This window comes from Helianthus annuus, chromosome 5 (assembly GCF_002127325.2).
Source record: "Helianthus annuus cultivar XRQ/B chromosome 5, HanXRQr2.0-SUNRISE, whole genome shotgun sequence".
Taxonomy (NCBI): domain Eukaryota; kingdom Viridiplantae; phylum Streptophyta; class Magnoliopsida; order Asterales; family Asteraceae; genus Helianthus; species Helianthus annuus.
The window spans coordinates 138101946-138174034 of NC_035437.2; the positions used below are offsets into that span (position 1 = coordinate 138101946).

Below are 72089 nucleotides of genomic sequence, written 5' to 3' on the forward strand. Positions count from 1 at the left end.
TTGAAGCTATTATGAATTGGCAAGAGCCGAAGACGCCTACAGAGATTCGCAGTTTCTTAGGATTGGCAGGATACTACAGACGCTTCATCGAGAATTTCTCAAGAATTGCAGCACCCCTGACTCTAGTCACTCGCAAGAATAATAAGTTTGATTGGGGGCCTAAGCAGCAAGAATCTTTCAATATTTTGAAGCAGAAGTTGAGCAATGCTCCTGTACTGACATTGCCTGATGGAATTGATGAGTTTGTAGTATATTGTGATGCATCACACACCGGGATGGGTTGTGTGTTAATGCAAAAAGGCATGGTCATTGCCTATGCTTCACGTCAACTAAAGGTGCACGAGAAGAATTACACCACCCATGACTTGGAGTTGGGTGCCGTTGTATTTGCACTTAAGCTTTGGAGGCATTGTCTGTATGGGACTAAGTGTGTGATCTATTCTGATCACAAAAGCCTTCAACATCTGTTTAATCAGAAGGATTTGAACATGAGGCAGCGACGCTGCATGGAAACTCTGAACGATTATGATTGTGAAATAAGATACCATCCAGGAAAGGCTAATGTAGTCGCAGATGCCTTAAGTAGAAAAGAAAGAGTAAAGCCGATAAGAATCAATGCCAAAAGCATTGAAATCAAGAACAGTTTGAATGAAAGGTTGTTAGCTGCACAAAAGGAAGCTGTGTTGGAAGCTAACTATCCTGAGGAAAATTTAGGAGTAACTGAAGAACAGTTATCCTATGGTAAAGACGGAATTTTAAGGTTAAATGGACGTATATGGGTTCCTGTTTTTGGAGGACTTCGGGATGTTATCCTCAAGGAAGCCCACAGTTCCAAATATTCCGTTCATCCTGGAGCCGACAAGATGTACCAAGATGTAAAGGCAAACTATTGGTGGATAGGCTTGAAGAAGTCTATAGCTGCTTACGTAGCTAAATGCTTGACATGTGCTCAAGTCAAGGCTGAACATCAGAAGCCGTCAGGTTTGCTGCAACAGCCTGAAATTCCCACTTGGAAATGGGAAATGGTTGTTTTGGTCAAAAATCACACAAGAATAATGCAACCAAACTTTATGTAAATGGGGTATGATGCTTGGTTTGTAGAAAAAGTATAGGATCACTTCAATATGAAAGATGCAAAGACACAATGATTTATACGAGGAAAAAGCCCTTGATCAATGTATGATCTCCGGCATAAAAAACCTCGGGTGATGGCAACTACCGATCACCAAACTTCAATATAAGAAAAATAGTTACAACTTTGGATGATAATGAGCTGAGTACAAGGATCACTATAGTTTCGAGTGTCTAAGCGTGTGAGAGTTGTGTTGTGTGTTCTTCCGAATGAGGAAGAGTGTTATATATACAAGTGTAGGTGACCTATTTTAGGTAAAAAGACTAATAATCAGCTCATTACCCCTTTAGAAATAAAAGTAAATCTAGCCTAAATTATCGCCCTTAAATCATGCCAAGTTTCCATATCCTTCACAACGTCCATCTCCGATTAAGCACATGCCATAGTTGTGAAGACGTGTCCTTTAATTGTGATGCTAAGAGCGGATCCTGCTAATCATTCCTGCAAAACAACATTAAATTCAACGAAAGCAACTGTTAGCATGAGGATCCTATGTTGGTCCGTGATCCTGATCCTGGGAGTCTGCTGAGGATCACTATCTGCCAAAGAAACAAGGATCACTGGTTAGGATCACATGTGAGGATCATGTATTGTAAAAATCCAGCCCTAACAATTGCCCCCAAAATATAAGGAGTTTATTGTAAATTAACGAGTTGTATTTTGTTTTGATCTTATCTCCAACGGGCAACTCCGAATAACTAGCCGTTACAACTGGACTAGCCGTTGCGATCATTACGTCACTGAAGTGACATCCCTGCAAATCATGATTATAAATAGGAGATAGGGTTGGGATCGATCCTCATTTAAATTCAAGATATCTTCCCTTTATAATCTCCATCGAAGGTTGATTAGGTATTCCCTTCCCTTATCTTCTCTTTCTTTCTTCTATTACTCTGTTTTCTACTCCCCTGTTTCTATTCTCCCGCAAGGATGTTGCTCCGAAATTCTCCTCATAAGGATCACAAGAAGAGTAGTCCCCTAAAAAGCCAAGGGATCATCAAGGACTCTCCTACTGAGAGATGCTGTTATACCGATGCTCTCATTGATAGGATCCGTCACTATTTTCCGGCGGATACCGTCTTTAAATCTTTTTCTCCTATCGCCCTAAGTGATTTTATCTCCGACACCTGGGTGGCTTTTCCTGCAACTCCGTTCTCCATAGGATATTCGTATCCTTTTCCAGCCTTCACCCAATCTTTCTTTTCCTTAACCGGCATCTCTTATATCCAAGCTATGCCGATGATCTGGAGGGTTCTGTATACCTTCGAGAGGATCATCGAGCAGAAAGGGATTGACCTAGAGATGGCGGAGTTGGCCGAGCTTTATGATCTTACCTCGTTTGGCTCTTATCGATATTTGTTGAAACGGAAAGCTGGGGAGGATCACCCTGTTTTTAAGGTTACAAAAAATGATACAAATTGGAAGCGACGCTTCTTCTTTGTCAGAAGGGATACCATCCCTTATGGGAAGGATCTGCCCAAGGAGTGGGCCACTCATGGTAGGATAGAGGATTCTCGAAGGATCACTATCAGACTTGTCTCTTATGATGAGGATCACTAATGTCCTTTTTATCTTTTGTGCAGCTATATCCATTGCTCATCTTAAGTTAACCCCTGCCGCAAGAGAAAGAGTTTTAGCCTTTAAAAAGCTTGATCCTGAGGTTAGAAGTTTCCAAGTCACCGTCCAAGATTCACAAGAAGTATCCTCCGCATCTGCCACTATGTCAAGTAAGTATCCTTGTAAAAAGTAAGTTATATGTGAGATTGTTTGATCAATAAGGGAACTTATCTTGTTTTTTTGATTGTGTAGGCGCTGGAAAGTCTGCCAAATCTGCCAAGTCTGCCTCCAAGTTTGGGATAGATGATCTCGCCAACGTCAAGTCTTCGAGGAGGAAGACTTCTGCTGCCAGTCCCTCCGCTTCAGCCCCTAAAGCACCCATTAGGGGTAAGGGAAAGAAGAGGAAGACTTCTGAAGATCTCCATGGATTTCCTCTGCTTCGCCAACAGTTTCTCGACTATGTTAATGAGGTAAGGATCACTGCCCCTGTTGGTTATCCTTCTTGAATATCCTGCTTGCATATCCTGCTTTTTTGTGGATCACCTGATCCTGAATCTACCTTATTTCTCTTTTGCAGAAACTTGCTGAGATTGAGACCTATCTTGGACATGTCGAGGATCAGGAAAGTCAAATCGCTGACCTCCAACAAATGGGTGTGTTGAAGGATCTCAAGATTGCAGATCTTGAGAAGGAACTCCGGGCTACAAAGGATGAGGCTGCTCAAAGGCTGATTGACATGGATGGCGAGAAGCAGGAGATTACCCAGGATGCCAAGGTTTCTGCAGCAATTGCTATGTACAAGATACAACTACAGATGGCTGCGGAGGCTCAGGATCCTGCCTTTGACAAAAGCACATGGGATGTTGAGGGTTGGAAGGCAAGACTGGCGGAACTGGAGGACGAGGATGAAGCTGAGGATATCCCAATGCTGGAGGGTGGTGATGCTGACAAGGATCAGGGCGGAGAAGCTGGTGGTGATGGAGCAGCAAAGGTGTAAGCTGCATGATTGGGCGATGATGGATATTTGTGACTAGGCCGGAGCTCAATTTTTTAAGCTTGGTAGTGGTTTGTGGTTGTGGTATTTGGAACAATTGATGGTCTGTAATCTTTGAACAATAGTTTTTAGGGTTAAGGATCCTGGATCCTTTGGACAATAGGTAGGATCGCAAAAGGTGGAGGGATCCTCTGTTTGGGGGATGAAGCCTTTGTGATCCTGCCGCCTTTAATTTCCTGCACCTGCTAAGACCGCATAGACAATGGACACCCTTTGCCAACCCATGTGTACGGGCCACGTTTTGCTGGTAGAAATGTGGGTTGGCAATTTTGACAACTTTTGAAGGGTCAATCCTTTCGTTAATAAATAAAATCTTAAACTTTTGTCGCTTATCTTGTGTTATTATCCTTTTTAATTTCAATTGTTTTGACACATGTTTGTTTGAGTAAGAAAAGTTGAGCAAATTATGTTTAAGAAATTTAGGATATGATCCTGGATCAAATATCCTATAATCGAAAATTTTCAAGGTAGTTTATTTTAAGGATCATAGGTTCAGTTGTCAAAGGGCAAGGGTTGTTTAGTATAATCAAAATAGTCAAGGATCATACCTGAGGATCCAAGTTAGGATCCTAACCTTTGATCAAGATAACCATAAGTGAAATTTTAACGGATAACAAGGATTAAGGATCCTTATTCGTTTAGCTTTGAGAACCTGAAAAATGGAACATTACTTGGGACTAAGCCAATGTAAAAGATAAATTAGTAGCTGGGGACATGCCCAAAGGATAACGGAGGATGATCCCAAAGGATCACTGGGGACAAGCCCAAAGGATAACTGGGGACAAGCCCAAAGGATAACTGGGGACAAGCCCAAAGGATCGTATGTAAACTGGAGTATGGCCCTTACTGGCGACTATCCAAACTTAGTGACATGAAAATGTCAAAACCTTAGCTAACGTGAAAACGTTAGAAACCTTATGAACGGATGTATGGTACGTCTACCATTATACGTAGGATCCTGGGTATAGCCAGTACGATGAGGTTGTCAGCCCCGGAAGTGGGTACTGGTCCCAAAGACGTGAACTATATCAGGATCATCGTGCGCTGCTGGCGGAAACTGGGGATAATCCCAAGGATAACTGGGGACAAGCCCAAGGATCTGCGTTGCTTTTGAAGATCTTTGACGATATGCTGTAGATACCTGAACTATCATAACTCAAATGGTTCGTGAGAAGAGGATGAAGGATACAGGATCCTTATCCTTTGGTAAAAAGTAAGGAAATGTAAATGTTTTAAGATAAGGACATTACCAGAGTAAGGATCACTGACATCACCGGGATCCTTCGAGGATACTTCAGTGTAAGGATCACATGCTTGAAGGATCATGTTCACATTAAGTATCTCTTTAAGTGAACAGCATTCCAGGCTCTTGGTAACAAGTTTCCTTCCATAGTTAGCAATCTGTATGCCCCCTTTCCTGCTTCAGCTTCAATTAAGTAAGGGCCTTCCCACTTTGGTGCTAACTTCCCGTCAGCAGGATTAATAGTGTTTTGGAATGTTTTCCTCAACACCATATCTCCGACTTGGAACTTCCTTATCCTAACATTTTTGTTGTAAGCACCAGCCATTCTTTGTTGGTAGCTTGCCATCCTTATCCTAGCCAGATCCCTGATTTCCTCAATAGTGTCCAAATCCTGGGCCAGGATTGCAGCATTTTCTTCAGGATCACGAGCACTTGTTCTAGCAGTTGGGATCACCATCTTTGTTGGGATCACTGCTTCTGCCCCAAATACTAAAGAAAAAGGTGTTTGACCAGTGGCATTCTTGGGAGTTGTTCTATCGGCCCATAGCACATAAGGTAACTCCTCTGCCCATTTTCCCTTCTTGGATCCTAGCTTCTTCTTCAGATTGTTGATGATGATCTTGTTGGATGATTCTGCTTGGCCATTGGCCTGTGGATGAACTGGTGTTGATGTTATCATCTTGATTCCCCAACTGTCACAAAAGTTAGTAGTTCTGCTTCCAATGAATTGGGAACCATTATCACATACAATTTCAGAGGGAATGCCAAATCTAGTTATAATGTTTCTTTTGATAAAGGATATAACTTCTTTTTCTCTGACTTGAGCAAAAGCTTCAGCTTCTATCCATTTAGAGAAGTAGTCAGTCATGGCAAGCATAAATACTTTTCCACCAGGTGCTTTAGGGAGCTTGCCAACTATATCCATCCCCCATCTCATGAATGGCCAAGAGGATGGTATAGGGTGTAGCAGTTCAGCTGGTTGATGAAGGATATTGCTGTGTCTTTGACAAGGATCACATTTCCTAGCATATTCTACAGCATCCCTTTTCATGGTTGGCCAGTAGTATCCTGTTCTAAGGATCCTTGAGAACAATGCCCTGCCCCTAGTGTGGTTTCCACAATCTCCTTCATGGAAGTCTCTCAATACTTCTTCAATTTCAGGATCCTCGATACATCTTAAATATGGTCCTGCAAGAGATCGTTTATACAATACATTATTTAAGATTGTGAATTGAGATACCTTAATCCTGAAAGCTTTAGGATTTTCTCCCATCGGAATCTCCCCGTATTGCAAGTATCTCATGATTGGTGAGATCCATGATCCTGAATAAGATTGAGCTTCTTCACTAGGGATTACTGTAGTATCCTCTTCTATTTCCATGGCCACCTGATTTTCAATAGCAGGAGCCAGGATATGGATGATAGGGATACTTATGTCTTCTGGAATTTTTAAGGATGATCCTAAGTTGGCCAATGCATCAGATTCCGTGTTATCCTCCCTTGGTACCTGTGTTAAGCTGAAAGAAACAAAAGAGAGTGCCAATTCTTTGACTATCTCTAAATATTTGGTTAGTTTTTCACCTTTAACAGCATAGGATCCATTAAAGTGATTGGTGATCAATAATGAGTCTACATATACTTTAAGATATTTTACCCCCATATCCTTAGCAATTTGCAAGCCAGCAATTAAGGCTTCATATTCAGCCTCATTGTTAGTTGCTTGGAACTCACAGGCTATGGAGTGGGGTATTATGTCCCCCTGTGGCGATTTTAGTAGTATCCCGAGCCCTGTGCCCTTGACATTTGAGGATCCATCAGTGTGTAGTATCCAAGGATCCTTGGTCTCATCCAGCTGTTGGACCTCCAATTCTGCTTCTTTTTGTAGATCACTACTGAAATCAGCCACAAAGTCAGCTAGTGCTTGGGATTTAATGGCTGTTCTTGGCTCATATCTTATATCATGGGCACTAAGCTTTACTGCCCACTCAGCCATTCTTCCTGACATCTCTGGTTTCCTGAGGACATTCTTAATTGGAAAGTTAGTTCTAACAACAATAGTATGGGTTTCAAAATAATGCCTTAGCTTAGTTGATGCCATGATTAATGCAAGAATAAGTTTTTCGAGGTGTGAGTACCTGGATTCGGCATCAAGTAAACTCTTACTTACATAGTAGATAGGATATTGTGTACCTTCGTGATCCTTAACAAGGACAGCACTTACAGCGGTTGAGGATACCGCCAAATATAAGGATAACACATCTCCTTTTTCGGGCTTTGATAATGCTGGTGCTGAGGACATATATTCTTTAAGGGCTTGTAAAGCATTCTCATGTTTCTCAGTCCATTCAAACTTCTTGTTCTTCCTTAGGATATCGTAAAATTCTTTACATTTTTCTGAGGATTTTGATATGAACCTGTTCAGAGCTGCTATCCTACCTGTTAGCCTTTGCACATCCTTAGCATTGGCAGGGGACTTGATGTTTACTAGTGCTTTAATTTGCTCCGGACTTGCCTCAATGCCCCTCTGAGTTACCATATATCCTAGGAATTTACCTGCCTTAACACCAAAGTGGCACTTTGAAGGATTAAGCTTCATGTTATAATTATCAAGGATATCAAATGCTTCCTCCAAATCCCTTAGGTGATCCTCAGCTTTCTTTGATTTGACTACCATATCATCTATGTATACTTCCATAGTTTGTCCAATTTGATCTTTGAACATCATATTCACCAGCCTTTGATATGTTGCACCTGCATTTCTTAATCCAAAAGGCATGGCAATATAACAATACAAACCTGTTGGGGTCATAAAGGCTGTATCCTCTTGGTCAGATGGTTCCATCTGAATTTGTTGGAATCCAGATGATGCATCCATAAAGGTTAACAGTTCATGCCCCGCTGTTGCATCCACCATGGAGTCAATGTGGGGTAATGGGAAAGGATCCTTGGGACATGCCTTATTTAAATCAGTGAAATCGACACATACCCTCCACTTTCCGTTTTTCTTTTGGACAACGACCACATTGGCTAACCATTTTGGATACTTTACCTCTCTGATCATACCTGCTCGAAGTAGTCTCTCTACTTCTTCTTGGATAATGGCATTCCTTTCCGGTGCAAACTTCCTCCTTTTTTGATGGATTGGTTTGATAGACCTGTCAATGCCAAGTTTGTGAGTAATAATATCCTTAGATATACCTGTCATATCTTCATGTTTCCAAGCAAAGGTAGATTTTCTTCTTTTGAGGAAGGATATTAAGTCTTCTTTCATCTTGCCAAGGATCCCTGATCTGATATAGATTTTTGATTCAGGATCACTAGGATCCAAGAGGATTTCGTCCACATCTTGTTCTCTTGCCTCCAAGACATTCCTCGGAGGATACTGTAATTGCTATTGCTCCCTTGGCTTCGAGGTTGGCTTCATGGATGAGGTATAACAATCCTTAGCCTCCTGCTGATCACTGTCGATCTTGATTATTCCCCATGGGCTAGGGAGCTTCACACATTGATGGTAGGTGGATGGGACTGCTTTCATATCATGTATCCAGGGCCTGCCAAGGATAACATTGCAACAAGATAAACAGTCAATAACGCAAAATTTTTGATAATTATGTAATCCTTCCACGTAGATTGGGAGTTTGATGTCCCCCAGAGTTTTCTTCGTTTCTCCACTGAATCCTACAAGCACGGAGGATCTTGGTGTGATGTCTGATTCTGGGATACCCATTTTCTTCAGAACATCAAGCTGGATAATGTTCACTGAGCTTCCTCCATCGATAAGGATCCTGCGGACAAAATGGTTAGAGATGAAGAGAGTAATAACTAAACTATCATGATGAGGATCCTGAATGTTAATGCGATCATCCTCATCAAACGTTATCATCTTCCCCTCTGAGACACTTGATGTTCTAATAGGTCTTTCTCCATTATCCATTTTTGACTCCTTTGCATGCCTTTTGGCCGCCGAGAAGGATGTACCACAGATGTCTGATCCTCCGGAAATAAAGTTGATCACTTGTGCATTTGTCGGAGGTGCTGGAGCCTTTTCAGGGATCCTTTCAGGATCCTGAGTCCTTTGCTTTTTTCTTCCCAACAGTTCTTTTAGGTGCCCCTTGCTTAACAGATATCCAATCTCTTTTCTTAAAGCTATGCATTCTTCGGTTAGATGCCCGAAATCCTCATGGTATGCACACCATTTTGACTTGTCTTTAGTCCCGGATGGTTTATCATTCTTCCTGGGCCACCTAGCTTTTTCACCTAGATTCTGCATTGCAAGGATTAGTTCCTGATTATCAACGGAAAAACAATATTCTGAGATTGGAGGATAATCTTCATCATCCTCTTCTTGGTCAACAGCATGCACATTCTGGTTCTCATTTCTATGGTAGGATTTGAATTTGTTGTTCTTGAAGGAGGATCCTTGCTTCTCCTGTTTTGAGGATCCTACTTGTCTCTCCTGGATCCTCTTGTCATCCTCTAGCCGGATGAACCTGAGTGCCCGAGTTCTTACTTCATCTAGGTTCCTGCATGGTGTCATAACAAGATCATCATAGAATAATGAATCCTTAAGCAGTCCCATTTTGAAGGCTTCGACAGCCGTAGCCATATCCAAGTTGGGAATGTCCAAGGATTCTTTACTAAATTTAGTTATGTAATCCCTTAATGATTCATTATGACTTTGGGTTACTCTATATAAATCACTGGTTAATCTTTCAAATTTTCTACTACAAGAGAATTGGTTATTGAATAAATTAACTAAATTAGCAAATGAAGTAATAGAGTAAGGGGGAAGACTTAGCAGCCACTTAAGAGCTGATCCAGTAAGAGTGGATCCAAATCCTTTACATAGGCATGCTTCCTTCAGCTTTTCTGGGATAGGATTGATCTCCATCCTCTCCCTGTATTGTGCTATGTGCTCCTCTGGATCCGTTGTACCATCATACAGCTTCATAGTAGGGATATGGAACCTTTTGGGTACCTCTGCATCACAAATTGGTGATGCAAAGCGAGATACCTTGTGGCTTCCATCTGCAATCTCTGGGATAGGTTTGACTACCCCTGGAACACTTGAGATCATATCTTTTAGCTTCTGCAATTCCCTGGCCATAGCATGATTGACACCTGTATCCTGCATGAATCCATGGTTAGTAGTAAGATGATTATTTAAAGTGTTACCTTCCATTGAGTTCAAGTTAGTGAATCCATATTGCTGGGATTCGGGGATAACGGAGGGACCAGTGGAAGCAATGGTTTGCATTGGAATGAAGTCCCCTTGATGGACATCTAGACTTTCTGTTTGCAAACTTTTTAGGGATCCTGGCATCTGGAAGGATCCTGGTATCTGGAAGGATCCTGGTATCTGGGATGATCCTGGAACGAAGGAGGATCCTTGAACCTGGGATGATCCTGGAACAAAGGAGGATCCTTGACCCTGGGATGATCCTGGAACAAAGTAGGATCCTTGAAACTGCTGTGTTCCCGGATAGGCTCCTGAATTCATGAAGGATCCCATATGCTGGGGATAGGATCCTGCCGGCTGAAAGTGTGAGCTTGATGCCTGAGTCATTGCTGTCGATCCGAGGTGCAATCCTCTTGATTCTCCCACAATTTGCACGTCTGGAATTCCCGATGGCTGAGAAGTGATCATTGGAGTATCAAAGCTCAAGGATTTGGCAATCAGTGGGGAATGATCCTCTGCCGTTCTCTTTTGTCTTTTGAGATCTCCAATTTCCCTGAGGATCCTATCATTAGTTTCATCCTGCCACTGCATACGATCCTTCATCTGCAAAATCAAAGTAAATACATCACTAGTACTGGGAATATAGGAATTCATAGCAGAAGGAGATGGAGGTTTAGAGTTAGTAGGAGTTTGTCTCTTCTCAGCATTCTTCTGGGATCCTGCCGGTGGAGGAGGCAGAGTGTTCTGAGACGAGGTGACTGCAGACATTGCTGTGGACATGTTTTTCAATGATGAAGCCATGTAATTCTTTGAAATGATTTCGAACAAAAGGTTTTCTTATGAATGAAGCACCAATTGCCCCACGGTGGGCGCCAAACTGTTTTGGTTAAAAATCACACAAGAATAATGCAACCAAACTTTATGTAAATGGGGTATGATGCTTGGTTTGTAGAAAAAGTATAGGATCACTTCAATATGAAAGATGCAAAGACACAATGATTTATACGAGGAAAAAGCCCTTGATCAATGTATGATCTCCGGCATAAAAAACCTCGGGTGATGGCAACTACCGATCACCAAACTTCAATATAAGAAAAATAGTTACAACTTTGGATGATAATGAGCTGAGTACAAGGATCACTATAGTTTCGAGTGTCTAAGCGTGTGAGAGTTGTGTTGTGTGTTCTTCCGAATGAGGAAGAGTGTTATATATACAAGTGTAGGTGACCTATTTTAGGTAAAAAGACTAATAATCAGCTCATTACCCCTTTAGAAATAAAAGTAAATCTAGCCTAAATTATCGCCCTTAAATCATGCCAAGTTTCCATATCCTTCACAACGTCCATCTCCGATTAAGCACATGCCATAGTTGTGAAGACGTGTCCTTTAATTGTGATGCTAAGAGCGGATCCTGCTAATCATTCCTGCAAAACAACATTAAATTCAACGAAAGCAACTGTTAGCATGAGGATCCTATGATGGTCCGTGATCCTGATCCTGGGAGTCTGCTGAGGATCACTATCTGCCAAAGAAACAAGGATCACTGGTTAGGATCACATGTGAGGATCATGTATTGTAAAAATCCAGCCCTAACAATGGTGACAATGGATTTCATCACCAAGTTGCCAAAAACGAAGAAAGGAAATGATACTATATGGGTCATAGTTGATAGACTGACTAAGTCAGCACATTTCTTACCCATCAAAGAGACTTTCAGCTCCGACATGTTAGCCTAACTGTACGTGGATAAGATTGTATCCTTACATGGCGTACCAGTATCTATTATCTCTGATAGGGATACTAGATACACATCTCATTTTTGGAAGAGTTTCCAACAGTCTCTGGGCACGCAATTGAATTTTAGTACAGCTTACCATCCTCAGACGGATGGACAAAGTGAGCGTACTATTCAAACTTTGGAAGACATGCTGCGTGCATGTGTGATTGATTTAGGTGGTAGCTGGGATAAGCACCTACCTCTGGTCGAGTTCTCCTACAATAATAGCTACCATACCAGCATTCAGGCTGCGCCTTTTGAGGCATTATATGGTAGGAAGTGCAGAACGCCCATCTGTTGGGCAGAAGTAGGAGACACTCAATTATTAGGTCCTGATATAGTTTTCGAGACAACGGACAAGATCGTCCAGATTCGCGACCGCCTAAAAGCTGCCCGGGATAGGCAGAAGAGCCATGCTGATAAAAGGTGAAAACCTCTCAAGTTTGAGGTTGGCGATAAAGTTTTGCTTAAGGTGTCGCCCTGGAAAGGGGTGATGCGATTTGGTAAGAAAGGTAAGTTAAGCCCAAGGTATATAGGACCATTCGAGATCATTGAATGTATTGGATCAGTGGCTTATAAGTTAAACTTACCTGAAGAGCTCAGTGGTATTCATAATGTATTCCACGTCTGCAATCTGAAGAAATGCCTAGCTGATGAATCGCTAGTCATACCACATGCAGATGACTGTAACACCCGTTTCAAAATCCGCCCCGTTTTAAAAATACGGATCCTAATCCTTGAAACTCGAGAAATTTTCGCGAAACAAATAATCGATTTATTCCTCAATTTAATTAATTTTAGTTAATTATTTAATTACTTGTTTAAATTAATTAATATTGTATTAATATATAAAAGATTTAAAAATTAACTTTCTAATTAAACTTGGTTAAGTTGGGTATATATTAAAAGGAAACATTGGACAAAGCTATTTAAGCTAAGTTAAAAATACAAGGGCCTCAAGTGATACTTTTGAAATTCAAAAATCCATTTTAAGTAATGAAAAGAATGAAAACTGTTAGTATTGTGAATGTCAACGACTACTGTGCATTTTTTTTAGAACAAAACTTGATTTAAACGTGATATTTATACATAAACAAGCTATAATTCCCTCTAAAAATGCTTGCCGCCAAGACAGTCATTCCGCGTTTCCGAATATAAAATGGATTTCCATTTCTTGTCTCGCAAACTTCTCGGTGATTGATTCTAATTACACGGTTTCCCTTTTTTTACCAATCAAGAACTTAATCCACAACAATGGCCTCATACATCCACATACTCATCTATATATACCAGTGCATTCACGGACCAAGGGAATCCCACTACTCATCTCGACACCCTCATTCCTCACACACAATCTGTTTCGACAACACCACAACACCCTCTTAAGCTCTATTATTTTTGTATCACTCACACACTCGTTGGAGGCCGGAGCCCTCAACGGAGAAGAACCTGTAACACCGGAACTCGCCGGAAGATCGCCGGAGAAGACAGTCAACTGCCGAGAGCTCCCGACACGACCTCGAAGCCACTGTTCGGATAACCATCCTGTTATCTTGGATTATTCTCCAATCTTTACTCGTGCATTATTACAAGAAATCGCAACGCCACCAATGTGAGTATACTCGATCCCATTTTCGTTTTAAACACTTTGGGTGCAACATGTATTCCATATTCAAATTACACAACACTTGAAACTTGTTATATTCACACTCTATCCACATTTAAACACGAAACATTTTGCTGCTTGTTAATCTCATATGCTATGCAAGTTGAACGTATCGAACAAGTTGAACGTATCGAACAAGTTGAACGTATCGAACAAGTTGAACGTATCGAACAAGTTGAACGCATTGAACAAGTTGAACGTATTGAACAAGTTGAACGTATTGAACAAGTTGATCGTATTGAACAAGTTGAACATGTTAACCTCCCGCTACTCTAGGGGGGGGGATATTCCACGGTCCTCCCAACCGCCGAGGTGATCCCACCTCGCAGACCGCCACCCAGCAAGCCTGAGTCTGGGGGTAAATCCGCTACCGTAGGGGCATTGGGAACGAGCAAGACTCGAACCCGCCACCTCCGGGTTAGAATGCGGGCTCGTGGCCATTGGGCTGACACCCAATGGTTACCTCCCGCTACTCTATTGGGAAAGGCAAAGTAGTAACTTGGATCATGTTATTCGTGTTGGATATGAGTATTTAAACTTTTATTCTATTTTATGCTATGTATTAAACTTGTATACTCGCCAACTTTTTGTTGATGTTATTTTAATACATGTTGCAGGTTAATGGATGAAGTATTCAAGAAAACAAGCTAGGATGAACCTAGAAACCCATCTAGAATAACAATGTTTTGAACTATTTTTGATACGATGTTTGAATCTTGTATGACATTTTAGCAATTATGAAATTTGATTAAATCTATATTGTCACATTTAGTGTTATGTTGTTTTGAGCAATTTGTTCCTCTCATCCCGATGTTTCCGCCATCGGTTGGGGTGTGACAGATTGGTATCAGAGCCATAACTATAGGGAATTAGGAATGCCTTGCCTAGTCTATAGTTTAGGAGCTTTTTAACTATGTGTTGCTTAAAAAAACTTCCTTTCTATCTTCTTTGCTTCCCTCTACTTTCTTGGACTCTTAATATACATACCTTTCCTAAGGCTAACACAATACACACTTGGAGGCTTTGAAGACACTCTTATAACACAATCGAAATGACTCACCAAAATAGGGGTGATTCCCACATTTGGTGATGACTTTCACTCAGCTATACTTTGAATTTTGCACGAAATCTACCCTCAAGTTAGGAGTGATATCCAAATCTTGAAGGGAATTTCCATTTCATACTCTAGTGGACCCTTATCTTTTGATAAGTACCAACCACATTAGGGTACGATGTTATCAAGTTAGAGGTGAAACTCGCATCTTGTTTAACTAGTCCCACTATTTGATTTTCAATCTCGCCAAAGTTTCGATTTTCCCAATTAATTAAGGACGTGTAGTAACTGGAAGGACAAATATAGTTAGTCGCTTCTCGATGAGAGTATTTGTCTATTAGGCCAAAGCACGTTTCCTTAATTCGAAAAGGATTTCGATTTACTTTGGAATAGTCTTATGTTACGTTCCGTGACAATCCATGTTTTACGTTAAATCTCTTTTATGCTATCTCAATTTTTATGTGTTTTACATTTGAACGATATATCATTTCAATCTAATACATGCATGCAAGTATGTTATACTGGATTCGTGTTACTGGGTTATTCTTATGTGATGAACTTGTCCTTTAACCCACACCTTAACATGTATAGCACTATGCGTAGTGCTATAGGAGTAGCGCCCGCCCGTATTCTAGTGGTCATATTCTAGTGGTCATGTTAAATTAAAAACATTACACCCTCTTCGTTGCGACGATGTTAGGTAGTCAATTGCGGTACACGATGGGTTGACATGTTTATTCACATGCCAGTGATACGTTAATCTTGTTAACTAAGTATGTTATGTGAATTGTTCTAAATTTTAGGCTAATACTCATATTCCCAAGCTTATCATCAAGATAGGAGTGATTTCCTTACCTTGACGATTAGCTTCGCTTAATTTTCAACTTCACCAATGAGCTAGGGGTGATTTCCTTACCTCAGAGGTAGTTGCCAACTCTTTTTCGTTCTTAATGAAACTTTATATTTGAACGTTACTTTCATTTCAAGTTTGGAGACACGAATCGCACTATCTTCACAATCTAAAACAAATAATGATAATATCTCCTGAATAAACTAAATTTACGATGCTTTCGTTATCTATGTTACACTACATGAAATTCATGATTATGCTATGTGAAACTAGTTGAACTTTTATATGCTATGTGAAACTAACTGAATCTTTTGTATGTTATGTGAAACTATATGCAATGTGACGTATTCATGAAAACAATTTCCTTAAACAAACAGTATGACCGAGTCTCATGTATTCTTTCTTTTGAATCTTTAGATGTCATCTTTTCAAAAGTGTCCCTCTTAGATTTCGAGGATGAAATCTCCTAAAGTAGGGGAGACTGTAACACCCGTTTCAAAATCCGGCCCGTTTTAAAAATACGGATCCTAATCCTTGAAACTCGAGAAATTTTCGCGAAAAAATAATCGATTTATTCCTCAATTTAATTAATTTTATTTAATTATTTAATTACTTGTTTAAATTAATTAATATTGTATTAATATATAAAAGATTTAAAAATTAACTTTCTAATTAAACTTGGTTAAGTTGGGTATATATTAAAAGGAAACATTGGACAAAGCTATTTAAGCTAAGTTAAAAATACAAGGGCCTCAAGTTATACTTTTGAAATTCAAAAATCCATTTAAGTAATGAAAAGAATGAAAACTGTTAGTATTGTGAATGTCAACGACTATTGTGCATTTTTTTTAGAACAAAACTTGATTTAAACATGATATTTATACATAAACAAGCTATAATTCCCTCTAAAAATGCTTGCCGCCAAGACAGTCATTCCGCGTTTCCGAATATAAAATGGATTTCCATTTCTTGTCTCGCAAACTTCTCGGTGATTGATTCTAATTACACGGTTTCCCTTTTTTTTTACCAATCAAGAACTTAATCCACAACAATGGCCTCATACATCCACATACTCATCTATATATACCAGTGCATTCACGGACCAAGGGAATCCCACTACTCATCTCGACACCCTCATTCCTCACACACAATCTGTTTCGACAACACCACAACACCCTCTTAAACTCTATTATTTTTGTATCACTCACACACTCGTTGGAGGCCGGAGCCCTCACCGGAGAAGAACCTGTAACACCGGAACTCGCCGGAAGATCGCCGGAGAAGACAGTCAACCGCCGAGAGCTCCCGACACGACCTCGAAGCCACTGTTCGGATAACCATCCTGTTATCTTGGATTATTCTCCAATCTTTACTCGTGCATTATTACAAGAAATCGCAACGCCACCAATGTGAGTATACTCGATCCCATTTTCGTTTTAAACACTTTGGGTGCAACATGTATTCCATATTCAAATTACACAACACTTGAAACTTGTTATATTCACACTCTATCCACATTTAAACACGAAACATTTTGCTGCTTGTTAATCTCATATGCTATGCAAGTTGAACGTATCGAACAAGCTGAACGTATCGAACAAGTTGAACGTATCGAACAAGTTGAACGTATCGAACAAGTTGAATGTATTGAACAAGTTGAACGTATTGAACAAGTTGAACGTATTGAACAAGTTGATCGTATTGAACAAGTTGAACGTGTTAACCTCCCGCTACTCTATTGGGAAAGGCAAAGTAGTAACTTGGATCATGTTATTCGTGTTGGATATGAGTATTTAAACTTTTATTCTATTTTATGCTATGTATTAAACTTGTATACTCGCCAACTTTTTGTTGATGTTATTTTAATACATGTTGCAGGTTGATGGATGAAGTATTCAAGAAAACAAGCTAGGATGAACCTAGAAACCCATCTAGAATAACAATGTTTTGAACTATTTTTGATACGATGTTTGAATCTTGTATGACATTTTAGCAATTATGAAATTTGATTAAATCTATATTGTCACATTTAGTGTTATGTTGTTTTGAGCAATTTGTTCATCTCATCCCGATGTTTCCGCCATCGGTTGGGGTGTGACAATGTGCATATAGACGAGAGCTTGAAATTTGTGGAGAAACTTGTGTCGATTGAGGATCGACAGGTAAAAAGGCTTCAAAGGAAGCTTGTGCCTATCGTCAAAGTGAAGTGGGATGCCCGTAGAGGTCCTGAATATACGTGGGAGTTAGAGTCCACAATGAAAGATAAATACCCTCAATTATTTCCATAAATCTCGAGGACGAGATTTCTTTTAAGGGGGTGAGGATGTAACACCTTGAAATTTCATGTCCAATAATGTATGAACACGTGTCATAAGCTCTGAACGTGTGAATAAATACTTAGAGGGACTAAAATTGACAAACAGGGAAACTATGTAAATATAAGGGTCCAAAGTGTCAACGATGGGTAAATATATTTGAAAATAGCCCTACAAGATGTTTATACCTTCAAACGAATAAATCATGAATCATACGAAGCTAAATATGAAAGAAAGTGAGAAATTACAAACCACAGGGGCTAAATGTGTCAACATGTGTAAAGTATACCACGTTACAAAGGACCAGGGACCAAAAGTGCAAAGTGTGAAACTTGTTTGGCTGGTCATAGTAGGCCAGGCGGCCCGCGTAAGAAACCCTTAAGGGTTACGCAGCCCGCGAGAGCAGCCCAGTATCAGAAAATGTGGACATGTGCCTGTTAAGGCTGTTAACCGACTTAAAACGTTTGTTTCTTATACCAGGGGCTGCCCCAATGGTATTTCATGCATGGGGGCACCTGTAATGATCTTGTATCACCTGTAGACTCTCTTGGCATGATCCTAGATGATCAAATTCCATATATAAAGAGCATGAAGTTGTGAACATTTCATTCATTCATTTACAACTTTGCAAAATATCATCTCTGGAGCTCTCTGGACATCAAGCCAATTTCTTAGTGGTCCCTAATCCTAATTAGGACTCTTGTATGTGTCCTTAACCTTTCTAAATTCGTTTTAGCTTAGTTAATTAGCTAAAAGTCAAACCGTCGTAATTAAGGTTTGACTTCGAGATTAGTCAATAATTACTCAGTTAAATCTCGAATTAAAAGTACCTATAAGTAGGTAATTATGTGGGTAATAAACCCTTAAAAGGGTATTTCCAGATTCCCACTCTAACTATGATAATTGTCGAGTCAAAGCTTATCTTAAAAAGTCAACAGAATGCTTATTTTCAAATTAATGCATAATTAGTAATGTAGGATACCTGCAACCTGTTTGATCATTAAAATAACTTGGTAATTAATATAAGAACATGTCCCAACATGTTCAACTCGACAATTTTCAGTTTAGGCTCGGTTTGGAACCGAAAGTCGCATAGTTTGACTTCTGCTTTGACTTTCAGTTCTGATCCGTTTAAGCCAAGTTTAGGATTGCCTTAGAGCTTCTTTTTGGACCTATTTACATGTTAGTATAACCCTCGGTGATTATACAACTTGGTTCATTAGATATCTTATTCACATGCATGTTTCCGTTAAATGCTTATATGTTGACCATTATGCCCAAATGACCTTAAAATATGATTTTTGAAAATATAAAAGGGTAGACACCTTAGCTACTGATTTATAAGCTTGCACCTAAATTTTGAGATCAGTTTGAGGTATAGATTAAGAGTTATGCTCATTAGCGTAATTAGAAGCTTCTTTATTAATTAAATGGCGTAAATTGCATAAAGCCTATCTAAACCCAAATTTTTATACAAAACCTTGTACCTACTAATACAAAATAATATTTTAGGGTTTTTAAAGATTTTTATTCAATTTTAAGCTGAGCATAACTTAGTGTTCTAAGCTTAATTCGGTTAATGCCGGTTTTGCCCTTTTGGGCTATAAAATGAGTTTTATAAACCCTATTGACCCCAAACCTTTTTCTACTGATCTAATATGTCAAATAAAGTATTTTGAGCCTTCTGGAATTTTAAAAATATCAGCTTTCTATACCAAACCCGGAAATGGCTCCAAATCGCCTTTTTAAGCGTTTTTAACACCTAAGTATGTACTAGAACCTTTTTAAGCATATGGGGTTGAAACCCACTGATGTATTCAGTAAATTTTTATATTTTAACAGTAGGCTAATGTTTTAAACTCAGAATGTCAGCTTTGACCCTCTAAGCATATGTGAAATTACCAAAATGCCCCTATGGAGCATAGTATGGTTATAAGTTATAAATTTCACATATATTTGATACCCTACTGTTATAACTTAGTAAATTAAGTATACTTACTGATTTAATCAGACCAGTAACCCAGGTTATTAATTAAACTCTTTTACACCCTTTAAAATGACCAAAATGCCCTTATGAGGCATAGTTTTGGTTTAAAACCATTTGGGGCATAATGGAAGGTATCTTACTGATATCACAACATGTTTAAGGAATATTAACTTAGGAAACTTGTATATGACTCTCATGGTTACTCGTTACGCACTTTACGCGTTTGGATCGGTTTATGTAACTAGTTTACTCATTTTAGCCGAAACGGGTCAAACCATATCACTTTTGTCTCAAAATCCAGAATGTGATTAAGTTACCCATATTAAACAAGCATGCAAGCTTGTTGGGTCAAAAACACATTCTAAAACGGTCTTCGCCTTATCGTGCGTTAAAGCGTAATCTTCATTTAAAACTAACCGGTCTGAGCTTAGGCTAAAGTACAAGACCCGTTAAGATTCTAATAGGTTATTAAAAACCTTCATTCCAGATATAGGAGCTCAGTAAAAGCTATTTGTACGTGCTGATTTGATACGCCTGGGATTAAATTTTATACTTAGCTCAAGTAAATACATTTAACTTATTTTCCCTTATACGGGCTTGGGGTACGGTATATAAAATAACGCTTGGTCGGGTAATTGACCTTAACCGGTCGGTGGTTAAGAGCAGTCAAATGACCCGTTTGAAAACGTTGTTTTGTTTGTTTAACGCCTTTGGGGGTTTAATGACCATGTTCGGGATATCCTTGGCATCATTCAAAGAATGGCCACGACCTTAGCACACGGGTGTAGGCGTACACCCGTAGTGCATTAAATCAATAAAGTATAACAGTCGGTACGAGAAGAAATCTCGCGGCGGAACTATACTATGTGGTGTGTCTATTAATCTTTAACCCGTCACGATCCGGACAACTGAACGCATAACAAACATGTAATTCTTTTACAAGATTATAAGCAAATAATGATCCCAAGTTATAAAAAGTTTTGTGCCGCGGGCATTCAAATCAATTTTTAAAACCTTTTCAAAATGAGTCAGTTAAATTGTATTTACCAGTGTAAACTGACGTATTTTCCAAAAAGGCTAAGTGCAGGTACTACGCGTAATAAGCTGGCCACTCCTTAGCATCAGTATAAGTCTCGCAAGCTTAGGATGCATGAAGTCTATTGAATAAAAGTCTCCTTTTTGTTTGATCCGCCTGTGATCAATTTCAACTTTTGTGATACTGAATATTACAATTGGTTGAAATAAATCTTTCTTTTGCTTCCGCTGTGCATTTATATTTTGTATTGTTTGACTATGACGATATCAACTACGTCACGAAACCCCCACCGGGCCCACCGGTGACACGTGGAAAATAGGGGTGTGACAGGCTAGAGCCCAAAGATAAATTATTTGGATTAGGCCCAAATTCCTAACATACATGGGCCAAGGCCCAATGGCAAATATATGGGCCAAGACCCAAATTACTAAAGTACATGGGCCAAGGCCCAATAACAAGAAAACTAGGGCGAGGCCCAATGACATAAAACTATGGCTAGGACCAATAACAATAAAACGTGGGTTAAGCCCAATGACATAGGTTCGAAGCCGTTCACACATAAGTCAATACACATAGAATACATAGATATACATAAAAATCGAGCGAGTAAACTATCAACGCTCTAAAATACAAAGTTGATCTGTCACACCCCAACCAATGGCGGAAACATCGGGATGAGACAAAGTGTGAAGATTGCTCGAGACATCATAACACTATTTGTGACGATAATTAAATAATTCGCATTTCATTTCATAACTTTCAATTGTCAACATTACATAAACTCAAGTAACAACAACTTCAAAAGAAATACATGATAACATAAGCAAAATTGATATGACATATTAAACCTAAACGTCTATATGTGTATCTAGGCATCAACGCTACTTCTTTTCATAGCATCGTCATCATCAACCTGTAACATGTTTAAAATACAATTCAATGCAAAAGCAAAGGCGAGTATACAAGTTTGATACATACATAGCAAAAGGTAAGTTTTAAACAATTCCTCATAGCAAGCATGTGATTCATGATAAACATTTAAACATGGCATGTGTCTAACATATCAAACCAAGGAAACGCAATATGCTCATGACATTACCGATGATAAAGGGCGGGTCGTTAATCCTATAGCGCTACATATGTCACGGTTTGGCTCGTACGAAGTTAATGATAAATTCAACACATAAGTTTCACCCAAGTTTAAAGTATCAAGCCATCACGTATACAAGCATGTTATAGGAATGTTCATGTGTTTAAGCAAAATATTCATGTGTAAGTTTGTTGATAGATAAACATGTTACACCCCAAAAGTGATAAAAGTAAAAGGGGGAATACGAGTATACTCACGTTGGTTGCGTTGCGATTTCTTGTGAAATAACGAACGAGTAAGGATGGAGAATAATCCAAGAGAACGAAGGAATGGTTATCCTAGATATTTAACATGGCACATAACGAACTAATTAATAATTGTAGGTTAAAGTTTAGTATTTTCTATACAAATTAATAATTTGTTAAGTTTTTAGATTTAAGTTTACGGTTCAAATAAAAAAAATAATAATCAAATAAAAGAAAGTGTCATCTTTCAATGTAACATAGATTTTAATATTATTAAATAAAAAAAAGTTTACGTTAAAAAAAATGTTAATGGTTTTGAGTTATATTTTAATAAAAATTGTTTTGGAATTATAACACACAATAATAAAACAAAATGGTCAGTACCTTCGTTGTCAAATAAAACCCGTCTGACACTAACCATCAGATCCATGACAATAAATATATTTTATAGTTTGTATATTTGGAGACCAGGTCATCCCTCCAAAAACCATGTTTCATAAGGACTTGTAGCAAATCACATTCTACCCAGATGATATTTTTCTCAGATCTCTAAAACAATTTATTGCTAAATTTGATTTTCAATGATATGTTGATTTGTTTTATACGTAAACAGAGATGAGATCAGTTCACCATTTAATATAATCAAATTTCCTATTACAGTTACTTGTTTAAAAACGAAAACGAAAGAGGACATCAGAATGAAATGAGTTGATGAAAGATGGTATACCGAAGATGAAGGGAAGAAGCTTTCCGGCGGCCTCGGATGTTGACTCGAATCTGATCCGCATCTGGAACGAGTGCACCAGGCTGAACCGGACCGAGCACCACCGTGAGCCGTCGCACAGCACCACCACCGTTATCAGTTCCGACGGTTTATGACCGTCGTGCACCACCACCTCCGCTGTCACGCGTCCCCGACGTTGTTGTTGTTGTTTAACATCGGAAAAAGCGGCCGCCGCCGTACATCGTGTGCCACCACCACCACTCGGTGGTCGTCTACCATATGATTAACGGAGAGAGTGAGAGAGACGAGCGAGAGTGGGGGTTTGAGGGAGTAGAAAACTGTGATGGTAAATTGAGGTATAAAAAGGAAACGCGAAAAGATCGTAATTGCTCGAAAATCAGCGAAGAAAAGGAATGAAGCTTGCTTTTGTTTTAGGCGGCAAACTTGAATTAATATCTATTTGTTCAAAGGAGTTGCGCGTGACATAGAAGATATGAATTCTTGCACCAAAATCCATGTTTATTAATTTCTATTGGTCATAGCTTATCAAAAGGAAAATAAACATTAAATCTATTTTAAACTATCCAACTGTTATTAGATTAATATATATTATGTTATGAAATTACAATTATATTATATTGGTTATAACTTATTTATATTTGTACCAAACCAATCTAATTTAACTATTAATTTAAGAAAATGACTAAATTTTAAATCACAAAATTAATAAAATAAAATAAAATATAATGACTAAATCAATAATTGAATTAATTTTAGCGAACGGTTATTCATTTATTTGCTAAAATTTCTGTGGTTCAAAAAAGGTTAGGATTCGAATTTCAAAAAGGGTCGGATGTCGAGAATCCATTTTACAGATGTTACAGTTCCAAAGATGACAAATGAGAACATAATAAAGAATTCAAGATGAACAACTTGTACGAGGTCCGAAAGACCTAGAGTCTAATCAAGTTAGTAAACATGTAGGTTACTCACGTGTACGGATGCTCACCTACGGTATTACTTAATACGGAACGCAAATCTGTAAGTTCATGTCCCTCCTTTCAATGTTTTCAAAGTTTTGGTTTTTAAAACAATCGAGGGGAAATACATGCTAAAACTACGGATGTGTTAGCATACATGCTAATACTATGGGTATGTTAGCTATGGGTTTAGATGATAACACGATCAATGTACATAAGTAGGACGATGACATAGTAACCATTAATCACTTAGTGACCAAGGTGCAAAAGGTGTAGATCTATAGAGCTTGAGAGACGCTCCACTCCTTGATAGGCCATAGGAGTGCTTTTGTGATCCTAGAAAATGTCAAAGTTGTCTCGGTTTGGTTACGTAACTTATGGCACATATAGTCAGGGGGCTCGCTACCCACTGATAGATCCTTAAACGCCACATATGCTAATACTTACCAGGATTTCATTTTCATGAATACTACGATTACAATATCTCGTTTTCATGAATACTACGATTACAAGATTTCATTTTCATGAATAATACGATTACAAGATTTCATTTTGAATACTACGATTACAAGATTTCATTTTCATGAATACTACGATTACAAGATTTCATTTTCATGAATACTACGATTACAAGATTTCATTTTCATGAATACTACGATTACAAGGTTTCATTTTCATGAATACTACGATTACAAGATCTCATTTTCATGAATACTACGATTACATATGATAACAAATACTGCATGAACTCGCTCAACTTTTGTTGACTTTTTAAAAACTATATGTATTTCAGGAAACAGGACCTGAGCCGGTGATATCCTATGGGATTCGGGATAACTAATGACAACGATTGCCACTTTTGTAGGGTTTGTCTTCTATATCCAAACTTCGTATGGGTATATAGGAAACAAATCCTTACTATGTGATGTGTAAAACATTTCGATAACTATGTTATGTTTAACGTTGTAAACGTGGTATGACACTCGAAACTACTTTTGGAAAAATTGTAAATATTGGTTGAAATCTATATATCTATGGCATCGTTGTTGGTTCATGTTATCAATACATTTGGACGCAATGATTACCATGCTTGTGTCACACACAATACGCTTCCGCTACTAGCAGGGTGTGACAGCTTCGTGTTCGCTGGCGAAGTTACGGTGGCGGTGGTTGCCTCTACTGACGTAAAATATGGATTCAAGAATACCCATTTCAAGAAAAGTTGTACAAATTCAGTTCTTCCTTGAAGATCTAAAGATTGAATCTTTGGATGTTGATGATATTTGAAAATGTTGAAAAGTCTCTTGTTTTCTTTCAAAAGAAGGTAAGTTTGTGTTGGATTGTATTTCGGAACACTCTTTATCTGCTTTGAATGTGTTTTTGTATTCTGTTAAGTTTAAGTTCGTTGAGGTTGATTTGGTTAGTGTTATTAAGGGTTTGGATCTTTTAGACAATTGGGAATAAGCCCTTTGTTTGTTTGATAAGTTTGATGTCTTTGATGTCGTGGATTGTTTGCTTGATGTTCGGGCTCTCACTACAATACTCCATTCGCATTTCTGGGCAGATGTGACGGTGGTGCTGGTGCTAGTGGTTTGATGAGAAATGAAGAAGAAAGGGTAGAGGGTGGGTTTGGAGAAGATGATGTTTGGGGGAACTGGGCACAATATTTAATTTTATTATTTTAATTAATAATTATTATAATAAAACCTACAATGACCATTTTTCCCCTAAGAAAAAGGACAAAATACCATGATTTTATTTGAGAAATCTGAGCTAATTTTACTTTTGGACCAAAATGGCAATAAAACTGAAACCACAGGGACCCAGATTCAAAAGATTTGAGTTTTGAACTAAAATGGCAAAAGTGACCAAACCTCAGGGACCAAAATGGCAGTTTACTCATTGTTAATTGGTTAATGAATATATTTGGAAACGCATATTCTTTATCAAATTTTTATGCACTCGAAACAGTACACGGAATCATTAGACTGGTATATCCGGTAACGCTCCAAACACCACCCTTGGCCCTCAGGGAGTCAAACAAGGGAGTTAACTAGTTAGCGGTGTGTTCATGAATGATGAAACCCTTAATAGGCGTTTAAGGGAAAAAGATGTAAGGTCCTTGTGGTGTTCTGACACCAATTATCAATCCCACAAGACAACAGCAGCTCATTCATCACTAAAGTTCCTATCTTTCCTGAAGATCTTCTTATTCACGTTTTGACCCGAACCCGTTTTGACCCGTGACTCGACCCGTTTGCCAGGTCTACTATATATCTTAAAAACAAAGGCCGGTGGCCTATGCCACTGACAAAAAGACTAATAAAACTAATAAAAGCCCCTAAACTTTTGATGTTGACAAAAAATAGCCCCAAACCTATGAAACTGATAAAAACAACGCCTAAACTTTTGAAATTGGCATTTACACCCTCTAGACTTTCTACAAACTTTATAAAATGTCATTTTGGCCCCCTTGAGTTCTAACTTTTAAAATTTATCCCTCGTATTTTCATTCTCTAGCTTAAAAGAAAAAAAGACTATTTTATCACGTTGTTATTTTTATATACATGTCGGCATAAATTCACATTTTGACTTAAGTTCTTTCGGAAACGAGTCGGGTCAATTAATGAGTTTTCATGCTTACTTTTATGTACGTTTTCAGCTGGTGTGCTTTTTTTCGGATATAAATTCAAGTTTCAATGTAAACGTTATAAATTTACAATTCGACATAAATTTCTCCGGAAACGAGTCTGATCAAATAAAATAGGTTTTCATGTTTATTTTTGCGTACGTTTTCGGTTGATCCACATTTTGACGTAAACCGTGTTCTGAAACGAGTCGGGTCAAATATAATACGTTTTCATTTGAGGATATAAATTCAATTTATTGTACGTTTTGACGTTGTTAAGTCTTGATGCAAAGGTAAGGGTGGTGTAGTAGTTAGGTGGATCCCTCACTAAATGAACCAACCCGGGTTTGATTTCGTTTCTTTTGTAACCGCAATGCTTTAGATCAGATACGTCGAAACACCTGTTTTCATATGATTAACACATCACATAACGTATCGCCGACTATTAACAACTAAGGCCTCACCGACGCAACGCACAACCTATAACAACAATCTAGTTTAATACAATTCAATTTGTTTCTCAACCATTGCCTTATATTTCTTAATATCTTCTAGAGTAAAGTGCAATTTGCATCTCTATGGTTTGGTTGCGATAGCAGGTTGCCACCTTGAAGCTTTTCTTTTTGCAGTTTGCGCCTTTCTACTTACAAAATATCACACTTTGCACCCTTTTGTCAACTGGACATTAGGTTCACTATTTGACTTTGGATGAAATGACATTTTATCCTTGCAAGCACTTGTTACTACCCACCATTGTCACCACCTTCACCCCACCATACCCAGGGTCGGCTCAACAATTTTGGTGGCCTAAAACAAATTAAAAACTCGATGCCCTTTTCCAAAAAAAATTACTAGAAAAACCCTCCTTTGCCCGGGCTTGGGACCGACAAAATAAACTAAAAGGTTTATTGTTAGCGAAGTTAATTTAATCCTTTTTGTATTTTTATATATTTTTGTATGTGTAAAGATAAGTTTAGAACCCAAGTGTGTATATATATATATATATATATTATTTTTAAAGTTGGAGGCCCTATTGATTTAGAGGCCTAAATATCAAGCCTCAAAATACTTAGGTTTGGGCCGGCCCTAACCACACCACCACCACCACTCTCCATAAAATAGAGTGACGTCCACTGAATTAGCCAAACAAGAATCCGAGTAATCTAACTAACCCACACCAACTTTGATTTTTTTTTTTTTTTGATAGGTAAACTTCCTTAACCACCACCACCCCGAAAACCAGGAGGCAACAAAAACGCTACACTTACATAATTACAAATTTACACGAATTATCCCACGATAAATTCTTATGTTTCAATCTATTTTTAGCCCAAAGATACCCTAACGATTTCACCTCACTAATAACATTCTCAATTCTACATCCACTATTCCTGAACCTCACTTCATTCCTCGCTATCCAAAGGCTCCAACAAGCAATAATGATCACCCTTTGAAAAAATAAGTTTCTCCGGATCCTTAAGCCCACACGACACATGCGAATCCAGCAAGTCTTGAAAGGAAAAAGCATATATTTGCGGTACCTGGCACCAGTTGCTAATGTAATTCCACACAACATTAGCCGCAAAACATCCCGTAAAGAGATGATTCACCGCGTCTTCACCTTTGTTGCAAAAACCACAGCTCGAGTCTTGAATGTTAATGTTTCTTCTACGCAAGGCTTCAACCGTACGGATCCTGTCGAGGTTTGCCCGACAAGCAAAAATATTACACTTGGTAGGAACCCACTTACACCACTTGAAACTCGAATTGCCTGTCGACACCCAACCCTTCAGAATAGTTCGTTTAACTGCACCAACACTAAACTCCTCCGCTCCTTCCCCTTGCCAAACCCACTTATCCGGTCTATCCGACACTACAAACGTATCCAGCAAGCTACACAACTAATTAAGACCGTCCATCTCAGTCCCTTGGCCGAGAGGTCTCTTCTAGTTCCAAAGAAATCGATCCTGCACCGAGCCGTTAGCAATGCGGTCGCTAATGCTGCATTTCCTGTTAGAATCAATCTGAAATAAGCTCGGAAAAAGGTCTTTCAACGGCTCATTCGCTGCCCACGGGTCGAGCCAAAAAGCTATAGAATCTCCCTTACCCGGAACCCCCTTAAAGAAACTTCTCAGTGGGGAGTCCCCCACCTTCGTTCTAGCGATCCATTTAACAATTTTAGTCCATGTATCTCCCCAATTCTTTTTAGCCGGAAGAAAATCCCAACTCCGATCCCCACTATGAATCGCTGCAACAACTTTTCTCCACATACTTTTTTCATCGATCTTGTACCGCCAACACCATTTAGAGAGAAGAGCCAAGTTTATGTCTTTAAGTTTGCATAATCCAAGGCCACCACAATCTTTTGGAGTAGCGACACAATCCCATGCCACCCAATGAACTTTATGCCCTTCACTTGAACTCCCCCAAAGAAATCTTCTTATCATAGACTCAAGATCATTGATCACCTTGCAAGGCGCTTTATATAGCGAGAAATAATAAGAGGGTAGACTTTCAAGGACGGACTTAATAAGAACTAACCTTCCCCCGATTGAAAGAGAGTCTGCCTTCCACCTCGATAATCTAGCTTCAAAAACGCCATACACCGGTTTCCAGTTATTAACATTACTCATATTAGATCCGACCATTATTCCCAAGTACCAAAATGGAAAAGTATCCGCTTTGCATCCAACCCTCGAAGCCTTCTCCTCTACCTCCCCTTCTTCCACCCCCAAGCCGTAGAGATTAGACTTAGACAAATTTACTTTCAACCCCGAGCACATGTGAAAAACCCGTAGAATTCTAATGACATTCAAGACATTTTCCGAAGACCAATCCCACAAAATAATGGCGTCATCCGCAAATAAAAGATGAGAGATAGACGGACCATCGTTCGGAGTAGCAATACCTTTTAAAATACCTTCTTCCTTGGCCTTGTCAAGCAAAAACGAAAGCGCCTCCATAACAATCAGGAAGATGAACGTGGAAATCGGGTCACCTTGTCGCATCCCTTTCTCACACTTGAACTCGAAAGTAGGTGATCCGTTAACCAAAACCGAGGATCTCGCAGAATTAAGAATCCCCCATATCCAACTGCACCAAAGCTCCGGGAATCCCATCTGTGACATTATATCCATAACGAACAACCAATTTTCAAAGTCAATCTTAAGAAGAAACACCTTCCTCTTATTCCTCTTACACCATGTGATTAATTCATTCACGATAAGCGGCCCATCGAGAATAAATTTATCCTTCAGAAACGCCGATTGAGAATCCGAAATGACACTCGAAATCACCCTCTTTAATCGATTAGATAGAATCTTGGAAATGACTTTACTAATGATTCCAACCAGATTAATTGGCCTATAGTTATTGAACTCCACCGGGTCTTTAATTTTCGGAATAAGCGTAATGAAAGAGGATCCACTACCCACATTAATTCTGCCGTCTTTGTGAAAAAAATCCATCAGATTCTTGAAGTCCAACTCAAAGATATCCCAAAACTTCTTAATAAATTTCATGGTAAAACCATCAGGCCCCGGAGCCCGATCGTCTCCACAATCAAAGACTGCCTCCTTAATTTCCTTGTCAGTGAATCTCTCCACAAGAAATTCCTGATCCGAAATAGATAAGGAGTTCATACCTCTACACTCTATAGAAGGCCTGCTCTTATGAGATTCAACAAATTTTTTCTTAAAAAAAGACATAACCTCCTTCTTGATCTTAGTCGGCTTCGTCACCCAGTTGCCATTCATGTTTAACCCAGGAATAGAATTTGAGGCTTTTCTTTTGTTGATAACTCCGTGGAAAAACTTAGAGTTTTCATCCCCATCGATAGCCCATTTTATTCTTGACCTTTGCCTTAAATCTTCCCCTTTACTAAAGCTCAACTCCTTAAGGACTTTATTACTTTCCTCGTATATCCATTCCTCTTCTTTCGACAAACTCCTACTTTCCATAACTTCTTCTAGTTTTTCCAGCTCATCCCTAACTTTTCTTTCCTCCTCTCCTTCTTTCTTCATCATTTCATCCCTCCAAACCTTAATTTTCGACCGAATAAACGCTAATTTCTTAGAAAGAAACAGATCCGGCTCCCCATCAAAACTGAAAGAGGCTGCAGCCATCCTCACAACCTCATCGAAACCATCTTTGGACAGCCACGAATTGAAGAGCCTAAACGGCTTATGTCCAAAGTTCAAAGTGTTTAAGGAAAGAAGTAACGGTCTATGATCCGAATGGAGATTATGTAGCACTCTCAAAGACGCCTCCGGCCATTTATTAAATAGATTAGGTGACACCAGCACTCTGTCAATTTTACTAAGTTTTCTTCCACCGTCCCTGACACACGTGAATTGATTGCCCACCATATTGTATTCCATGAGACCCAAGTTGTGAATAGAACCATTAAAGTTTCTCGCGCACACCGGTTTAAATTCACTATTCCTTCTCTCTTCTCGAAACCTAACTGCATTAAAGTCTCCGGCAAACAAGCAGAAACCAGTCTCTAACACCATCTCAGAAGAGATGTCCTCCCATAACTCCTATTTCGCCCTTATATTCTGGGGGCATAAACATTCACCACACAAATCGATTCATTATACCCTTTCAATCTACATTTGATAATAATAAAATTCTTTTTTCACAGAGCTGCTGTACTAAAAAAAAACCTGTGTCCCACATGCACAATAACCCACCTGATTGACCGACTGATCCCACCGAATCCGACCCAAAATCCTTACTCCCCCATAAAATGGAAAGATCAAAACCATCCAAATCGTTCTGTTTCGTCTCTTGAAAACACAAAAAATTGAATTTAAAAGATTTTTTCAAAGAGCTAACCCAAGGAATCTTCTCTCTACCCCCCATACCCCTGATGTTTAGGGAAAGCAAAATCATTGGCAAACCCCATTAAAACCTTCACCATCGATAGTCTCTTTTACGAACTGATCATGAGCCCCTAAAAACACTCCTAACTTAGCTCCCACCTCTACCGTAGCACCAATTTCAGAATCGAGATTACCTGGAAAAACATTACCCAGATCGTTACCCAGCTTGCTAGCCGTCCCCCCGGATGAAGTTTCTTCAGCCCCCGAGTCTACCTGATGTGTCCTCACAGAAGAATTATAAGAAGAAGCCTTTTGGTTTAGGTCAATACCCCCATCGATTGTTTGAGACATGACCCTTTGACCGTATTTACTTGCTTCTGATAAAGATTTCCAGTTTTCAATAAATCTATTCAAGTAAAAAGGATCACTAGAAGAGGGTCTAGGCCTTTTGTTGGGCCTCTCCACCTCAGACGGGCTCTTATTATTGATGTTGGGCTTGTCCTTAAGCGGGCTTCTTATTTTAGGCCTCCTCTTCTTTTTTTTACCAGGATCAGCAACAGAACACGTGAAGCCGCCATTTTCTCTTTCCTCTTGATTACATCCCTCGGGCCCCACCTCACTAGCTTGGCTACCCGAAAGGTTGTTAAGGTTCCCATGCAGATCCTCGTGCAACCCTTCCTCTTCCTCTACCCACGGCTTTGCTTTGCCCAACAATATCTCACCGTCTACCGGCTGAAACTCCGACGACTAAGGGACGGACTCCTCCATCAAAGCATCATTCTTCAGGGGCGGATCCAGGGGTGTTTTGGGGGTTCCCAGGAACCCCCTCAGTTTGGAACAAATAGAAAAAAATAGTGGAAACTTTGTATGATTTAGAAAAAATTACTGAGAATTAGTGAAAATCTGCTAAAAAGAACCTTATGCATCAAATTCCTAGATCCGCCACTGTCATTCTTCAAACCCACAACTCCCACACCCCAACTTTGATTATTTTACTCAAAATGATAAAAAAAAAAAACTCATAATCATAATCATTAACAGCATTTGAACGTCCCATTAACCATTTGACAAGTGTAGGATGACCTCTTGGTGTTAACACTTTCTTGCAACTTTTGATGTCATAATTTTCATTCCAATGACATTAGAATGTCGCTTTAGGCTATGCGGTATGGGTCCGTCCCCCCTCTCGTTCTCACCCGGCGACGCCAACAACATCATCCCGCCCCCCTCTCCGTCCCCGTCCCCGTCCTTTCCGTCGGTTCTTGGACGTTGGCGACGGAACCAAAAGTGGGCCCCGGTTTCAAAAAGTTACCGTTTAAAAAAAAATTTAAATTTCCTTTTTCCCATAAAAAAACAAACGGTCATAACATTTAAATATATATATATATATATATATATATATATATATATATATATATATATATATATTTCCTTTCCATTTTCACCTCCATTCACAAATTTAACCCCAAAATTTCATCTCTCTCACTTATTTTTTATAAATCTTCTTCCCACTTTTATAAACCTTATATTCTATCATGGAACCTTCAACAACCCGAACAATCCGAAGAACCCGAACAATCCCAACAACCCGACCCAACCTAATGTTTTCTCGGTTCCGGGATATTATCCATAGCTAGAACCGAACCAATTCTCGCAATATTCATCAAATACGTTTGCATCATTCCAACAATCGCCAAACTAATTCGCTCAATTCTTTCAAAATCAAGCCCTTCAACAAATGATGTTGCGGGGTGCTTATAATTTCCCACCGAACCCGACACCACCTGCTCAACCCCAACCGATCCCGACGCAACCCTTTGAACAATCCGAACCCGACGACGATGTTGAGGTTGTTCCCGAAACCCAACCGACTAAGTGGACGCCAATCGAAGAAGAAGCCTTAGCCAAGGCTTACATAGCCACGTCTACCAACAAGACAAAAGGTTCGTATTTTTTTAAGGTTTATATTTTTTTTAAGTTTAAATATTTTTTTAGGTTTATACAATTCTAAATCTTTTGTTAACAGTTTCTAAGTTTTTAAAGTTTGTTTATTTTTTTTAAATCTATTGTTAACAGTTTCTAAGTTTTTAAAGTTTGTTTATTTTTTTTTCTAAATCTTTTGTTTGTTTTATTATAGGTAAAAACCAAACGGGTGACGGGTTTTGGTCCAAGGTTTTGGCAAAGTTCTTCGACCTTATGGACCAAGGCCCGTATCGTGATCTCGACTCGGTGTCGTCAAAGTGGCGGAAATTGAACGCGGTCGTCAATAGGTTTTGCGAGGAATATAATAAAATATATTCAAGTGGGCGTCGTAGCGGCATGAGCGACGACGATGTTTTCAAACAAGCTTTGGACAAGTATAAGTCGAACAATGGTAATACCAACTTTGCTCACGTTCGCGCTTGGGAAATTATGAAAAAGGAACCGAAATGGTCGCCGATTCCCAACGAGGTGGAGATGGCGAAACGCCAAAAAACATCGGAAATGGGTAGTTTTAGCGCCGGTGGATCGGACGCGAGGTGTCACATAAACTTAAATGATGACGCCGACTTTGACGAAGAGGAGTACGCCGTACATGAAGCGGAGCGTCCACCGGGCCGAGACAAATCAAAGAAGGAGCGGGCCAAGGGGAAAGAAAAGGAAAAGGTGGACCCGAAGATGGAAGAGTTTATGGAAAACTTAAAAATGTACAACGAAGTCTCGGCCCAAAAGACGAAGGCGAAGGAGCGGGCCGTCGAAGAAAAAGCTCGTGTAGCGGAAGAAAAGTTACGCGAGAAGGTCCGATTGTCGAATGAGAAAATCAGAATTTCGGATGAAAAAATTCGGCTCAAGGAATGGGAAATGATAATGATGGATGTCGATCAATATCCCGAGCCGAAACGTTCGATGTTGAAAAAACTTCAAACCGACATCATGAAGAAGCACAATATTATTTAAGTCTATGTTTTTTTTTTTAGTTTATGTTTTTTTTTTTAAATTTATGTAATGTGGTTTTAATATTAATGAAAATATTTTGTTAGTTTATTTTTCAAATGTTAAAAAAAGTAGAAGATTATATAAAAAATATATAATATAAAAATGGTGGGGAGGACTATGACTAGGACCATCCTTCCATACCCTCTACTTTTGGGGGATGAAGCATCCTTGGGAGGACTATGACGTGGCGCCTACGTGGCGGATGGTCCTCCAAGGATGGGATGTCACCATACCCTCTAGCCTTAGTTCTAGAAGTACAACATCTATCCATGGATTTGTTTTCAGTAATCCATCATCAAATTTACCATTTCAGATGAATCACCGCGATATGCTTCTGAAAAGTATCATGATTACTTAATGAAGCTTTGCTAGATGGCTTTAAATCAAGGATGTACAACCACTTCTAGTGTTTTAAAACGCTTAAGAAAAGCAGAGCCGTTCCAACGTTTCTAGAGGCCCTAAACGAACTACAAAGTCAGGGCCTTATTATTGGTATAAATGAATTGAGATTGAGATTTGAAACATCGAATAACCAGAGCGATGATTTTTCCTAATATGGGCCCTAATTTCGCTCAATCCGCAAGCAATTTCACATTGTTTACTCAAAAGACGCCAACTAGGGTTGATGTGTTGCGTGCGTGGACAGTACGGACTCCTAGTGTAAAATTCTAAATATTGGACCTAGAAACGTTGTTTAAATGGCAAAAAAAAAAAAAAACAAGTCTAATATATGAAAAGAAATAAAATTGGAGGCCTTTGTTTTTGGGTGGCCCTAGGCCTTAGCCTAGGTTGATAAGCCTTACGGGCCGGCCCTGAAGAAAAGTATGATACCAATACTTGTTTCATATAACTATGTTTATTTTTCAAAAGGATACATTGCAAAGATAGACGATTAATGTTTTATGCATATATATTATATTTATAAATTCTAAATATTATTTATTCGCATTTTTAGTAATCATCGATATGCTTCTCAGCAGTTGAAGAGAAGTCTGTCTTGTCTCCTCGGCAGCGAGCCGTGTTTGAGTGTTTGCGAGCCCCCCATGCTCAGGATTTCCTGCCTGTTGTTCCCATCGAAGGTTTAGGACAATGTATGCCGGCTGTGGAATACCGGGCTATCCTCAAATACCGGCTGATGATACCCTTTTTCCCGGTTGATGACCCGTGTCTTGTATGTCGGAAGTGTTGCTTGGATTCTTTTGGAGAGCATGCAGTCCATTGCAAAGAATTACCGGGCTTTAAATATCGACATTATTTAGTTCGAGATGTGCTTTATGATGTCCTTAAGCGGGCAGGGATCTCGGCAAAAAAGGAAGCTCCGGTGAACTTCTTGACCGATCCATTAGAAGGGAGATCTACCCTATGGCCTGCTGACATTCTTGTTTTTTTTATGGAAAGGAGGGAAACATGCGTGTGTCGATTTGACAGGTGTGTCCCCCCTCGTTGGGCTAAGGGACCACGAGTTTGTGGCGGGACAGACGATAACCAAGGCAGAGACGGGCAAAGTAGCTAAGCACGAAAAAGCTTGCATCAAGAATCAACACGTGTTCGTCCCGTTCGCTTTTGATACCTTTGGCGCTCTCGCTCCTGACGCGGTGCGGTTCCTCAAGCAGGTGGTAAGCAGTAACACCACGCATGTTAAGAGGCATAATTTTGTGTTTAGCAGAGTAGGGTTTGCTATTCAGAAGGGGGTAGCGACACAACTTGTTGCTCGTCTATCAGTCATTAGTCTGTAATCGTCTCTGTTTTAAACTGTAACATAAATTATATTCGCATTTTAATCCCTCAAAAATTTATCTACCTTTTGTTTAATTTATAAAACCTTTATGAATTGCCAAACTCTATCCAGAGTTGTATTCGTGAGAATGTGAGAATATCTTATTTGTGTCGTAAGCTATAGCTATAACAAGTGTCGTTATTGTCCCTATACTTTGACCAACCAAACCAATTCTCATTAATATAATTACATGGTCAATTCTGACCAAGCAAATACTCTTGCCTGAACTTTTACTAGTATTCGTATTTATGGTTTTCAAATTTTATCTACTTTTAAGGTTGAAATTGATCTAATTTCATATCACTAAAATTGATCTAATTATATTGTATGTACTTTATCTCTTTTAAGGTTGATATTCAAGTAACAAAATGCTATAAAAAGTATAACCAGAAATATAAGTTGGCAACACGCTTAACAAAACATTAATATTAATAATAACAAAACAGACATCAAACAGGAGCCGGAGCAGGTTCCGACGGAGCCATCGGACTCGGAGGAGAACCACTAAAATGCGGCACCCAACAAGGAAGATAACGATACGTTGGCCTATACGAACAATACCTCGGTTTCGAAAAGAATACCGAACACTCGACCACTGATCTCTGATCCGGTTGCCCCATTATGCAGTTGTTCCTAACATCAAGCACACCTTTCTTGATCAACCCTCTACAAACCGGACCCACACTAGTTAAATAGTTATCAGACAAAGACAAGTTAGCCAGATTATCCATAGCACACAACACTTCTGGCACACCACCATACAACAAGTTCCCTGCAAAGTTAATCACTTCAGCCTTCTTCATACACCCTAATGAAAACGGTAATGGACCGGTTAAGAGATTGTTTCCAACGTCGAAAACTACTGTTTCGGTCAAGAAACCGAGCTCGTACGGGAGGCAGCCACTCAACATGTTGTTGAGTAGTAAGACTTCGGATACACTTGAAAAGTATGTAGCGATCGAACGAGGGATTGGACCGAAGAATTTGTTGTTGGCTAAGGTGAGGTAAAAGAGATGGGAGGTTCCGAGGATTTCCGCTAGTTTTCTTTCTTGTTTTTGATCGACAGGCAGGATTTCGGCTAGTTGTTGGATGAAGTCGTTGTTGTTTAGGAACAAGATGTCTAGGTCTTGTTTTGTGAAAAGTTGAGGTGGGATGGAACCGGTAAAGGAGTTGAATCGGATATCGAGAAATGACAAGGTGCGCATCCCGAGTATGGCGATGGGAAACGTACCGGTGAATAAGTTGTTGCTTAGGTCTATTTCGTAGAGGTACGGAAGTTTAGCAATATTTGGTGAAATGGTGCCCGAGAAGAAGTTTGAGTTGGCGTGAAAGAGGGCGAGGTCGGGTAACAGGTCGAGGAAACCATCGAGAGTTGGAGCCTTAAGATGGAATCCATTGAAGTCTATGGAGGCAAGGGCGGTGGCGGTTTTGTTGTCAGGCGGGTTGTCACAGTAAAACCCTTTGTAATTGCATATATCTGACCCCACCCAAGATCCAGTGATATTTTGGGGGTCAGATGTTATACTTTTCTTGAAAGTTTGTATCAACGGATATACTACGGCTAGCCGTTGGTCGACAAAAGTTAGCTTGTTTCTGATTGCTTCAACAGCGTTTCCATCTACGATTGATGTTAATTCTCCAAGAATTTTGCTAGGATGGAAAACCGCGACAATAACGATGAGTTTGAAAATGAAAATGATGATCATTTGCATATTGTCTTAGAGTTTTCTTTGATCTCAAATGCAAGAATGAGAGAAATGTATATAGAAATTGATCAATATAGCCACTAAATACTAATGTTTTAAGGTTCATAGTCGTCTAGTTTATGAGGAAATTTTGATTGGTTGGTGTTGTTTGTCTTCCACTTTGAAAAGAGAAGAGCAGAAGAAAAAAGTGATGGTTTAAAAGGGTTTATGATTTGTTGTATCTGCATTTTTAATTGTTAATGGGGTTGATGAACTCCACCAATGGAAGTGAATGGCAATGGTGGTATTCAAATGACGGAAAGTTGATGTCATGCCACACATGACAATCACTTAAACTTGTTTTTGATTTTAGTTATATAAGTGAGTTATCTAAATTGTTTGGAGTCTAGTGGTATCAACCCATATAGAAAATGTGTTCCATTTTTATATGTAGTTGAGGGTTCTCTCATTTTTATCCATAATATAATAAAAGATTTTAAAGTATGTTATGTGTTTCTATCAGAATTACTCTCTCATATTTAACTTTCATATTAATTTTAGTTTTTAATTCCTAAAATCTATCTTCTACTACCTAATAAATGAATACATATTTGGACATACATATCACCGTCATATTTCGTCATATTTCATCTGACTAATTTTTGTCGCCCAAATCTCTTTATGACTCTAAATAAAAAATGTTTTATAAAGTAAGAAAGAACAAGGGGTTGTTTGTTTACATTTTAATGATTCCATTAAGAGGTTACATCTGAATTGGTCATACGTAGGTGTGTTTGGCTCACTAAAACACAACTTTGGCTCACTAAAACACAACTTCTTAATGGTCCCATTCAGCTTTTAACCATTCAACTCACAAAAGAAACTGAATGAAAATTGTGACTCGTACGGGTGAGCAAAATTAGGTCCGACCCGAAAATACCCGATAACCGACCCTATTAATACCTGAAACCGACCCTAGTATACGTATGTAGGTATTTTTTCGGTTCTGGGAATATGAGATATTCGGTTCTCGGGTCGGTTCCGGGTCGGAACAAGCAAGAACCGAGGAGTTACTTATGGACCGAGAAAATTCTGAACAAGATTGAAACTGGGCCGAAGCCCAGCTGCTATACATAAACCTAAGTTGCTTGAATGTTGAAGTTTTATCCTTTTAATTGCATTTAACATTGGAATGAAAAGTAACAAATAACAAACAACTAATTCAAAGCCATTCATGGATTGAAAAAGAAACCTGGAAATTGGAGGTGTGTATTATCCCAATCCTGCTGCGAAAAGATAACACAACGACGAATTGAAGCTGTGAACGTGAATGCTCTGTTTATGAACAAGATTGAAACTAGGCTGAAGCCCAGCTTCAATGATTGATAATTGTTTCTTTTCCAAATTCATAGTTTTAACCTTATGTATAGCAGCTGGGCTTTGAATTAGTTGTTTGTTAATTGCCTCTTTTCCAATGATTTAACATTGGAATGAAAAGTAACAATTAACAAACAACTAACACAACGACGAATTGAAGCTGTGAACGTGAATGCTCTGTTTCTGAACCCAAACGAATTGAAGCTGTGAACGACAGAAGAAGGTGAATGCTAGGGTCGGTGTTTAACCTCTGGACCGACATACCCGATTGAACTAATACCCAAAACCGACCCGGTCTTATAGGGTAGTCATTCGGTTCCCTGGATTATGTCATTCCGGTTCTTGGGTTGGGTCGGGTTCTGATAGGGTCGGATCGGGTATGGACTTTTGCTCACCCCTAGTGACTCGAATACCCTTGCCCTAACAAAACACACAGAGATGTCTTGGATTCTCATAAGTGGGCTACATCTGAATTGGTCATATGTAGGTGTGTTTGGCTCACCAAAACACAACTTCTTAATGGTTCCATTCAGCTTTTAACCATTCAACTCACAAAAGAAATTGAATGAAAATTGTGACTCGAATACCCTTGCCCTAACAAAACACACAGAGATGTCTTGGATTCTCATAAGTGGGCTCTAGGAGGTAGTCGGAAGAAAAAAGTGTTCCATGCTATAACTCTAATTACGTTATGGTGCATATGGAAACATCGAAATGAGGTAGTATTTGGCGAGAAGACGTTGTCCACGTCTAATGTGATTGAAGAGATCAAGTCCAGGAACTTTTTATGGATTAGGACTCGGGCAAAGGAGAACACGCTTACCTAAGAACTATGGCGAAAGTTTGATGTGTTTTAGCCTATTTTTCTTTCTGTCTTGTTTGGTGTATGGCAACATGTTTTGCTAGCCTTGTTTTGGTGCATGTTGTAGACTTTTTTGTTTGTATCTTTGGTGCTAGCTTCTTGGTAGGTTAATAAAATCTTATGTTGACCATTTAAAAAAAAATTATAATGGTTGAAACACGACCAGTTTTATGATACAATATAGTTTGTATAAGTATTGTATTGAACTTAAATATTTAAGTTGTAAATATAAAGAAGCAGAATCAGTTGTAGCAATGAATGATATATAAGACCGTCCCCGATAAGGGGTATTTTTTCTTGTTTTTGAGGGTGGATAGTTGACACATGCCCAACCATTACCCTTCTTTCTCTCACTTGCCTCTTTCAGAAACACATTTGTTCCTTCTCTCCTCTCCTCTTTCCTCTCTCTTTCTACACACATATTCATTTTTTCATGTTTTTTTCTCAAGAACAAAACACATTCTCTCACCTCCAACTGACAATCTCTCTCCTCCACATCACAATCTCTCTCTTTAGAAACATAAAAAAATAATCTTATTGTGGATGCTCTAAGGAGTTTTATTCCTCGTGTGTGTAAATGTGTGTCAGTGACTTAGCAATTGGGATTATGAGGCGTTTTTCTAAAATAGGTGTAGTGGGGATGTGGGGCATTATGTTAAAAGAAGTGTAAAAAAATTAAATAAAAAAATCATCAAAAAAAAGGTATTGGTCAACTAAAAAGTAGAATAGATGTCATTGGCCAAACAATTCAAGAAGAGGCATGGAAAAAAGGACGCAATATGCTTTTTTTTTAAAAAAAAAAACGCCCGGGGGCAACGTGGATAGTAAGACAAAATTGGAAGAAATTATTTTAATCAAATAATTGACTTTAATGCACGACCCGATTATGATGGCAACCATTGTTTACAACCAACTTTAATTTTTTTTCTTTTTTCTATTATTTAACTTCTATTTCTTATAATATTTAATTCTTTTTTTTATTGTTTAACTTCTATTTCTTTATATAACAAAATATTAGTTTAGGTTGGGTTGGGTTGTGAATGTGGGTGAAAAATTAGATTGGGTTGAGTTGGGTTGTGTAGGTAGAAGAGAGAAAAATTAGTATTTTAATTAAAGATTAAGTTGGGTTGGGTTAGATTGGGTTGAGTTGTAATAGTGGATAATCTTAATGAGAGATTATGGTCCATGAGAATGTGGAAATACTTATTTAAGGGCTGCAATAATCAAAATTGTGAAGAAAAGGAAACTTAATAATTGAGATGCAAATTTGACATCTATAATATATTTATGTCACCTAAATATTGAGGATATTATCTTTCTAATCACCATTATTACATTTCTTTATCTTATCGACAGTTGTTAGTTCTACTTTATTTTACATAAATAATTCTAAACTATTCTTTTGCTCTGGTTTGAAATTAGGACCTTTACTCTAAGAATTATGCCTCTACTTTTCCTAGTGAAATGTGTGGAATAGCTAAAATAAAATATTAAAAAAATTGAATGATGAATCCCGTAATTCTTAATTAAAGAGAGTACCTTGGAATTCATAAGGAATTTACTTGGCGTTCAAGTCTTGCAATGTGCAAGAAATTATGTATTTGGCCTAAAAAATCTAAGAATTTATGATTGAAAATATACTAAATAAAAAGAAGTTTAACGTAAACTAACTTTTATAATTAATTTTATTAATAAAGTAAAGAGTAAATTGCTCGGATGATCCTTGTGGGTTGTCAGTTTTTCACCTTTAGTCCTCAGCTTTCTAAAATTACATGTATGCTCCCTGTGGTTTGCTCGGTTTTTACTCTAATAGTCCCTAGCATAAATATGGGTTAGTTTTTTGTGTTAAATGAATGTAAATTGACTAAAATATCCTTAATGTATTAAAATTAGGATAAATTACACTTTTCGTCCTTTATGTTTGTAGCGTGTTGCAATGGATAGCCTTTAACTTCAATAATTACAGTCACAATCCTTTATTTGGAAAACACATTACACCTTTCGTCCTTTAGCATTAACCAAGTTAAAATTTTCAGTTGTGTCTATCAACTTAAGGGTATTTTGGTCATTTCATGTTTTTATTTAAAAAATAAACACCATCTTCCCCAATTCCCTAACCCAACCCTAGAATTTATCCTCTTCATCTCTCTCCAACCAACCTCTACACAACCACTCATCATCGTCGGAAAAACAATCTCCAAACTGATGTGCTGAACAAAAACCATGTGCGAGAAGATTCAGTTCTATGTGCCATATTCAAATTCTTCAACACCACCATGTTTGATAATTTCATTTATTAATCAGTCAATGAAAACTCATACATCAACAAATGAAAAATCAAACTAAAGAATCATAACATATTCTCCAATCACAAACTGAACAAATCAATCAAATAATTTCTTAGAAGCTGTTATGAAACAATGGATCAGACAATCATAATAATTCATCTTCAACAATATATCAAGTTTCCGGCAAACCGATTCTTTTCTGGCAACCGGAGCACTGATTAATAACCTTCATTTCTTTATTTGTCTTCACAACCGTCCGATCTGTAGATTCATCATGTGACGCAAACGTCATCGTCGACCTCGCCGGAGACCTTGGTTCATTAATTCAAACATGCAACTATGGTTGGGGTTTTTCTAAGGGGTTTCGTCACAGGTAGAAAGAGAGGCATGGGTGAGAAAGATAGATGGAGATTGATTTTGTTTTTGGTATGGCGAGAATGATGCTATGGTGGCGGTGGTGCTATGGCAGTGGTGGTGCTCTGGTAGAGTGGGGCATCAAGAGTTGGAGAGAGAGATGTATAATGTATTTATGTGTGTATATATATATTTTCTGTTTTTATTGGTATTAGTTATTCATTAAATTTATTTATTTGAATGTAAAAGACATAAATGCCCTAATGTGATAATCACATGATCAGATTTAACTGAAAATTTTAACTTGGTTAGTGTTGAAGGACGAAATGTGTAATGCGTTTTCCAAATAAAAGATTGTGATTGTAATTATTGAAGTTAAAGGCTATCCATTGCAACCCGCTACAAACATAAAGGACGAAAAGTGTAATTTACCCTTAAAATTAACAATTAAAACATTAAATAATTATAAAATAATTAAGTACAAGGGTCCCACCCCAAACCCCTCTCCCAGTCACCCGTTCCCACCAGCTCTGTGAACCCACCCACCACCATCTTCAACTTCATCTTCAACCTTCTCCATTCTCCACCACCATCACTGCCATCATCGTTGGCCATCACCTATACATTAATGTTGTCAAAACGACATAATACTTCCATAATTTTGAAGTATGATTAATTCTGAATCATAACAAATTTTATGGTGATTTACACATTGCGTATCTCGTAATTGTTTAAATGTTAGTAACGATAAGAGTATGGAAGTTTGCAGGTGGTTTAATGACAAAATATATATTTTTTAATTAAACGCCTAAGGTATCTTATAATTTATTTGACATCTTTGATCTAATCAATATGATAACAAAAATAATAATTGAATTTGTAGTAAAGATATTTCATAATCAGTGTATTCTTTTATTTGATATCTTAGATCTCATTTTTCCGATGTCTCCCCTTTCGTACCGATGTTCTCCCCCTAGTTTTCCAGCTATCACATCATCTCCACCACGAATCGTTTTTTTTTCCGGTCATATCTTCATCGCCCTCTGTTTCTGAACCTTTCACTCCTGATCAGAACAATATTCCCGGTGAAATTGATTGGAGAAATCTCTATTATTGTGAAAATATCCATCTGTAAACACGGGCAAAATTGGTTGGCGAAATTAACAGGGTACTCAAAATCTCCATTACTCTGAAAAGGTTAGTAGGTAAAACTAAATTTGGTGATTTAGTTGAACTTTTGTTTTAAATTTGAAGATAAACATGTTTTGGTCTATGATGATGCTGATGCAAATCTATGGGCTGATTGGTGAATGGAGATATTGTGGCAAATTTCTGGGTTTCAAATTTGACGGGAGGTGAAGGTGGGGGTGGATTGAGGTGATGAAGAAGAGTCGGTGGGTCCCACTTACTTTATTAAACTATAATTATATTTTTTGTTTAAGTTTTTTTAATAGAAGGGTATTTTAGTCATTTTACATTCATTTAACACAAAAAACAAACCCACATTTACGTTAGGGACTATCAGAATAACAATCGAGCAAACTACAGGGACCATCCGAACAATTTACTCTAAAGTAAAATTAAAACATATTTTGTGTTTCTTTATAACTTTTAAGATTAAGATACAATATTTTTTTAGGATTCCGAGTATTCGTTGCGACGTGCCTATTTTATATACATTCCGATATAAATATTTTTCAAAATCAAGTTGTGAGTGGTAATGTATAAGTATCGAACACATACATGTTATATAAAAGTTGCTTCACAATTACTTTTTTTTTATAAATTTGACTTCGTTTACTATTTTCGTTATTTTAAAACACGCGTTAATATTATTTTGGGCATATCATAACTTTAGTTTTAGATTTTATCTTTTAGTTGTTATACCGAATATAATACCATACAAAGATTGTAATAAAACAAACTGATACTGACTAAATTGTCGTAGCCATCCATGGAAGAATTCCGCTAGCTGGTTGTTCGACCATGCGTAGTGGTGTAAATTTTGGCGTTTTTCATGCCCAAACACGCCCACCCCCACCCCACCCCCTAGGCGTTGTTGGGTGTTATTGTTCAAAAAAACCCTCCAGACGTTTTTCAAATCACGCTTTGTGCAATTTTAAATGGCCAATCACATTTAATCTTCCTTTTTTTGGCCAATAACTCTTTTTGTTGGGTTTTTTTATTTTTATTTAATTCTCTACACCTTTTTAACATAATGCCCACATCCCTACTACACTCATTTTAGAAAAACGTCCAATAATGCCCCTTCAGGGACGGCCCAAGGGTCATTTAAGTGAAGCAAGGGCTTTAGGCCTCCAAAATTTTAGGGCCTTCGTTTAAAAAATTATATATAAATTTAATATGGATATTAATATTTAATCTGATGATATATACTAATAGTAGCGTTGTGTTGTAGTGGTAACGAATCCCAATAATCTATGTTAATACACGAGCTTAGTATTTTAATTGATATGTTTTATGTTTTTTAAGTGGACATGGCTCTCTAGGCCCACAAAAGTTTCTATTTTACTTCTGTTTAGTTCTAAAATCTGTTGGGGTAGTGTAGGAGGTTATGTTTGAAACCCTTTTTTAAGTTTGGAGTTCATCTTTCGTATGTTTTGTTAATTTCTTTCTGTATTTCTATATCAAATCAAAACCAAAAGTATGAATTTAGTTGTTTAAAAATGTTAATTGTGGACAGGGCCCCAATTTTTATTTCGCTTTGAGCCTTTAAAAAGGTTGAGTTGGCCCTGACTATAAAGACAACCAATAATCACACATGAATCTGATGTGTAATTACCCTGCTTGATCGAAACAAACAAGGTAATTACCAAAACATACATGATCCTAACTCAGAGCATTCACATCCACTCCAGCATATTTTACCCTATATTATACTAAAAAACACTACATTTTCTCTCTCATTTTTAATTAAATAATATTTTTTATACCTTTATCATTACGTTTTCTCTCTCCTCTATTCACAACCATTTTCAAAATATATTAAAAAATTATAGGGGGTGAACAGTGTCCCCTCAAATATACAGATGAACAGTAACATTTTCTCTCTCTTCCACTCACAACCACTTTTTATACTCTTTATACTATAAAAACTTTACTAACATATTTTGGTGGAATGGATGTGAATGCTCTCATATTTAAAGAAATCATGATCTCACTTAGCTTATGTAACAAACAGTGGAACCCATCAACTAGCGTTTGTACCACAAATTTAATGACGATATTAAACAAAAGCAAGACACAAATACCATAATGATGAGGTTATATACCATTCCCAAGTTAAGTCACCAATTGCCATCTCGTCTACGTAATCCGACCAATTGCGGCTGTAGAGAAAAGAAACAGCATGCATTTCATATGTGTAGGACACAGGGGTAATTTTGTTTTTGAAAAGTTACAAGCAGCTTAGAAAGCTTTTCGTAAAACTTGTTATAAGGAGGTCTGGAAAAGCTTAGCCAAACACCCCCTAACTATATATAAAAATTGATTAAATGAACCTTTGTAATCTATATGCATAATGAAACAAGAATAATATTATGGTAGCAAAATTTGAACATTTTCTTCCACTCTACGACAATACTGATATTTATGAAAATTGAGGAAATAAAAAAAACGAAATTAAATAACAGGATGAGAAAACCAAATAGTTTAATCATTTGTTTATGAGGTATAGAAACTTCCAGTTCTACTCTTTTGATAAAGAAATGAAATAAGCTCAAGTTTGGCTAACCGATCATTTTGCAGAAAATGACATTTAAAATGAAAAGTTCTGTTTGGTTCACTAAGTATAAAAGTTTGAGAGGGAGAAAAACAACGCTACCTTGGAGGATCGATACGGATATTGGGAGTGTGAGAAATTTTAGGCCAATCCACACCCTTCTCTTGTTCATACCTTTCAAATAGATGTTTACAATTCGTTATCTCAAGTTCATTCAGGTCCTTGAAACTTTGAATCTCATCCGGTAGAGAAACTAATTCATCGCACCTTCTTAATTTTAAAACCTTGAGCTTTGGAAGGTTACTTGGTAAGGATTCCAAACACGGACAGTAGTCAATGTCCAGATTTTGTAAAGAAGGAAACATACTGGTGGTGTCTCCAGACTTGTTTGTTTTGTCATCATGGAAACACTTTAAAGAATCCACCAACCACAACGTGATGCTCCTAAGACTGGGTAAACTCCCAAGTGCTGGAATACACTCACAGTTGGAGAAATATTATTTAAATTGACCATCCAACTTGGAGAAATATTCTTTCCCATGTAACATTCTATAACCAATTCCTTGAGACATGGATTTGGTTCTAGTCCCTCAAGAACCTCTTCATCGTGTTCATTCCTATGAATTTCATTCCATGTTAAATGCAAAACCAACAGATTTGATTTGCATTTAAGGTTGGCACTCTTGGCCTCACTTAAACCCCCAACGTTCTCAAGTTTTGTTATCTCCTTGAGAAGATTTAGATCCCCCAATTCTCCTATTTTGGCCCCACTCTCGTTACCAACAGGAAACAATGGAAGCCATTTGAGACTAGTTAGTTCTTGGACTCCTGATGGCAAATGCATGAGTGAATCAGTCACATAGATGTCCAAATGTTGAAGAGACCTCATGTATCTCAGGCCTTCAGGAAACTTACACAAATTTAGACAATAACGCAAAATCAACACTTGCAAGTTTTGGAGATAAACAATCGACTCTGGTAAAACTTTTATATCTGTGTATGATAATATCAAGTATTGCAAGTTTTGGAGATACATAATTGACTTCGGTAAAACTTCTATACTCGAACCAGATAAATTCAAGTATCTCAGATGTTTGAGTTTGCAAATTGATTCGGGCAATGCGCTTAAATCAATCTGATTCAAGTATAATACTCTTAGATACATGTGGTTGCAAATTTGGCGAATGTCACATTTATAGTTATACCCAAACATGAATATAGACTTTAATGACGTTAACTTTTCTAAATCCTCTGACGAAAATTGAAACTTTTCATCTGGACATGACGAGCTCACATGAAGTACCTCATTTGTGATTCTAGCCTCCTTACCAGGCTGTATAACTAAACAATCATCTCCCATCACATGTGCCATGTCATGCATCAGATCATGCATTTTATACACATACTCATTAAAGAATGTGTCAACAACCTGGAAGAAGGACCTCCAAACCAAACAATTTAAAATTTCTTCCCCAAGCACATACAAGTCTATTTCTCTTCTAGGTGGAATTAAACCGTTTGACGCCCACAACGAAATCAATACATCCTTCTTCATCTCATAGCCTTTAGGAAACACACAACAATAAGCAAAACATCTCTTTATATGTGGAAGCAAGGTATCATAACTTAACTTCAAAGCAGGCAAGACCTTATTTTCTTGCAACTCCCATATATGGTTGTCTTTCACACGTTTCCAATCATTGCTACTGCTTTTTGACCACATTAAGCTACCCAATGTCTTCACTGCCAAAGGCAGTCCTTGACATTTCTCAACTATCTCCATTCCGATAGGCTCTAGCTCACTTATGTTGTCCCACTCTCTTCCTTTTGCAAATGCAAACTTCTTGAACAACAACCACGAGTCATTTTCTGATAAGCATCCCAGTTCATGTTGTAACTCGGGAACCTTAGCCATCATTTGACAAGTATTCTGGGATCGTGTCGTCATCACAACGATACTTCCTTCATCCCCACAACTTAATATTTCACTTAATTGGTCCCACTTTGTCTTTTCCCTATTTTCAATCCAAACATCATCTAGCACAATTATAAATTTCTTTCTTCTTAACTTGTTTCGAAGGGTCTCTTGCAACTCTTCTAGACGTGTAAATGTACACTCTTTTTTTGCTATGGATGTGATGATTCCTTTTATTATCTCTTTAACTTGAAAGTTTTGAGAGACATACACCCAACTTTTTAGCTCGAAATTTTGACTCACCCTTTCATGGTTATAGACTAATTGAGCTAATGTAGTCTTCCCCAAACCTCCCATACCCCATATACCGTACACCCGAACCTCTCCATTCTCATGTTTCCCTATATTTTTGTTACATATATTTCCTATTACCATATCTCTTTCTTCATCTCTTCCGAAGATCACTAAAGAATCATGTATAAGCGAGCTAGTTTCCCTATCTGGCATCTCAACTGCAATGCCAACATCTACACGATTTACGTCACTATGTGACAAACCTAACATAGATCTCTGGGATGCAATGGCATCCAGTTTTCTTCTTAGGACTCTAACTTTGTGAGCAACCCTTACACGGAACATAACTTGATTATGATCGGAGGTGAAGAAGGCTCTTACCCTGTGTTTTATGCCTCTTTGTTTGTGTAGACGTTGTAGCAAAGCTTCTGTTGAGATGTCGTCCAACACATTTTCTACCTTCAAGGATGCTGATCTGAGACTCTTAAGCCATGTCTCTACAGTCTTTTCCTTCGTATGTTTGTTTTCCGCATCTTCAAGAACAGCTTGGATGTTGGTAAAATCTTCCTTGAGAGACAAAATATTGTTTTTGAATCCCCAAAGCAGATTGAACTCTTTGATAACTTCAACAGTCAGTCTCCCCACCACCTCCGTCACAAGGGCCGAAACAGCCGCATCTCCCATTATACTATTTCTAAATATTAGAATCAGAGGGGATGGATCGTACAAAAAAAATTGATGTTCTAGAACCAAAGCAAGATAGTGAAGAAATTAAGAGACAATTGATAGGTATGAGTCTTCACTTTATTCCTTGCTTTCACTTTAGCCCTTCCTTTCACTTTAGCCCTTGCGTTTGGGTTAAGTTAGGTATGTCATGTTTTAGTTTTATTTAAATTTCAATGAACCTATTTGATAAGTGTTCTGCTTATGAAAACACTAAAACAAAACAACTGCATCATTGATCAATACCATATACAAGAATTTGCTTATTATGATTCACAAAGAATTCACAACAAAATCAACCAAAAAGCCTAAAACATCGAATTTATTGAAATTAATTTACAAAAATAAAAACTATCTTGGCATGAAAAAAAACCATAAACTTAAGATCAATCAACAAGATTTTGTGCATTCGATCATACCTAAGATACCAACATATCAACAATAGCCTCATCGATTAACGACCCAAGTAGTCGCCCCTCGATCTCAACTCCGATTTCAAATGCTTCCAAGTCAAAATCGACCCACTTTTTATGTTGACCACAACTCATATCCTTCTCAACAAGCTCATCCACCATACAATTTTTCATCTGTTCCCACTGCATTGACCTTATTACACACATCTTCAACCAACCGGTCTTTTCTTGTTACAACTGCTAGCCCTCTTAACCAAACTGCACATCTCGAGTCAACGCACTCGCTCACACAGTCAAACACGAGCTTACGCCTTAACTTCGGCTCGTGTTTCTTGGCAAAAACCGGTTTTTGAGCTTCTAGTTGATCAAACAGATGTGGGTTCACAATCTTGCTGGTCCTGTTTAAGGTAAAATCCTCAAACATTGACTCAATGTCCGAAAGTATGTTCTTCATGTACACGCGTTCTGACTCATTGCCAGATGAGTCGGGATCAGCTTCAGTTTTTGTCAGTATCGTTGAGAAAACTGCACCAAATTCTTGACCCGCAACCTACAAACATCACACAAGTCAAAGATAAATCAACTGTAATAAACTGCATTAACCATATACACTAACACACATAACAAAGTGGCGTACTTGAGCATCTTTACTAGTTCCGTCTTGGTTTCTTTTTTCTTGGAAAATTATCGTTCTCGTGATTCTCGATTCGTGATAAACCAAAGCCGGACATCGCCGTTAGTTCCCATAGTTGTTGATCCAAAAGGGTACTTAACGAACCACCTCCGGTTGCAGAAAAACTATTTCGGTTGATCTTATCCGTTGATCGCGAAATTGGAGTTGTGAATGTAAACGAAATAACGTTTCCTTCTATCAACGGTTTTGTTCAGTTTTCAGAAACGGTTTCCTTGGATTATAGCTGCCGAGCGCTTATCAGAAATCGGTTTTCTAGATTGTGTATTCGAAGAAGACACCAGTCAAACAAGTTGTTTTTAAGGTTTAAAACAAAACATTTTCGTCTTAATACTTTCATATCGGATAATACTGCATGTTTGTATCGAACCTCCCTTTCTGCTGCTATTTGAATTTAAAACTAGTATTAAGCCCCCCGTGTTATGGTGGGGGCGTAAAATCATGACAAATAGCACCAAGGCCAAAACACCGCTAGTGACCATCAACACTGAAGTTGCGACGTGTTAATGCGAAGAAATTAGACCGAAACATAAAACATAGAAAATAATAACTAAGTCGATTTAGGACCGGTGCATCACGATGAACCTATCAAACGGGAAAAAATAGACGACCATAAAAACATTGAACCACACACGCACGTTGCGTAATGTTAATTCTCCAAATTTAGAACGAACCGTAAAACAAAATGTAAAAATGTTGAACCACACATGAATGTTGCGTCGTGTTAACCCACAAAATTTAGAACAAAACGTAAAACGAGTTTTTACGAAATATGAAAAGTATAGGGTACCAAGTTGAAAGTAAAAAAGTTCTTAGGTTAAATTGACAAAGATAAAAAGCTTTAGGGTTAAAAGTAAAAAACCAAAATAGTTTTAGGTTAAAAGTGTAATTATATCAATTTTGTTTGAAAATCTCCCTAAGCATAGAGTACAACTACTCTATGCATCAACATGTTGCTAATTTATAATGGATAAATTCTAGATTAAAAACAGAAAGTCAAAGCTGTAATAAGGGCCAGAACAGGGAGAGTGTTTTTTTAAGGGAAAATTACGAAAACAGTCATTGACCACCATGACTTTCAAAAATAGCTACCTCATGCGTCCTTGTAGCGAGGCATCATGCGCTAGATGCGTCTTTCAAGCACGGGATGCGTCTTTAGAGTGAAACCTAATAAAAATGGACACGTGGCCACGGGATGCATTCTTAGAGCGAGGCATCATGCACGGGATGCGTCAGGAAAGTTTCAGAAGCGTCCGGCGAGTTGCAGGTTTCCAGCGAATTGCAAAAGCTAAAGGTTATCCAATTTCTTATGACTGTTATTTTAACTTCCAATCTTAGTCACTAACTCTGCCTCAAATCTCAAAATATGTCTAACGAAGAGCACCAGTTCGAGTCTAGGGCCGATGCCGGAGCCTCATGAACCTTCCCCAGCAAGCCGGTACCCAGGGCTGCGGCCCAAGGGTAAGTAAACCCAAGCAAGGGTTTTGGGCCACCATTTAAAAAAAGGTCCCAATTTAAAAAAAGACCGCTAGTTTTTGTATATATTTTTAAATTAGGGCGGTTAAACATAAAATGGTATGTTGATTGAGTGGTAAACTTCCTCTCTATTTACAGGTAAGGCATGGGTTCGAGACATTGTTAAACCGTTTTCGTTTGTTATTTTTAAATACAAAGCCTAAAATCCAATTGCTACAAGTCCAGCAAAAAGAACCTCATTTAGTAGGCCCCAGATCTCTGGTTTGCTTTGGGCCTTTAAAACAGTTGAGCTGGCCCTGTGCCCCTTGCTGACTGTACTATCACATGACGAAAAACACTAAGGGTGACCCTTACCACTACGCATGTTGTTGATATTGCATCATTCTTGTTAAAGTACACATTAATTTCTTGTTTTTAACGCTTACCTCATGTGTACATTAAATGTAAGGTGCATACAGAGTATTAATAATGCACCAACTATTTTGTATATGTTGTTTTTCTTTTAATGGCAAATTTTATTTTTCATTTACAGTGAGATTTTAACCAATAACTTTTTTAACTTAGGTATTGTTGTAAACTTTATTTCTCTCGTTGTGCCAACAGTCTCAATGGTATTTTGTATGTGTTGTTATTCGCTTAATTATAAAATTTGTTAAAAACTAAAACTGAATGAAAACATGGAAGATATAAAATTTGTTTAATTTGGCATCGGATCACATACATGACGGATTTTGTGCGAAGCATATGCGATAATTAGGGCTTGCCATGTGTTCTTCTTAATTTAAGGGGAAGACACTACAAGAAAAAAGACTTTTCGCGACGAATCAAAATAGGCTTTTCGCGACTAAATTTCGTCGCGATAGGCTATGGCGACGACATTCAATCGCAATAGGGTCGTTCCTATTGCTCGGTCGTATTAGGCTGTTTTTTCGTCGCTATACACGGCGTCGCAATAGGTTGACCTATAGAGACAAAATTCCGTTGCTATAGGTTTTTAATATTTTTTTAGAGCTTTCACCTGTAGAGACTAAATTTCGTCACAATAGGCTTTAATGGTTTTTTTAATATGTCACCTATAGCCACCAAATTTCGTCGCTATAGGTGAAAAGAAAATTCATATTTTTTTTATTTTTTAAATATTTTCCAGGTTTCCCAAATAAAAAAAACTGTAAAATCCAAAATAAACTAAAGATTATAAAGCAAACTATGTTCAGTTCTAATATTAACTAGGATTTAAACCGCGGGCACGCTTCGCGGCGTGCAGGCCAAAATAATTACTGTGTTCAAAACTCAATAACATTTATGTTCCATTTATGCAAAACATGAACTCTAAGCCTTAAACCATACATAAAAGTATGAAACAATACAAAAGCAAAATCTACAGTTCTACACTACACAAAAACAGATCTACTGTCTTCAAAAATCCAGCTTCATCTAGCTTCCAAGTAGTATCAGGCTATCAGCAACATCCATCTTCACATTCCTTTGCCAATCAACTCTTCTATCATGCAAACATAAACACAAGACCAGAAGACAACCAACAACTATTAATCTAAGCAATCAGAAATGTGACCAGATAGATCTAACATTGGATAGTAAACCAGCAGGTAATGAAAGCGCATCTCAAAAACCCAGTTCAAAAGGCTGGTCCTTGTTCAACAATGATGTTCTTCTACCCTTGTAATAATTTCAATATATTACTTGGGTACGTGTTTGATATTTAGACTTATAGAATTGATGGCGAAAACACTTAAAGGTGGTGTTACTTTCCCTGTTAAGTCATGGACGTTATATAAGTTGCTAATTGTGTATAAGAATTAATTTTATAAGGATAAATTAGTTTAGATTTCAAAATTTATCAGTAGAATTATTAGATCTCAAGTTTTGTAACGTGCATCGAGTTTTTGTGATTTTGATTTATATTATCTACGGTTTTGCATTTACTAGTCATATGTTGGACGTTTGAACAACTTGTACATGTATTGAACTTAAAAATCTTACATGATCAGTATGTAATTTAAAATAGAGTTTGAGATAAGAAAGTTGTAAATTCATAAATATAAAAAAAAATATATACATATCAAATATTTATATATTCTTTTTCAGTAGCAAAGGGCTAAAATGGTCATTTGCTTTAGCAATTGGCCCTGATAAATGAACTATTGTTATCTGCCATTTTGTGTTCAGATATCATTTAAATGATTTTTTAATTAATTATGCTGAAATTTAATAGCTTTTTTTGTAAAACGTTTCAACGATTTTGTATTGGTTTTTCGAATTCTTATGTTAGATAAAAGCAACTCCGAATGTGCAATATTTTTACATAAAGGTGAAAATTTCAACTCATGTACTTATGAAACTTGAGAATCAAATAGCTACAAGAACAAGACAGATGGGTCAAACAATTCAACAACATCTAGGGTCTGTTGGTCAAACTCGACCCGCCCATTGCAACACATCCTTAAAATGACTATTACCCAACCCGCCCATTGAGTAGGCATCGAATAATACTTACAGAAGTTGATGTTTTGAGCAGCTCCCTGATTGCCATAGTTGCATAGCAAGATGCTGCAAGTGTGAAGCTCAATTTGAGGGCTAACTGCTCCCCTTGCAACACTGCTTCTTCGTTTTGTGTTTTGTTCGCTTTTGTAACAATGTCTAAATCCGTCCTTGAAGTAAAGATTTGTAGCCGTCCAAAACAAAGACAATCATTAAATTAACTATTACATAATTTGTTTTTTAAAATTTTGTAATGGTAAAAGTATATGGCATACATATCATACATGGTTCTTTAGACGATCGCACAAACGGGTCGGGCCGGGTCATGGGTCAAAATGGGTTCGGGTCAAAACGAGTCAATTATAAAAGGGTTATTTTGGTTCGGGTTGGAACGGGTCTGGGTTGGGTTGGGTTGGGTTGGGTCAGAACGGGTTTCGAGTCGGGTGAAGGCTGTGGTCTCTTGCCGTAAATCGCCATATGAGAGGAAGGGAATTACGAGTGGGTTTAGGGCTGAAGTTGCAAATCAGATATGGACCAGTACCTTTTGGTGTATTATTATTTAATAAATTGAAAATTAATGCCCGGACCTATAGGAACTATATTTAGTCGCAATATGTTAGCAAAAATAGTTTTTTTTTTCTTTTTTCTCACTTTTCTGCCCCATTTAGTTTAATAAAAATGAAAAAGAAAAAGATTTTCTTTATCAAAACGAAAATTAGTCGCTACACATATTTCCCCAAAGCGGGATATTTTCCCTCCATCCCGCCAAACCTATAGCGACGAAATTTAGTCCCTATAGGATTCAGAAAATGAAAATTTGTGAAAAACTTGTTGCCACCAATTTTCGTTGCTACATGTTGTCTATCGCGACGACATAATTTCGTCGCTAAAGGGTTTATCGCTAAAAGCCAGATTTCTTGTAGTGAGAGTAGGGGGATAGTGCACGGTCCTCCCAACCGCCGGAGTGATCTCACTCCGGGAGCCGCTACCCGACCAAGCTAGCTCCGCGGTGACTTCCCCATGCCGAGTTCTTACCTTGGGCGACATATGCCACTCCCAAGACTCGAACCCGGTACCTCTGGGAAGAGGTGGGTGTCGGTGGCCAACTGGGCTACCCCAGTTGGTTAGGGGAAGAGTATTATGGTCTTTTCTCGCGTGAACTTACTTCATCTACAATTTTCAAATGGTTACAAGTTTTTCATACGATAATACTTTAAAAAAATTACACCGTATTAGCGAACTTTAATTCTCTTTAATTTGAGTAGGGGTGAGCATAAAACTGAATTAACCGAACTGTAACCGAAATAGCTAAAGGGTTGGTAATTTATATTTTTGATAACCACATGTTGCGGTTCGGTTATGGTTATTCTTAGTTTCATAACCGCAAATAACCGAACCGAACCGGATGTTTTAAACATGGCCGAATCCATAGGACCATATGCAGTGACGGATCCAGGATTTTTTCCTTATGGGTTCACTTTTTTCCTGTGGTCAGATTTCTCACAACTAATTTTGGTGTTAGTACCCAAAGGTGTTACAAAATTGAAACCATAAAACCTAAACCTGTTATAAAAAAAAGTTAGTATCCAAATGCGAAACTAAGTATAAACCACAGGACCCATTTGTGTAATTAACTCTAATTAATAAAAATGAAAATTAATGATTAGAGAGTTTTAGAGGGTTGAAGCTATGGTGGTTTTGGAGGTTGAAGATGAAGTAGATGGGGAGAGAGAGAGATGAAAAGACGGTTTTACCCTCACATGCTATGCATATGAGGCCATTTAACATGGATTAGTATCTGGGTTAGTGATAAAGGATGAAACCTGCAACAAAATTAATCTTAAAGGCTGGTTTTGGCAACTTTTAAAGCTTAAGGCTGAAACCAGCAAGATTGATGAAACTTAAAGGACGTTTTGTGTAATTTACTCTTTTCTATTTGTTTTTTCGATTATAGAATCCTCTTATTTACGTAATTGCCACCGGGTTTAGAATCGTTAATCTTGGGAAATTGATCGCGTAGACTTCGTACTCTTACTCTGTCTTGTACGGTAGCCAAATCCTGTCTAATTTTTGTAACATATAAATAAGAACTTTTATGTAATAACTGATGTGCGTAAGTGTGTATATGTTTTTAGATGTTTATTTAAGCCCTTTTTACACTTTTAGCCAAGTTTTAAATTTATAAAACACGATATTTACTAACACTAAACACACATATGGGCAAGTGCACCCATCGTGGACGTAGTATAGTGTTGGTAAGATACCGAGGTCGTCCAAGGACACAAGAGCTTTTAATACCGGTTTATCCTCAACGTCTAATCAAATCAAAAAGTTAGAAAAATATTTTAAACTAAGAAAAATAAAAACTAACTAAATGCTGAAAAATAAAATAAAATAAAAAACAGATAGACAAGATGAATCACTTGGATCCGACTCGTGTATTAGTATAACCTTTGATTATTTTCGCACTTTTGCACTTGTTTAAGAGATTATCTTAGTTATTGTAGTAGGCCCCTCTTTTGAAGGCGACGTTACCCTCAACCCAGTAGTTTGAGTCAGCAAGGATACAATCCTAAAGGGTCGGATTATTGAAAGATAATGAATTAAGTTATTAATGCAAATTATGGTAGGCCCCGTTTTCGGCGGTGACGTTACCCTCGACTAAGTAGTCTGAGTCAGCAGGGATACAGTCCTAAATAGCCGGGTTATAGTATTAATAGTAGTTAGCTTATGAGGGGGTCAAAGAGTTTGGATCCCCGCCATCCAATACCCATGGGCATTGAAGGCGGTCCTATTAAATTTGACCCAGGTCCCAAGCAGGACCTCTAAACGCTGAACAAGGGCAAGACCTTTACCAAACCGTTCCCTTAACCCCCGACCGGGTAGCCAACATACCTCCATATAGACCGTGGAGATATGAATGGTGAAAATCTTTTATTTTATATAGACAGTAAAATAATGCCAAGACACCACGGACAAACGATAAGGAAAGATCACCTTCAACATAAGTAACTAGTTATTAAAGTCATTAATACAAAACCAAATAAAAAGTGCAAAAGATTAAAAATAAAAAGTATTATACTAAACACTTGTCTTCACCAAGTGATGTAAGAGACTTAGGCAAACATGGCCTTGATTGTCAAGAACTCTTACGATCAATCTTGGATCCCGAGACGACTCACACACTCTATGATGGACAATGGATGATGGTGGTGGATGATGGTGTTATGGTGGTGATGGGTGGTGGATGAAGTGTGAGAGAGGTGGTGTGCCAAGGGATGAGTTGAAATGAAGCCAAGCACTCCTATTTATAGGCTGAACAGAAGCCTGGGCACGGCCCCGTGTCCGCTGGACACGGCCCCGTGCCCGTCTGACACTCTCTCTCTTCATTAATTGTAATTCGCAATTACAATAAATGCACCTGCAGCACTCTGACCACGCCCCCGTGTCCGCTGGGCACGGCCCCGTGGTGGGCAGTAGAAGCTTCTATCACTTTTGTCTTTTCTGCCAGGGCTGACCATCCTGGACACTGCCCCGTGCTCGCTGAGCACGGCCGCGTGTTGAGCTGGACACGCCCCGTGCTCAGCTGGGCACAGCCCCATGCTCAGCTTTCTTCTTGTTTTTGCTTTGGGAAATGCTGTCGAGGAGTCGGGCATACCACATTTCTTCCGTTTCTTTGTATTTATGTTGGATTTGGATGCATTTTTGCTTCTTTTGTTCATTTAAGCTCTTTTAACCCTGAAAATACAAAAGGAAGACAAAAGTACACTTTTTCCAACATTAGTACTTAAAAAGGGTTAGTTTTATGCCTCATTTGATGTAATTTATATGTTGCATTTTACTCACATCAAATACCCCCACACTTGAATCTTTGCTTGTCCTCAAGCAAAACTCTTTAATATGTGGCTTACACTCCCAAATAGAATTGGTAGAAAAGAAGGTTTTGGGCTTGTCTTGAGTGTCGGGAATCCAAGATCTTTATTGGGTTTTATTTTTATACTATTTACAATCCTATTCGTTGTGATTTATTTAGAACGTTTCATAAGAGAAATTACTTATTTGGGCATAACATGCCTTTTTAAAATTTCATTTATATACAAGTTCACATACCTCACGGGGGATCACTCAACACTCGGCCGAAGGTGTATTTTTAGTGAATCACTCGAGAGCGGCATGGAACTTATTCCTACCATAAGCTTGCCAAGCAATCAATCCTCCTCCTTTTTAACTTTATACCTTTGTAAATATCAAGAGGACTTTTTGGGTGAAGGGTTAGGCTTGGGCTAAAGGTGGGTGATTGGGTTAGTGGTTAGTAAAAGGGCGAAAAGCGTAAAAAGCGTCGGTTTTCGTAAAACACTTTGTTGTTTTTTTTTTTTCTTTCTTTTTTTTTTCTTCACTTTTTTTTTTTTTTTATTCTAATGAAGCATTTTTCAAACAAGGTTTCTTTTGATGAGCTTGTTTGTTTATTGCTAACTTCATCTCTTTTTTTTTTCTCTTTTTTTTTTTTTTTTTTTTTTTTTTTTTTGTGTCACAAGAAAACCGAGCTTTGTTACTAAAATAAAGGGTTTAAAATGAAAAAGGTTTTGGTGGGTAAAGGGTGTTTGTTTTGGGGAAAGAAACGAAAAGGTTTAGGCTCAAAGGGGTTAACTAGGGGGATTTTTGGGTAGGTGGTAAAAAAAAGGAAAATTAATGGTGTAGAAATAAAAAGGGGTTAGTCCTAATGCCTCCATCATTTACTTACTCGGGTTTAAGTTGGTAAGGACCGGGAATGTATCGTCGTGGCAAGTTCTAGAGTCGTAAGAACCAAGCGGCTATTCACACAAGAAACGAAAAATGAGCTTTTAGTTTAAAGATGTATATTTGTATGCTCAATAAAGGCTCAAAACTCACTTTTGTGGGAATGGGTTTTTATGTGATCAAGTATATATAATCAAATTTTAACTAAGATTGTCATGCCGTTTCATAATCTTCTTATTTGGTTCTTTTTATCACGACGCTATCGGTTGTAAATTTATAAACATATAACCTTTTTAGAACTTGTTATTCCCAAATTAAACCAAGACAAGTAAAAAAAATGAAAAGTTTTTGAAAAAATTTGGGGTGATTAGCGGTTCCAATAGAGTTTTGTGTAAGGCTTGTTATTAGGACTTGCAAAATTCAAGGTTTTAGCATCCCCCCACACTTAAATTACACATTGTCCTCAATGTGTCCCAAAAATAAGTTTTTCGGTTGATTAAAATGTGTAAAAGTGGGTTAAAAACAAGATTTTATGGTACTGGGTAGCTGAACACGGGGTGGTGTTGGCTGAACACGGCCCCATGTCCAGACTGCCAGTACCAAAAGTAAACAGAAGGCTGGGCACGGGGGCGTGTTCAGTGAGCACGGCCCCGTGTCCAGGTACCTGAACTGGGCATTTCTGCAGATTTTTGGGCACGGGGGCGTGTTGGGCGAGCACGGCCCCGTGCTGAACTTGCAGTAATGAAGAAAAATTGTCGAGAGGCTCTGTTTTTGCGCATGGGGTGTTGGTTCAAGCTTCCCTTAGTATCCTTCACCATCCCGAGTGTGTTTTATTCCTGCAAATTAAAACTAAACTAGAAAGCATAAAAGTTAAATTAATCTAAAACTAAGGATAGTTCCGCGGAATGCCTCCGTGGTGCGCCACGTTTATAAGGGTCCTTGGCTAGACCCTCCTTATCGGGTGGTTCCGGCTCATCTTCAATTAGGGGGTCATTATTGCCAAAAGGATATTTCATTGAGCGCTCAAGATCTATGCTCCTTTTGAATGCCCCTAATTGAAGAGGTAGATTGTTGTACTTCCGGTTTTTCAAAGCTTCATGAGTTTTTACAAAAGGTCGTCCCAACACTAGAGGAGCGTCATCAAGGATGACAAAGTCGGTTGGGATTACCATTTGATTTGTTTGAACCAAGATATCCTCAACTACACCGATTGATTTTATTATTTTCCGATTAGATAGAAAAATGGGTATTTGAAGTGGAGAAAAATCACTAATACTTAATTTTTCGAAAATGTAGTTTGGCATTAAATTAACACAAAGATCTTTATCAATTGTAATATTACTAATAAAGGAATTTTGAAAAAAACATAGAACCGGTGTAATGTTAATTTCAAAAGGATCTTCTTTTATTAGCGAAGTTTGATCATTAGTTAACTTAACACTTACCATTTCTTCAATTTTAGTATTAGTGTTTAACTCTTTTAAAAACTTGGCATGAGGGGTTACTAAACAATGATTTTTGAAAGTAGGTGACAAGAGGTTAATTTCTTCAAAATTAGTCTCTTCATGAATTTTAATATTATCGGACTCACCTTTTTCATTGTTTAACTCATGTGTCGGTTTTTCACTTTCTTTTTCTTCCATTTTTACATTTTCAACTATCTCTACGTTATTGTCATTTTTTAGCTCTTCTCTTGCGCGGGATTCCTCTTCCCTTGCGCGAGATTCTTTTATGCAACGTTCGATAGTTTTAATGTGTTCTAATATCCTATTGGTCACTTCGGTGAGATTGAAAGAATTTGGATCCTCAAAGCTTGAATCCGGTTGTTCGATCCTTGGCTCCTCATAATTCTCATATGAAGTAGATGGTTCACACCATTGTTCTTCATTATAAGTATATGATGGATAAGGGTCGAAACTTTGTTCTTCATAGTACTCATATGAGGTGGGTTGTTCACGCCATGGTTCCTCATAATAAGTGTATGAAGGTGGTGGCTCATACCTTGAGTCTTCAAAGTATGAGTATGAAGGCTCATACCTTGGTTCCTCAAAATATGAGTATGAGGGAGGAGGTTCATACCTTTGGTCTTCATAGGATGTGTATGAAGTTGATGGCTCGTACCTGGGCTCCTCATAATGGTTGTACGAATTGGATGGTTGATATGAGTTATTATATTGAACCGAGCGTGTGTTACGACAACTAGTGCAATAATTACCCCTATAATCATCCTCATCATAGGTGTAGTTGTAACCTCTTGAGTATTGATCCATAAGAATCACTCAACAGACCACAACTGAGTCTCGGGACCAGAAAACAAAAAAAATAAGACGGAAACAGAGGCTGGACACGGCCCCGTGTTGAGTGAACACGGCCCCGTGTTCAGGGTCTGTATCTGGGCGTTTTAATTAAAGTTACTGGTCACGTTGAGCACGGGGGCGTGTTCAGTGAGCACGGCCCCGTGTTCAGACTCTGTATCTGGGTATCTACTCTAAAATTATGCAGCACGGGGGCGCGTTCAGTGAGCACGGCCCCGTGTTCAGACTACTGTAAATGCAAAACTAAACTAAAATGCAGAAAAATGCGCGCGTTTTGAAAAGGTTTTGAAAAACTGATTAGGCCGTCGATTTTAAGCTTTCTTAAAATCCTTGTGTCCCCGGCAGCGGCGCCAAAAACTTGATGTGCGTAAGTGTGTATATGTTTTTAGATGTTTATTTAAGCCCTTTTTACACTTTTAGCCAAGTTTTAAATTTATAAAACACGATATTTACTAACACTAAACACACATATGGGCAAGTGCACCCATCGTGGACGTAGTATAGTGTTGGTAAGATACCGAGGTCGTCCAAGGACACAAGAGCTTTTAATACCGGTTTATCCTCAACGTCTAATCAAATCAAAAAGTTAGAAAAATATTTTAAACTAAGAAAAATAAAAACTAACTAAATGCTGAAAAATAAAATAAAATAAAAAACAGATAGACAAGATGAATCACTTGGATCCGACTCGTGTATTAGTATAACCTTTGATTATTTTCGCACTTTTGCACTTGTTTAAGAGATTATCTTAGTTATTGTAGTAGGCCCCTCTTTTGAAGGCGACGTTACCCTCAACCCAGTAGTTTGAGTCAGCAAGGATACAATCCTAAAGGGTCGGATTATTGAAAGATAATGAATTAAGTTATTAATGCAAATTATGGTAGGCCCCGTTTTCGGCGGTGACGTTACCCTCGACTAAGTAGTCTGAGTCAGCAGGGATACAGTCCTAAATAGCCGGGTTATAGTATTAATAGTAGTTAGCTTATGAGGGGGTCAAAGAGTTTGGATCCCCGCCATCCAATACCCATGGGCATTGAAGGCGGTCCTATTAAATTTGACCCAGGTCCCAAGCAGGACCTCTAAACGCTGAACAAGGGCAAGACCTTTACCAAACCGTTCCCTTAACCCCCGACCGGGTAGCCAACATACCTCCATATAGACCGTGGAGATATGAATGGTGAAAATCTTTTATTTTATATAGACAGTAAAATAATGCCAAGACACCACGAACAAACGATAAGGAAAGATCACCTTCAACATAAGTAACTAGTTATTAAAGTCATTAATACAAAACCAAATAAAAAGTGCAAAAGATTAAAAATAAAAAGTATTATACTAAACACTTGTCTTCACCAAGTGATGTAAGAGACTTAGGCAAACATGGCCTTGATTGTCAAGAACTCTTACGATCAATCTTGGATCCCGAGACGACTCACACACTCTATGATGGACAATGGATGATGGTGGTGGATGATGGTGTTATGGTGGTGATGGGTGGTGGATGAAGTGTGAGAGAGGTGGTGTGCCAAGGGATGAGTTGAAATGAAGCCAAGCACTCCTATTTATAGGCTGAACAGAAGCCTGGGCACGGCCCCGTGTCCGCTGGACACGGCCCCGTGCCCGTCTGACACTCTCTCTCTTCATTAATTGTAATTCGCAATTACAATAAATGCACCTGCAGCACTCTGACCACGCCCCCGTGTCCGCTGGGCACGGCCCCGTGGTGGGCAGTAGAAGCTTCTATCACTTTTGTCTTTTCTGCCAGGGCTGACCATCCTGGACACTGCCCCGTGCTCGCTGAGCACGGCCGCGTGTTGAGCTGGACACGCCCCGTGCTCAGCTGGGCACAGCCCCATGCTCAGCTTTCTTCTTGTTTTTGCTTTGGGAAATGCTGTCGAGGAGTCGGGCATACCACATTTCTTCCGTTTCTTTGTATTTATGTTGGATTTGGATGCATTTTTGCTTCTTTTGTTCATTTAAGCTCTTTTAACCCTGAAAATACAAAAGGAAGACAAAAGTACACTTTTTCCAACATTAGTACTTAAAAAGGGTTAGTTTTATGCCTCATTTGATGTAATTTATATGTTGCATTTTACTCACATCAATAACAACATCATAGTTACTATTCTGTTTAATAATAAAAAAATTATGAAAAATTTATAAAGCTTATAAACTTAAATTAATTTATCAAATTCATACAATGCTTATGTATTTCAAATATATTATTACTAGGTTTTTACCCGAGATTGCTTCCCGGGCTCGGGAAACTTAGTTATATCAATTATTATTTCTTATTAATACGACCTCATTACATCAAGCATCTCATTGGATTCAACATCAATGTTTTCACATCACCGGGATTGCTTCCCAGGATGCAGAAAGTTATTAATATACTTTTAAACAAATGAATGATCAGTACCTTACAGGAAAAAAACGTTCAACAAACAATAAATTCACAAAATGTAACTCCACATGTGATCCTTATTAATGGATAGTTACCATATTATTATAGTAAGGAACCCGCGCGATGCTGCGGAACACACAACACACTAACACAAACACCGGTAGTTAGTCCGTTAGCTAACCTTGTTAGGATCGGAGGGTTTCGTGATTGTGTTTGTTTGTATAATTTGAACAAATCAAATAGAAATGAACAGAGTTTAAGTGCAGCGGAAATGAACAACAAACTTTGTAAACACAATCAAAGAGAAAGATAGTTTTGATAAACATTTGCTTTTCATTAAGTTGAAAGATTACAAATCAAAGCAAAAGATTACAAGCATGCTTACAAACTAAACTCCCCCTCAGCCTGTTACTCCATGGTTGGTTGCACAAGATGAAAGGATTGAATTGAGGAGAAGAACTCACTCAAGATGATCAAATGTAACAGTACAGGGTACTGCTCCATTTATAGACAATCCAAACAACTGAGGCATCTCAGCTGACGTCACCATGAAAGCGACGTCTAACAGCCTAACAACCTGTAACAACTGTTCCTATACAAATACTGCTATTATTAACCACAGATTCTACATAAAACAAGTAATACACTAAAGTACTGTTATCCTCTTCCATCAGTGCTTTCCTCAAAGTTGATCAGTCCTTGAGTGGGCAGTGCTTTGTCATCAGTAGATAGAACCAGCAGTGTTTACTTCTTCAGGGCTTTGTCAGCAGTTTAAAGGGTAGCAGCAGTTGTATACGGACAGTGGATAGAGAGCCACCAGTTTTGGCTTTCATTATCTGTTCCTCTGGTAGGGTTCAATCCCAACAATCTCCCCCTGGAACAGATAATGCCAAAACCCTTCATTATTCTGGATTTTTATTTCTCATTAGAAGTTCCCTAGCTTGTCTTTTAAATTCTTCTTCAAAGTCTTTGGAACTTGAGTCATCCTCATCCCTGCACAGTGAAAGTTCAAGGAGATCCTATAAATCTTCAACACCAAGACCTAGTGCTTCTTTCCTTGATATGTACTTCACTTCCCCATTGGATCTGACCAAGGTCAATACGTGGGTCTTTTGATCAGACATCCACTTTAGTACTTTTGAACCCAATGGGTTTCTTGGGAGAGATTTATTTTCTGATGAGTTTGGAGAAATTGGTCTTGTGAAAAGTTGTAAACTTTCAGACATTTGTTTGAAGGCCATTTCGATGACATTATTTGATGCAGCTATATCTTATGTAGTCTCTCTTTCAATCTGCTCTTGCCTCTTCTTTTGATCTAGTTCAATGTCTGTCATGTCTGAAGTGTTTGGTGATGCAGGTTTGGTTAATACCTTTTTGGCAAGGTCTTGAAGCTTTGCTGATTTGTCTTCTTTTAGATCCATTTTCTTGATGGCTTCTGTGAAATACTCAGCTTCCTTTTCTTTTTCTTCTTCACTGGTCAGCAGTTTTCCTTTTTCTTTGTTTTCAACAATGATAGGGTTATCTGCTGATGTGATCCGTGTTTTAAGAGCATCAATCTGCTGTTCTAGCTTTTTGTAGTCAGGCTTCTTAGAAGTGTCTGAGACTGTTATCCTTCTTTTCTTAAGCCTTTCATAAGCCTCGTCGGTATACTGCTTTGTCCATTTTGCTATGGCTTCAGCAGTATCCACCTTAGCATCCACCAGCTCTTGCTTCTTTCTTTTATACTCAGATGTAAGGTCAGCAATGAGCTTTTTGAATTTGTTCCAATTTGGAGCTGTCTTCTTCTTTTTTGGATCGTTTTTAATTCTTTCAATCCTGTTTGTCGCATGCTTTAAAGAAACTATTGGCCATTCTTCAAATTGTTTTTCTTCAGCAGGATAGAATTTTTCTTTCATGATATATGCAAGATATTCTTATCTCATTTTATTTCGTTGATCTGTCTTTTCTTTGTTTAGATCTTGCGCATAGTCTTCCATCTGCTTGACCTTAGTGAGCAAGAATTCCAATTTTCAGAGATGGCTTCGTCACTTTGACCTTCACATTCAACTTTTGCTCTTATTTTAGCCTGTCTTGCTTTGAGCTTGAGATATTCATCCATATCTTCTGGGACTATGAAGCCGATGAGAGAAGGGAATCTTCTTGTTGAAGGATCATCCTTGGTGTAGAATTATCTCATCTCATTTTTTACAGCTTCCAGTTCCAGTGGATATTTTGCAGCATTAGGATCATGTTTGTCTTCATTTGCCTAAGTTATTTTTCTTTTTCTGGAGTAAATTTTATTCACTGAAGGAGTGCTTTTGGGTGATTTATTGAGTGGAGTGAAGATGGTTTGAAGTGCAGTGAGGGTAGTCGTGAATGGTGGCTGACTAACAGTTGTTGAAACAACTGGTGTTTCAACTACTGTTGCCATTACAACAGATGTTGTAACATCTGATGTCTTCTGCTTTTTCGCAGGAGGTGATGGTGGTGATGTGACATTGATGAGAGCAGTGGTGGATGACTGGCAAACAGCTGTTGAAACAACTGGTGTTTCAACCTCTGTTGTCATTACAACTACTGATGTGTCAGTAGATGTCTTTTGCTTTTGAGCAGGTGGTAATTTGGTGGATGGTGTTGTAGTTTTAGGTTCTTGTAGGGCAATGGTTGTAGTGTGTGTTGTAGTGGTGTGTGTTGAAGAGATGGCAGCTGTTTGGTTAGCAGTTTTTGAAACTACTGACATATCAACAGTTTGAATGGAAGTTTGAGTTTTTGTGGTTTGAGGTTTGGAGCCTTTGGGAGGTGGTTTAGATGTCTGTTTTTCTTGCTCAGGTTCAACACACAGGCCATGTTCTATTCCCTTCTTCTTCAACTGCTTCAGTATCTCCCCCTTTTTGGCATTATCTGCAGGGGGTTATCAAAGAATAGTAGAGTGGAAGGAGCTTTGCTAGTGGTGTTTTGGATACTGGCCTTTATAGCCTTGATGTCTGCTTGAGTATCTTTAAACCTAGACTCCACCATGTTTGTCAGCATTTGTACATGTATTACATGCTGGTGATCAGCCACTTGTTTTTTGTTTTTGGAGCAGGGGTTGGAATACACTCCATAGCTCATTTGCAGCAAGTGCAGGTTGTGCAGGTGCTTGAGCTGGAACAGCAGTGGATTGTGCTTTTTGAGCTTTTAACAGCTGTTGCACCATATCCTTTATTTCAGCAACTGATGTTTCAAGTTTTTCAACTCTGCCCGTTAATTCCTGATATTTTGAATCATCATCCAATTTAATGGAATCATCTGTTTCCCCACCAGCAGTGGTTGTACCAATGTGTGACTTAGGACATGAAGCCCAGAAATCATCCATTGATGCCCCTTGTTCTTGGTACTGGGGACTTCTTTCTTCAGCACTTGATAACCTTTCGATGGTACCAGTGGTTAAAACAAACTCACTGGTGGTTACCAGAGGTGCTATAGAAGAAATTGCCTTCAAGGGAGTCATACTAATGAAACAACTGTCCAAATGTAGACCTGTTGATCCATCACTTGTAGTTGCTGCTCCACTTGAACTACCACCAAGAGTTACTTGGCTTACTTGTAACTCAAGGGGTGTAACCTCCCCAGTTGCTGCTGGGATAGCAGAGGTATAATCATCAGACCCAGTCACTTGTAGGAGTATGCTCTCAGTGATAGGTGATTGAGAGGAACTGGTTTGTGTCTGAGTTATATCAACTGCATGCAACAGAGGTATCATGGATTGGGGTAATGTCAGGGGTGAGGATAAGGGTGTTGAAAGAGACATGTCCTTGGGATCAGGACTGTGGAAGATGGATCCGAGTGGATCCAGAGCTTCATAATGTGGAGTCCCTGTGTTTACAACCTGATCCTTTTGTGAGGATGCAGGAGGAGTTTGAGGTAAAGGTGGAGATCTTTCTACGATCTGCTGTGAGGAAGTAGCAGGAGTGGTTTTTGGTGACATTTGTGTTGTCACTGACAGTTGCTCTGGGATCTCATCTTCCAGAGTTGCCTTTGTTTTGGGTTTGGAGGGGTTTCTGGATATTTTCTTTTTGGTCCTTTTGGTAAAAGTAGGTGTGGGTTTCAAAGCAGTGGTTGTGTGTCACACCCTGACTTTTGCGGAAGCGTGATTATTGGTGTGACTTCTTAATACCATTGCATATGATCATAACAACACTATGTGATAAAACCAGTAGATGTACATCCATTAATTTAAGTTTAAAAGTAGTACAACATAATTGTCTGAAAAGACGAGACCAAATTCAAGTTACCAACCATAACATGTTTTAAGGAGTTCAAAAGACTCAACAAAAGATTTTAAAACAACCCCGAGTTTAGGACCACGTATCTCGTCCAGGATTAAGATACGCCTCCTAAGCCCTAATGACTTGGATGACATCTTTATTCACAACACAGCTTAAAAACTCCAACGCCCGCCAGATCCATTTACTAATTTCCTGAAATACATGTAGTTTGAAAAATCAACAAAAGTTGAGCGAGTTCATGTGTAAGTGAGTGTGTATAAACCTTTGTAAAAATGTCTGTATGTATGAAAATCCCTGGTATGTAGCAATAAGGAAAAAGAAACCACCATTGGGTTGCAAAGCCAATGATAAGTGTGAAGTGATGCAGGAAGACTCAAACCTAGCGGATTTGTGCGTCGGGCACTTAGTCATCTCATGGTCCACTCAGCGGACTCAGGAGTGGGGCTCGCTACACCCAAATAGATCTATCACTAATGTCCCTCGGTCCTACAACGAGGATTAATGGCCTTGAGTGTCATGCCCACCACTCACATGTTCGCGTAATAAAAACCCTCCTTATGCTAACCATACCATGTAAATAAATGTCTGTAAATGTCTGTAACATGTATTTCACCCTCGAGGTGTAAAACTGAAAATAGTTAAGAGAAAAGGGGGACATAAACTCACTGTATTGCGTCTTCTGTGCTTGTAACTCAAGTCTCCTCAGTAAACACAACTCCCTACAATGTACTATAGTTTATTAGACGAACGGGCCGTGCCTTACCTTTGTATTTACGTTTTTTGAGTTACGTTTCTGGTATTATTCCAAGTTGTAATAATTATATTTTGCTTTGGAATAAGTGTTTATACAATATTTCTGTATTAATACTTCTCAAGTATTTTAGCTTCGTATTTCCTTTCCAAAGATGGGGGTATTTATACATGTATTTTATGATTAAAGTATTGACATTATATATTCCTAAGTCCCACTTTAGAAAAATATACAATAGCTCATTTATCCAAACATAACACATCCATGATATATATTTCACCGTCTGCTGGAAAAATATATCATAACTTTCAAAATAATATATTCTACTTGTTTCATAAATATGTTATATGTTGTGATGAATCATATTTATCAAAATGTTATCCATTCCAAAATATACTAGTAACGGTATTTTGTTACAAAAATTATGGCGAGTTTTGTGTTTGAAAAACATAGTCGAAAATGTACTAGTAAACTCTTGTCTAGAAAATATTTACTAAGTGTTAGGATTTTCGGAAAATTTCGCCAAGGTATCCTTTGTAAATGGAGGTGTTCATGCTTAATAGCATATCATTTTCTTTTACATATATCCCGTAGATCGTTCTCACATAATCAACCCGACATTTAGACAAGCAAAACATTACTTACTTTATTTCAGCTTTATAAATCAGAACTGGACTGTTTTCGAGGATTTTTATAAAATAGTTAACCTTTTCCAAAAATTCCCAAATTTTTACAGAATGTCTCATACGATCCAAGTTTTATTGTGTTAAAATATCAGGGTCCAGTTCGTTACCAATATTGTATAGAAATTTATTTACCCGACTGCAATCAGATTTGTTACTTTCTGATTGCAGTTTATGGAATAATTCACCAAAAATTAACCGTAAGTCCGATTAACGAAATTCCAGTTGAAGGATCATCGTGACAATGGTGACCATCTACTGTAAAAATTCCATGAGTTGATTCTACTCAGGTTTCAAGTTATGACTCCGAATACAACATACTTTTTCTGCAGTAAAAACACAGCTTAAGCTGCTGTCCAAAAACAGTCCTTTAAAAATAGTAAACGAGCTTGAAAAATTACGATTCCAGTACCATTTGTTCGGTTATTCCAAAATGGATATTCTAGGATTCAGAAAATCAGTTTTTCGATTTAAAAGGGTCCAGTTACAGCCTGTTGAAGTTGGCTGGAAATACCAATCAGCATGTTTATTCATTGTTTTCATTCATTCAATGTTCTTGTGTTAATCGTTAACTTCAACCTTTCGAACAATCAACGTAGAAGTGATTTTAAGAGTTAAATCGAAGACTTACCACTAGCACAAGGGCTAGGGATGAACTTGTGAACAAAAATGATGAAGATGAAGCAAGCGAACAAGTCTCTTGAAGCTTCACAAACTTGCAACTCCCTTGAATCACCCTTGAAGCTTTGAGTGGCACTTGAAGGTGTTGAAGGAGATGAGAAATATGAAGGTGGTGATGGATTCGGTTATGGGGGGGAGCCGAATGAGAGAGGGAGAGATGATATAGGGATGGAATGATTGCAAACCTTGGAACTCCACACTTAGAGATTTCTTGTCATATTTTGGCTACTTACACAAGCTAAATCAAATCTAATATAATAATCCACCAATCAACAATTAGGAGGTGAAGAGGGGTTGGGTTCGGTTTTAGTGAGCTGAAAATGAGAGAGAGAAAGGGTGTAAGATTTGTAATCATGAGGGATCTTGCGTGGCCATACAAAAAGAGATGTTCTTACACCTTGGTTATCTCAACAAGTAACCTACCCAATGAAATTAGAGCATGATCAAGGAAATATGATTAAGATCTTGGGTGGGGTCCATGAGAGCTGAAAATCGGTTGGGGGGAGGGGGGGTTAATGTAAAAATTTTGTAACTAATAGGTAATTAATTAGAAGGTTAAGGGTATTTTCTAGAATAGTGGGTGTATGTCATGTTTCTATAGTGTGTGGGGATTTTTGTGACCATCATTACTTAAGAATAATAAAATAATGTTTCTGACAAAATTTTGGTGTCCCGGGTAATGTCTGGTTGTTCGGTTACGTATCGTTCCGTTAAAGCGTTTAATTGTACTGCATAGTGTCTTTTATGCATCTTTTTTGTAACGAATTTAATTCCAACACTTAGGAAAGCATTCAGGACCATTTAGTCAATACTCTGTATAATACGAGTGTGTTAAAAGCTGAATTGTTACTGAAAATGCAGAATTTTGTACTTAAAATGAGTTTTAGGCACTTCCTGCATTCAAACTATCACCTAGTGACACAGTCTTATGGTCCTCACCTCCCTACACTCCATACTGGTGTAGTACTCTATCCCTGGCTCATACTGGCCTCAATATAGTGTCTGTCTATGTGCTGGCATTGTCAGCCTGTGTCTGAGTTATCCGCTCACTGTGCTAACTGTGCTTTGTGCATCAGGTTTGTCACTAAGAGTCTGTATGAAATAAATGGAGTGACTGTATGAAATGTGATGTGTATGTATGTGTGTACAGAAAACAGAAAGCAGTTTAAGGCATCATTTGTAATCAAGCACAGTCATTAAGCACGTAATTAAAATTAATTAATTGTACAGCGCCTGAAATTTTTGAGGGTTGTCACATTCTCCCCCCGTTAAGAAAATTTCGTCTTCGAAATTTGTACTACCTTAATTCTATAGGGTTTCGTTATGCATGTATGTATATGAATAGTACCGAGGTAGATAATCACCAAACCGAATCAAACCTTATTCACCTCAAGTGAGTCCAAGAATTTATATAACAACACAAATCCAATGGTTAAAAGGTATGTGCTTTTAGCATTTAATGTCAAAGGCATAAATCGTGTTGACGTGTAGTCTAGTGTAATCCAGTTACAGGGGTGTCGTAATGACGAGATTCAATAATAGTAGTAGTAAAGTGAATTGTAAATCTCCCGACTAAATGAACGGAAAGGTTTAGTGTGTTGGCACTCTTAAGTTTCGTAGGTACACCGAATGGAATACAAGCAAATTTTGGTGTATCCCGGTCTTGATTCGTAGTTGCATCAGAAATGTTTAAATGACAAGTCAACAAAAGTATATGTAGTTTTTGGGTGAAACAGTTGACCATGATTAGCACAAGATAATGACACCGCAGGGTGTCGTAATGACGAGATTCAATAATAGTGGTGACTAAACAAGTTTACCGTGCCCGAAATCAAATGAAAGTGTACAAAGACAA

At 38.1% G+C, this 72089-nt stretch overlaps 3 protein-coding genes and 2 long non-coding RNA genes across 7 annotated transcripts; 1 reads left to right on the forward strand and 4 right to left on the reverse strand.

The window, feature by feature from the left end:
• The first annotated feature begins 33082 nt into the window (after positions 1 to 33082).
• LOC110932796 (caldesmon-like) lies at positions 33083 to 34281 on the forward strand. The gene is made up of 2 exons (XM_022176051.1): positions 33083 to 33287; positions 33482 to 34281. Exons 1-2 carry the CDS (start codon positions 33083 to 33085, stop codon positions 34279 to 34281), a joined length of 1005 nt encoding a protein of 334 aa, XP_022031743.1.
• Positions 34282 to 36469: 2188 nt separating this feature from the next.
• Positions 36470 to 37908, reverse strand: LOC110935604 (uncharacterized protein At4g06744). The gene has a single exon (XM_022177980.2). The coding sequence runs from the start codon at positions 37807 to 37809 to the stop codon at positions 36547 to 36549; it is 1263 nt and encodes a 420-aa protein (XP_022033672.1). The 5' UTR covers positions 37810 to 37908; the 3' UTR covers positions 36470 to 36546.
• A 5302-nt stretch (positions 37909 to 43210) lies between these two features.
• LOC110935603 (putative disease resistance protein RGA3) lies at positions 43211 to 49346 on the reverse strand. 3 transcript variants are annotated; one of them, XM_022177979.2, is made up of 3 exons: positions 46508 to 49346; positions 45957 to 46013; positions 43211 to 43281 (listed from the first exon to the last, which is right to left on the reverse strand). In XM_022177979.2, the coding sequence occupies exon 1, from the start codon at positions 49296 to 49298 to the stop codon at positions 46818 to 46820; it is 2481 nt and encodes an 826-aa protein (XP_022033671.1). In that variant the 5' UTR covers positions 49299 to 49346; the 3' UTR covers positions 43211 to 43281; positions 45957 to 46013; positions 46508 to 46817. The 3 variants fall into 3 exon arrangements, with proteins under 3 accessions (XP_022033671.1, XP_035846616.1, XP_022033670.1); XM_035990723.1 differs by lacking the exon at positions 43211 to 43281 and adding an exon at positions 43288 to 43792; XM_022177978.2 differs by lacking the exon at positions 43211 to 43281 and having other exon boundaries at positions 45824 to 46013.
• A 226-nt stretch (positions 49347 to 49572) lies between these two features.
• On the reverse strand, positions 49573 to 50938 carry LOC110934315. Its single transcript, XR_002588228.2, has 2 exons — positions 50388 to 50938; positions 49573 to 50300 (listed from the first exon to the last, which is right to left on the reverse strand). It is a non-coding gene; the product is annotated as an uncharacterized LOC110934315 (long non-coding RNA).
• Positions 50939 to 53231: 2293 nt separating this feature from the next.
• On the reverse strand, positions 53232 to 54625 carry LOC110934314. Its single transcript, XR_002588227.2, has 2 exons — positions 54433 to 54625; positions 53232 to 53418 (listed from the first exon to the last, which is right to left on the reverse strand). It is a non-coding gene; the product is annotated as an uncharacterized LOC110934314 (long non-coding RNA).
• Positions 54626 to 72089: the final 17464 nt, after the last annotated feature.

Coding starts and splice junctions, on each gene's coding strand:
- LOC110932796 (XM_022176051.1), top strand. CDS start 33,083: ATGATGTTGCGGGGTGCTTATAATTTCCCACCGAACCCGACACCACCT. Junction 33,288..33,481: donor GTCTACCAACAAGACAAAAG/GTTCGTATTTTT, acceptor GTTTTATTATAG/GTAAAAACCAAACGGGTGAC.
- LOC110935604 (XM_022177980.2), bottom strand. CDS start 37,809: ATGCAAATGATCATCATTTTCATTTTCAAACTCATCGTTATTGTCGCG.
- LOC110935603 (XM_022177979.2), bottom strand. CDS start 49,298: ATGGGAGATGCGGCTGTTTCGGCCCTTGTGACGGAGGTGGTGGGGAGA.